The following is a 72,089-nucleotide window of genomic DNA, read 5'->3' on the forward strand; positions in this document are numbered from 1 at the left end:
TACATGTTTTATACATACTTTATGTCATATTTATGCATTTTCCGGCACTAACCTATTAACAAGATGCCGAAGAGCCAGTTACTGTTTTCTGCTGTTTTTGGTTTCAGAAATCCTAGTAAGGAAATATTCTCGGAATTGGACGAAATCAACGCCCAACATCTTATAATTCCACGAAGCTTCCAGAACACCGGAGAGAGACCAGAGGGGAGCCCTGGGGGCCCCACACGCCAGGTCGGCGCGGCCAGAGGGGGGGCCGCGCCCCCCTATTGTGTGGCCCCACCAGGGCCCCTCCGAGGCTGCCCTTCCGCCTACTTAAAGCCTCCGTCGCAAAAACCCTATACGAATAAGCCACAGTACGAGAAACCTTCCAGAGCCGCCGCCATCGCGAAGCCAAGATCTGGGGGACAGAAGTCTCTGTTCCGGCACGCTGCCGGGACGGGGAAGTGCCCCCGGAAGTCATCTCCATCGACACCACCGTCATCTTCATCACCGCTGCTGTCTCCCATGAGGAGGGAGTAGTTCTCCATCAAGGCTAAGGGCTGTACCGGTAGCTATGTGGTTAATCTCTCTTCCCATGTACTTCAATACAATGATCTCATGAGCTGCCTTACATGATTGAGATTCATATGAGCTTTGTATCACTATCAATCTATGTGCTACTCTAGTGATGTTATTAAAGTACTCTATTCCTCCTCCATGATGTAATGTTGACAGTGTGTGCATCATGTAGTACTTGGCATAGGTTATGATTGTAATCTCTTGTAGATTATGGAGTTAACTATTACTATGATAGTATTGATGTGATCTATTCCTCCTTTCATAGTATGATGGTGACAGTGTACATGCTATGTTAGTACTTGGTATAATTGCGTTGGTCTATCATGCACTCTAAGGTTATTTAAATATGAACATCGAATGTTGTGGAGCTTGTTAACTCCGGCATTGAGGTGCTCTTGTAGCCCTACACAATTAATGGTGTTCATCATCCAACAAGAGAGTGTAGAGTGGTTTTATTATGTGATCATTGTTGAGAGTGTCCACTAGTGAAAGTATGATCCCTAGGCCTTGTTTCCAAATACTGCAATCATCGCTTATTTACTGTTTTACTGCATCTTTACTTCCTGCAATATTACCACCATCAACTGCACGCCAGCAAGCTATTTTCTGGCGCCATTACTACTGCTCATATTCATTCATACCACTTGTATTTCACTATCTCTTCGCCGAACTAGTGCACCTATACATCTGACAAGTGTATTAGGTGTGTTGGGGACACAAGAGACTTCTTGCATTGTGATCGCAGGGTTGCTTGAGAGGGATATCTTTGACCTCTTCCTCCCTGAGTTCGATAAACCTTGGGTGATCCACTTAAGGGAAAACTTGCTGATGTTCTACAAACCTCTGCTCTTGGAGGCCCAACACTGTCTACAGGAATGCATATAAGGCTCATAGCTTTCATCGCACGAGTCGTAAGATGGCTCCCAATTTCTTGGGCTGAGACCTTGGGATTCACGCTTGTCATCCTCAACGGATGAAGTCTGGAAGCTGTCCCATGATGGAGGCATGAGGTCGAAAGGTTTCCCTTTTCCTGGAGCTTAGTAACGCATCTGGCGATGAAGATCTGAAAGGATGAAGAAGGTGGAGCTTTGGGAAGCTTTATTAGGAGGAAACCAAGACGTGCCCAGCTCCCCGGTGGCGGGATCTCCAGATGGTGTCCATCCTCCGCTCCTAGCGGCGGCGCTGGGGCTGCAGCTTCCTTCCCCTCCCCAATGTCGACCAGCTCGGTGTCCATGGCAGCGGTGACAGGGGAGTTTGCCAGAGGGAGGAGAAGGCTGGATGGGGGCAGCGATGCAGAGCCGCGGGCGGCGGCGGTGGGACCGCGAGAGAGGAAAGGTTGGGACTTGGGACTTGGGAGGCGGCGCGAGGTGGGATTGGGAATTTGGGATGGAAATGAAATGGGGTGGCCGGTCGGGTGAGTTAGGGACTTAGGGTTCCCATTTTCTCAATGACAAGTGGGCTCCATCTATCTGAGGCGGGTTAACGGGTTAATGGCTATGGGTTTCATACCTCCATACCTGCCAGACCCACTAGGTCATATTTTACCATTAGCAGACCCATGGTTTTTTTCTCCCCATACCCTCCTCCATTTGATACGGGTACCCGGTGGGTTAACGGGTGGCAGGTACCCATTTCCATCCGGAGGCGGGTTTGCACCGTACCGCCTGGTCGTACCAGCAACCGCCATAAGAAAAGGTGGCACATTTTTTTACACAAAGAATCGAACGAAACAAGGTAAAAGGTATTGTAATTATAACGATTGGTCGTACGGGCGTATGCGATCGTACCGCTCGCCCGTACTGAAGAACAAGTCCATAGATGAAACTTCGAAGAGAAAATCCAGAGAAAATGGTGACCAACCGTACGGGCAAATGCGACCGTACCGTCCACCCGTACTGGTGTCAAAGTCAGGAAATGAACTTACTAAAAACGTCTGAAAGGTTAGCGACCGCCCGTATGGGCGTGTGCGGTCGTACCGCCTGCCCGTACTAGGGTCGCTTAAACTTCATTTAGCATAGAAAATTGCAAAGACCTCGAAAACGCATACAAACGAATGAAAAACTGGAAACTTCAAGCTGATAAGGATAAAAAATTACCTTAAACTTTCTTACAATAGTGTTTATTAAAAATTACATTACTTCGACTCTCATATTGTTTCCCCTCTTCCTTTGTATATGGTGGGTAGCAAATACTTGCTGGCGCCATCACGAAGAATAGGAGAAACATCTTCACAAAAACGAAGAGTACCTGGTGGTATAAAAACTATGGATATATTGTGTGGTAATATTTCTTCATCCATAGACTCTCGATCTTCAAGTTGTTCTTCACTTCTTTGTATGATCTGCAAATCAAATTCTTGCAAAAGCAAAATCCACCGAATCATTCTAGGCTTAACGTCTGTCCTTTCAAGGATTTCTTTCAAGCCCATACGATCGGTGTAGACTCTAACTTTCGAGTCAGTGATATAAGATTTAAACTTCTCGCAGGAAAACACAACATCAAAGAACTCTGTTTCTATCAAATGATAGTTTATCTGTGGGTTATTGAGAGTACGGCTAGCGTGATGAATGATATTAAGTTCATCACCATCCCGCTAGCACAAATCAACTCCGATAGATTCATGGTTTGACTCACAGAGTAACTCAAAAGGTTTTCTCCAATCAGGTGGTTTTATCATTGGAGCTTTAAGGAGAGCTTGTTTAAGAATATTAAAAGTATTAAGACAATTTTCATCAAACTTAAACCGAACATCTTTTTGTAACAAATTAGTAAGGGGTATTGATATTTTGAATTTTTTTGTAATGAACCTTCTATAAAATCCAGCATGCCCAAGGAAACTTCTAATACCTTTGATATCTCGGGGGGGGGGGGGGGTACTTTCTGTATAGCTTCCGCTTTTGACTTATCAACTTATATGCCACTTCCCGAGATCTTGTATCCAAGTACTTTCCCTTCTTGAACCATGAAATAGATTGGTGTCTTCGCACCTCTGCAAAACCTTATGCAAATTACACAATCAATGGTTAAACAAAATTCCATAGACAGAAAATTCGTGCATGAATACTTCCACTATGTGTTCGATATAATCAGCAAATATAGGAGTCATGCACCTCTGAAAGGTAGCTGGTGCATTCCATAAACCAAAAGGAATTCTACGATACGCATATAATCCAAAAGGGCAAGTGAAGGTTGTTTTCAATTGATCTTTCGGATGAACAACTATTTGGTAGAACCCAGAATATCCATCAAGATAACATAAAATGGGAGTGTCTAGCAAGTCTTTCCAAAGTTTGATCTATAAAGGGCAATGGATAATGATCTTTCATAGTTTCCTTATTTAGTTTCCTGAAATGAATGCACATTCTATATCCTAAAACAGTTTTAGTTGGGGCCATTTCATTGTGTCTATTTGGTACGACAATACATCCTCCTTTTGTAGGGACACAATAAACATGACTCACCCAATCACTTTCTTTGACATGATTAATGATACATGCGTCGAGGAGGCGGATGATTTATTTTCTTACCACTTCCTTCATCTCGGGTTTTAGTTTTCTTTGAAAATCAGTCACTGGTTGGGCTCCATCTTCCATGAATATTCTATGAGTGGCTATCGAGGGACGTATCCCTTTCAAGTCATCCAAAGAATACCCAAAAGCCTTACGGTGCATTTTAAGCACCATCATTAACTGTTCTTCCTCCTTTTCTGAAAGGTTAGTACTTACAATAACATGATATCTATTTGTTTATCCAAAATCCTATACTTTAAATCCGGGGGAAGATGTTTCAGTTTTGGAGGTGGTAAATCTTCATCTCCCTTTCTTTCATGTATTTCACATTTCTCATTAGTTGTATTATCATTCAAAGGATGAGATTCCAAATATTTGTCAATATCATTTTTGTCTAAATTTATCATAGCATTTTCATTTCCAAGTAAACTTACTTCCAAATCATCTCCAGGGGTATCATAAAGTATTGCAAAAAGATTAGTGAGATTACCTTCCTCCACAAAATCTTCGATAATTGGTTTATGAGTGAACTTCGAGAAATGGAAGCTCATTGCTTTATCCCCAAATTTAAGGGAGATGATTTCCTTCCTACAATCAATATTAGCCATGCGGTGTTCAGAAATGATCTTCCGAATATGATCGGGCAGTGAGAATCAATTGGCATATCAATCACAACAAAATCAATGGGATAAGTGTAAGGTCCTATTGTAACAGGTATATTTTTTATCGCTCCCATGGGGACTCGAAGAGTCTTATCAACTAGCATTATTGCCATATCTATGTCTTCTAATTGTGAATGTTCAAGTTCATCTTGGATACCAAAATAAAATCTATAAGGAATAACATTAACAGTTATTCCAATATCACAGAGGCCATAATAAGAAGATCCACCAAAAGTGCAAGGTCGAACAGGTTTACCCACATTTTCTGATTTAACCATACCTTCTGCGAACTATGACGCTTCGGAGTTGAGTTCAACTATATTGCAATGTGCATACATAGCTAAAATTCCTTCCTTAGTTACCTCACCTTACTTATCTGCAACTTCATAAGTAGGTTCCTCATTACTAATTTTTTTCCTCTAGTACTCTTACCTCTTTCACCTCTTCTTCCTTTTTTTCTGCAAGAAGTTGAGCTCTAATGTTCCTTGTAGCTGTCATTGGGAAAGGGAGCAGCTCATTATAAGGCATCCTTTCAGTGGTTACCACTTTGGGCAGTTCAGCCTCAACTTGCGTTGCTTCAATGATTTGAGGTGGCGGAGTGTGTAATGAAGCCATTCCTTCTTGGGTGCTTCAATGAATTATGTAAAATCTTGAAGAACATTTAATACCATAACATCATCAAGATTAAGCTCATTAGCAATTTCTTTTAATTGTCCGTTGTTTTTATAAATTTAAATAATCATGTTCACTTTCTATTTCTCCCTCACTTCCAAGATCAAAGCCCCAAGATTCTCTATTTCTATGAACTTTCTCTAGGCGTACCCAAGCTTGCTCGGGGGTGAGTTCCATAAAAGATCCACCGGATAGGAAATATAATTCCCTTTTATTATCTTGCTCAAATTCTCAAAAAAAAATGCAAACCATACCAAGGTGGTAAATCATGATGGGGACAACCTTGAACCGTACCTTTATACCTTAGGTAGTCTCTCATTAAATTTTCACCGTGGCGATTCTTGAAATTGGTTATGAATCTCCTTGCTTCAGAGGACTTAACCTTGTCATAGAATCGAAATATAAATTCCTTCATGAGATTCTCCCAAGTATCAATCTTTTCTGCACGACAAGTTCTATACCAAGATAATGCAGTGTTGCTGAGAGATTGACTTAACAATTTAATTTTTAATCAGAGTAGTTTCTCAATTTAATTGTCTAACACAACTCAGTAAAGAAATGTAAATGATTATAAGGATACTCATCGGGATCATGTCCTGCAAAGCTTTTTTCTTTCATAATAGCAATAAAGTGTGGATGAATCGCATACTCCACGTCACTCCCCTTGGGGAATTCTTTAACAAACTCTCGGTTGAACCTCCCGAGGTATTCAGTTGTAGCAAGCTTATTCATAAGCCCAAGAAAATCCATGGAGTTACCTGAAACTATTAAACAACTTTTAGTAGAAAAATTAATAAATTAGCAACTAAGGACAAAGACCAAAAGCGCCGAGCTTCCCAACAACGGTGCCAACAAATAGCTTGATAACTGCAAAAACACAAATCAATTGTAGCTAGTTTCAAAATAAGAAAATTGATACCTCGATATTTAGCACTATTTTGCTGAGGTTTTTAAGTATACTATTACTCATATTGTCATTCATTTCATGCCCAGTTAGATACACCTATGCCAATTTTGCATACTTATGAGTTCTTATTTATTTTCACATGAGCTTCGCATATTTAGTAGTTTTGGTAGGATTTTATTATGTTTTCCTTGTCTTTGACATGTATTCAATTGTTATTGGAGATCATGGAAAAAAGAGCAAAATGGACCAAGAGGGTACAAGATGGGAGAATTACAGCCACCAGACTTAGCCATATAAGGTGTAGGAAAAGTGATATTTTCCAACATCTTATATTCAAGTTCTAAGGCCATGGTATTGTATCCCTCGTCCATACAAGTTCAACGAGCCGAAGAACACCTCAATCGGAGTCCGGATGAAGAAACGGCGAGCAAAATACAAAACCGTTTGCAAGTTTAAGGACCATCGGTATGGGCGGGTCTTCCCATACCATCCGCCTGTACCGGGCTCTGTTGGGTCCGTTTCGTCAAATGGAAAAGCATTTGTGAAGGCCTGATGGGCATATTCGGCCCCAGGCTCCGTCGGTTCGCGAAACCGACCTCCAGCGCTTATAAAGAGGGGAGGAGGCAAGGAGAGGCACCACTTCATCATCCACGCCCTAAGGGGCGGAGCCCCGCTACTCCGCCGCGCCGCTGCCATCTTCACAACCGCCGCGCCGCCACAATCTCCACCAACACAGAATATGAGGAGGAGGAGACTAGAATCTTGAAGGGCAACGCATCGATCTCCATCATCATCATCAATGTCTACATCTTCAATCCCCTTTGTGTACTTGGTTGTGATCCGAACCCTATTAGGATTTACGCTTGTATGCGAATGTACCTTCATATTCATATTGCTATAGTATTGATCCCCTTCATGTATGAGTAGTTCCTTTGTTCTTAGGTAGATATGGAGAAACCCTAGTAATATTATGATGTGAAATAAAGATGTTTTATACCTTTGATCTATGAATATGTGTTAGTTTTCTCTTTTGATATTATGTATTATGCACCACGTAATATATTCCTTATGGTCTTGAGAGGGAACTACTCTTTGAAATGTGGTAAAGTGAACGGCGGAAAGTGATATTACCGTATCGGCGCTCTGACACATGAATAAGGAGGATAAGAGGGATTCACTAAGCTCATATCGATAACCATGGGGTAATCCCCTTACTATCAAATAGTTAATATGTGGCTTGTAGAAGACTGACTGATGTGGTTGTTTAGAGATGCGATGATCGATGGCTTTCTGGATACATCTTATTATGGAGCTCTCACCACACATAGCTTGGCAAAGATATAGTTCATTCTAATCATAAGTGATAGCAATACTAGTGGTAGAACCTACACTCCTTGAGAAAACCATACCACAAACACACTCTCTAACTCTTGGTTGCATTAGCTTATTTTATTTGTTCTTATTTATATTAGCTATCAACACAAACAACTTTTATATACTTTATATTGAAATTAGAATAACTTACAAGTACCCCTTAAATAATAGTAACAAGGGGCATTAAGACCCTAACCAGTAGCTCCTCGAACCACGAGGAGCTACTAGTTAAAGTCTTAATGCCCCTTGCTACTACCTATTAAAGATTACTTGTAAATTATTTTATAATCTTAAAATGTTTTTAGGGGATGGTTGTAATTGGTAGCAATAACGTAAATAAAGCAGTAAAAGTGTTATAAGGCATTGGTTGAAACTTAATAAGACAAAGTGTTCTCAGGGATTATTGGATCCACCTCTACAATTAGGATTCATGTTAATGAATATGAAGTATACTTTTAATCATATTGTGAGTGGGAGAGCTCCGTAATAAGATGCGCCTAGAAAGCCATCGGTCATCGCATCTCTAAATAACCAAAACAACTAGTCTTCTGCAAGCCACATATTAACTATTGCTATTAGGGGTTTTACCCCGTGGTTATCGATTGAGATTAGTGAGTCCCTCTTTATCCCCCTCATCCATGTGTTAAAGTGTCGATACGGTAATGTCACTTCTCGCCGTTCACTTTACTACACTTCAAAGGGTAGTTCCCTCTCGAGACCATAAGGTAAATATTACATGGTGCACAATACATAATATCAAGAGAGAGAACTGACACGCATTAATACTTAAAACCATAAATCATCTTAGATTCATCTCATATTCATGCTAGGGTTTCTCCATCTCCCCAAGAACTAAAACAACTACTCACACATGGAAGCAATCAAGAACATCGTAATAATCTTATGGATGGGATGAAATGAATGTAATGAATTCGAACAAAAATTCACAATAGCAATCAAGGTTACAACTATGATTGGAGGTGAATGGTATTGGTGATGTAGCGGTTGATGATGAAGGGGATGATGCCTTGTACTCCGAGGATCGACGTAGCAGCCCGGATGTTGTCTTCTCCAAAGTTCCTTCTCTAGATCTGATCTGGGGTGGTGTTTCCTTGTTTTGCGGAGTTGTGTGTCTCGAATATATTTACCGTCTCCGCGAGATGAAAGTAGTTGACAAGGCGGTGCTCCTGACACACCGTACAGACGGACGGTACGGGCGGGCTCACCGGTACCAGTGCCCGCCAAACTTACTGGAAGTTATCGTCGCATCCTTCTTTCACCCAGGTGCATAATTAAGTGTGAAAGAACATCTCTCATATTATGTTTTGTGTGTTTGATGTCAATGTATGTGATACACTAATGTTTGTTTAAGTGGTACGGGGATTATATAGATACATTTTTATGTGTGTTGGATGTGGTCAGTTCTGTCAAAAAGAAGCAGCAAAAAGTTCATCAGGCCGGATAATCCGGGCCAGATATTTTGGAAATATCCGGCCCCCAGTTTTCGGCTAAGGATTTGAGGTTTTGTGGCTCAGTATGTCTCTGGATAGGGGCCGGACATTTGCCCGGATATTGTCCCGGTTTTGTCCCAAGGCCGGATTATCCGGGCCGGACTTTTCGGAAATATCCGGCCCCCTCGATTTTGACTAAGGACCTGAAGAAAAGCAAGTCTGGATAGGGGCCGGACATTTGGCCGGACATTGTCCTGGTTTTGTCCCTGAGGCCGGATTATCCGGGGGGGGGGGGGGGGGGGGATTATCCGGCCCTTACTTAGGCCGGAATATCCGGCCCCCCGGAAGCTGCAACGGCTGGATTTCTGGGGGGTATAAATACCCCCCTTCTTCTACCTTGGATGCTTGCTCAATCATTGCACAAGAAATCTGCCAAGCCTCACCTCCATTAGAGCCACCTCAAGAAACACAAGATTTGCAAGATCTCCTCCCTCCCCCAACCAAAGCTCTTGATCTTTGGAGATTCGAAGGAGAAGACACCGATCTACATCCTTAGCGAAGCGTTTTTCATTTCCCCCTCTCTTGTTTGAGGGATCTCATGCTAGTGTTCCTATTTGGTTCCCTAGTTGATTTGTGTTGATGTGTTGTTGTTGATTGTTGTATTGTTACAGATTTGGGAGCCTCCAATTCAGTTGTGGATGTGTGTCCCAAGAACCTTGTAAAGGCCCGGTTTCCGCCTCGAGGAAATCCCTTAGTGGAAGTGGGCTAGGCCTTCGTGGCGTTGCTCACCGGAGATCTGAGTGAAGCCTTCGTGGCCGTTGGTTTGGCTTTCGTAGCAACCACACTCCTCCAAACGTAGACGTACCTTCTTGCAAAGGAAGGGAACTACGGGAATCATCTCCGTGTCATCGCGTGCTCCACTCTCGGTTACCTCTATCCTATTCTATCTCTTATATTGCTTAGCTATATCTTGCTTAGTTGTTTGCCTTGTCATATAGGTAAATTCACTTAGTTGCATATCTAGATAATTTACCTTTGTGTCAAGCCTAAATTGAAAAAGAACTAAAAATTGGTTAGCACCTATTCACCCCCCCCCCCCTATAGGTGCGGCATACGATCCTTTCAAAGTGCTAAAATGATTTTTATCACATCAAAATACCATATAATGATAGTTTTTACTGATATTTCATCATTGCCTTATTATTTTGAGATCTTGCCTAGACAAGCATAAAAGGGCACGGTAGCGCGGTAAAATACAAAAATCTTATTACTACTCAATGATAACTTAATGAAATAATGGTGTAAAAATATGCTAAAAATGCACTCATCACCCTGCGGTCACTCTACTTTTCTGTGTTCTACATCTTAATTTTTCAATTCTCAGGACACAAATTCGACGAGACCCTCCTGCTGGACTCTATTTTTTTCGTTTTCTGCATCTACTTTTTCTTCACATGATATTTTTCACGTTTTTTTAACTTATATAATATTTTGTTTCGAACAAAGGCAAGAAACCTGCTATAGATAAAATATCGGTGTTTATGGGGTTACAATAATTTTATCCATTCATGTATGTAATCGTTTTTTCTCGCGATTTGGGCCCTTTGATAGAGTTCGCCCTGGGGTCCTCGAAATGCTAGAGCCAGCCCTTGGGGTGCGTTGAAAAGGGGGAAGAAGCATGCGTTGGCAACCGCCTCAATCCCAGGAAGCTTGGCGAAATCCGAAATTGAAGAGAAGCAGTAGCGTCTTCAAGAATTGGGACTCTGGCAATGGTAATAAAGGGACCTCGTCAACTGATAGAGAATAGAGTGGTACTCTAGAACATAGTGCTAAAAAATAACTCCTATTGAGAAAAACTTTTTTATCATTTTTTACATATGACACAAAAATGTCGGTTTTCCAAGAAAGTTGGCGTGCACACCTGAAATATAGACATGTATGCGCTAAATTTTAATGTAATTATTTTAAAATATTTTTTTGAGTAGCAAGAGCATATGCACCTGTGATTAAAAGTGTATTTCCTCGTTAGGACCGCCTACTTTAGCATATGCACGTAGCACCATCGGCTTTAGCATGGAAGTGGACGTTACTCCGGCTCCGGAGAATCGTCACGAGAAGTGAGGCATGTATTGTCCTATAGTGTTGCTAGAAGGACCACAAGGTGAAGATCATGGCTATCAAATGGATCGCGTGCCTGAGCGCTGCTTCCACTTCATCCACCTGCGTAGACCCAACCCTCCCTCCCGCACCCAACCCTAACCGCCACCACCGGTAGCGCTGCCGGGGTAAAGACCCTCGGGGCGTGGCGGCGGCGGGGCCCCTTCCTCCTCGCTGCGTGATGAACGGCGGCCGGATCCCACCTTCTCGACGCATGGCGGAGCAGGCGCAGATCGGATGGGATGGGTGACTTGCGCTGCGGCCCCCTCCTCCCGGCGGATGTCCCCTGGCGGACCGGCCGGCGCGGGTGGGTTGGGTGGTGGCGGCCTGTCTCCCTCCTTCCTTCGGCTCTCCCCCGCAGCACTCTGGCAGGGGCTGGGTGAGCAGCGGCCAGGCCCTCGGTCTGCGCCATGCCCTGCCCCCACCTCTCGTCGGTGCGTGGAGGCGATCTCGGGATTCTTCCGCGACACGAGGGCGCCCGGGGCAGCAACCTTGGGTTCGATGGAGGAGGTGGCCCTCTTCTTCGCCGGAGAGGGTCGGCCTGCGGTTGGTGGTGGTGGATCCTTGATCTATCACCGCGATCCGGCGGCGAGATGGAGGAGCATGGAAGCCGGCGATGGTGTCGCCGGTGGAGGGAAGGCTGCGGTCCTAGGGCCTCTCTTGCATGAAGAGGAGGACCTACCGGAGGCCTGGACTCGTGATCTGGCCGGGGGGGTTGAGTTCCGGAAGGCTCCGCCGGCGAATATAACAGTGCTTTGCCTAGAGTTTGCTGGATCGGAGGTATTCGGTCGTGCGCACCCATACTTTTATTTCGACCGATTGGTTCTGGAGGGAGCGGCGCGAAGCTCTTTTTCTGTGTTGACATCAAGTGACTATGGATCCATGATGAAAGTCGGAAGAAGAGAATTTCATGAAGGCCGGAGGGAAGGACTAGCTAAGGGAGGTTCAAGTCTCCGCGCTGTTGAGGGGCTTGCTTGGTGTTCCGGGCTTCGCAGCAGCGGTATGAAAGTGGGGGCGACAACACAGATGAAGTGCAGAGTCCTACCTTTCAAGGTGAAAACCCAAGATCTGGACTTAACTGGTTGTGTCTGGCAATGACCTTGGTGGAGGCATTGTTTTGAGAGCGGAGACTATCTTCAGGGTGAAAACCCAAGATCTTTAATCGGGCGACGACGGTGTTTGAGCACTGTTCCCTTCTTGGAGGCATCGTTTTTTGAAGAGTCTGTAATTCAGGTGTTGTCATGGCGGTGGATGGTATTGCTGTTGTTAGGCCCGAGATACTGTAGCGGGACTTTTGTTTCTTAGTTTTTTTCTTTTTTTGGCTGTGTACATCCGTAGTGCCATTAGGGTGATACGTTGTTGCAGAGACTGGGTATAATTAGTATCTCTTGATATTAATATATTTCCTTTATCAAAAAAATTAGCGACAAATAGAGTAGCTACTCGCATTATGAACTCACTATCATGTTGATGGCGCTCACAACCGATGTTAGCTCCAGGTGACCGAATCAGCGATGCCTCACGGTCAAAACAAGATTGTTCTTCTCCCGAAGCTAAAGACTAAACCTTTTAAAAAAAATTATCTATGATTTGTCGATCCGTTGCAACGTCCGGATTTTGTGCCAGTAAAATATAAAAGGAGATTAGCATATGGCATATTTTAAAAAGCCATATAGTAAGTATATATCAAAAGTCCAAGGTAGAATATAATTGTCTTTATGTATGAAATTCTTAATAAGAATTAACTATACGTCTTCGATGTAGATTGCATAAGTAGATCAATTTATTAATGCATTTAGATGGAAATTCATTGTTCGATTTATATGTAAAATGTGTCAGGAGTACGAGCAATTTTGTTTTTCAAATACTAGCAAATAGAAAGCCGCGAGACATGTGCTCTTGGTTATGTCTTCATCTATATATTATTAGCAGAAGCTAACAATGTTTTCGCCAAGGAGCCTACCGAGGCCACCATCATTTTTTGCAGCATAAGTGATATTTCGCATCGCACATGAAAAATGTCTTCCGTGTGTGACAGGACCTCAAAGGACCAGTCCGTGCTAGTGGAGCATGATCAGGCTAACTTCAAGTCTTAGAAGCAGCTTCCAGGGCACTTCATCTCTATCCAAATTAAGCCAGGTCCCCTTGTTCTGGTCCTCGTCATTACAATCAGAGGCGGAACCAGCGTACAAATAATGGGTATACGTACTCATTTTTGCACATATTTTGTTATATTTATTTGATGTATATTACTCTGTATTTAAGTTAGACATAGGTATACAAGCTGCTGCTATAAAATAATGGGTGTACTACTGATCTAGCTCCGCCTATGATTACAATCCTCTTCATTCTTCTGACAATCAGGTTCTCCCAGTATATAAACTGTGGGATGGTTGAGATGGATAGCTGCTTCTTTCCTGATCGCAGTAGCTCCGGCCTTGTTCTTAGAAGGTGTGGATTTGTCCTTGACAAGCATTATTGTTGCTTGCTTGAGACAAGTGAGATTCTCAAGGCCTATATAAAAGCCATAAGTTTTTGCCACTGGCACAAGACATGGCACACCAATCTTCTCAAGCTTCGGCATAGCACCTTTCATGAACGTAACGTATGCTTCAACAGCACCACTGATTCCTAACTCCTTAAGATTTGGGAATCCAGTGCCTTGGACTGTAATCAGCCTGTTCTGTTGTCCTGTCTTCAACCATAGCTCCAGACAAAGTAATGCTGGGAGCTCCCCAAGAGTAACCAGACCCTCCTCTGTTAATTCAGTTAAATTGATGTCCAAGTAAGCTAGGCTGGTGAGAGTTGGTGCAATCCACCTTGGAACATTCTTAAAATAATAGTCGCTGGACATATAGAATATTTGAAGGGAAAATGGCAATGGGGACCATGAATCTAAGAACCCAAGGGAACCACCGTATCTAGTTATCCGTAAAGACACGAGTTTATGGTTGCCAAGCTTGCACAGTGAGGAATGTAGCATCGTTTCATGCTTCTTGTACTCCTCGAGTCCTTCACAATCGAAATATATATCAAGTCCAGACAAATTTTCTAGGTTCCCAAGTTCCTCCACCACAAAAAATGGGCTACGGGTAATACTAAAACCAGAGATTATCTGTAAGTTCCTCATATCTCCAATTCCATTTGGTAACTTTGTTCCCACTGCAACTAGTAGGTGTTGCAGTTTAATGAGGCGAACAATTCCAGATGGCAACTCTTGCACACATGTATTCCTAAGATCTAGGGTCTCTAGATCACATAGCATCACAATGCCTGATGGTAGCTTTGATAGGCCCGTGCAACAAAGGCTGAGGTATTTTAGTTTGAACAATTTGCCCATATTGTAAAGATCATACTCCTCTAAGCCCTCACAGTCCTCAAAATCCAGTACTCGCAAAGCTTCAAATTCAATAAGGCCAGGCAGGTGCCTGATGTAATATGATGATGATACAGTTAGAGATCGAACATGGCTTAGATCTTCTTTAACTAACGCATATGCATTCTCCTTTTCACTATGTTGGATGGATAGTCGTCGAATAAAACCATTATGATTTACCAACCTCGTTTGGCCTCCACCTATCACGGTGACAAAATTATCTTTGGTTGCTTTGGAAATAATAAGTTCAAGCATCATGTCATGGATCCGACATGCGTCAGCCTTACCATCATGGCCAATGCTCACTGGTTGTACCATGCTTTTGTTGATAAGCTCGTAAAAGCAGTTCTCGGCAACCTCTTGTCGGCTCAGTCCACGCTCTTCACATATAAAACCTTCTGCTATCCATCTTCTCACCAACCTTTCTCTTGCAATTACACAATCCTCAGGGAATACACTTAAATACAACAAACATGTCTTGATATTAGGGGAAAGATCATTGTAGCTAAGGTTTAGTATGGTACTCATTCCCTTTAAACTCTGGTTATTTTCCAGCGCAGAACCAATTGACCTTTTAATCTTCTCCCACTCCTCTTTGACAGTTGGTCTGGTTGCCAATAAACCGGATATACTGATAATTGCCAATGGTAGGCCTCCACATTTTCCCAGGATTTTATTTGAAACATCTTTCAAAATATCAGGGCAGTTTTGCTCCGAGCCAAAAATTCTTCTAAGAAACAATATATTAGAGTGAAGATCACTTAATGCTTTCATTTCATACACACGGTCATCACCACCCATACAACATGACCTTGCTACATCGATATTGCGTGTAGTGACTATAATCCGGCTATAACAGTTATTCTTTGGAAAAGCACACTTGATAGTGCCCCATGCTTGTGCACACCATATATCATCAATTATAACGAGATACCTAACAAGCAATGAAAACTAACATACATCAACCAATTGTGATAAGGAACTCAACTAAAAAGCATAATCCATGCATGTTGTAAATATACGAACAAAGTACTCCAACATTGTGCGTGTTAATTTAATGTACCAAGCTAGTTAAATTAAGTGTATGATGATGCTTATTGTTTATGTGTGTCATTTTCATTACTTAGGTTTCCATATGCAGTTGAAAATGCACATGTATATTATGTCCACTCATTGAAATTTGTACTTAAGTGGAAATACCCTCTAGGTACTCGATAAAAACAACCACATCACAACTTTATTTGAGTATTTATTAAATAGGCCATGAAATTCCAACATTCATTGTAGGAAGAGTCACACATGCATGGCCTAATTATTGCATAAGGGATCAAATAAGCAACGACATATATTATACGTGAAATTACATCACATATGCTAGCCTTAGATACAGTGATAGTTACTTAAGTGTACTACGATATTGCCTATTCTCATATGTAGTCTATTGTAGATATATGGCATGCCCACTTTGTAGATAATATAGGCAGAAATATTACACAATATTAGAAAAAATAACAATGTTGAAATTACCTCCTATCTTGTAGCAGCTCTCTCAACTTTTCAATAGATGTCATTACATCCCAAATGTCAATATCTTTTGTGAATCCATCAGGGTAAGGCATTTTCCAGATGAGGTCACTAATAGTTTTCTTTATGTTTGGCTTTTGTGAGACTGATACAAAAGCCTGACAATCAAAATTATTTTGAATCTTGCGATATACCTCATTCGCTAGAGTTGTCTTTCCTAATCCACCAAACCCAACAATAGCCAGCACCCTACTATGTATGTTTTTATCTTCCACCATCCACTTGGCAAGATCATCTCTTGGACCATCAATGCCCACAAGGTGTGCCTGATCGGCAAAAAGAGCACACAATCGGGGATCCACAACCAACGTGCTACAAGTATCCTCATCTAGCTTGTAACTGTGCTTAAGCTCTTTCACTTGCTTGATGCGAACCTTTAGTTCATCAATTTGGTCGGCGATTCCACGCCGAGCTCCAAGCGCCTTAAGTTGGTGAGTAGTCTTGAGGAAGAACTCCTTGAAACCACTATGGCGCCCATCATCATCGAGCCGGTGAATGAACTTATCAATGCAATCCTCAATATCATAGGCCAATTCCCTCACCATCGACATCCATTGCTTGACCTGGACGTCAGGATCTTCGAGCATAGCATACTTCTCGGCTGCAGCATGCATACTGCTTAGCTCACATTTGAGCGACATGATTTCACGGCGAACCCTTTGAGGCGACCATACTCGCCGGCAACCAGACCTGCGAGCTTTACAAGCAGGGGACCCAAGGCACCGAGCGAGGCGTTCACTCCGGAAGCCATAGGTGAGTCTTTCTATCTATCTCCGCAGTGTTTTTGTGTTTGGAGTGGAGAGAAGTGGACTGAGAAAAAATATCAAGCAATTGGGTGGGTGAGTAGTTGGGACACGCTGCAAGCAAATGAAGAACATATTATATATCTTTAGATATTGTTGTTTCCTGGTTCCATCTCTTGTTTGTCCTTGGAATTTCCGTTGAGAAAATCCAAGTAAGTGTAGTAACCATGCGTGCAGGAGTCGGAGAGAACAAGGCAGGCAACCTAAGTGGCTAAGTTGATTAATTAAGAACATAAGCACAAGGAAATTATACCATGTATGCATCGTGCCGACCAAAGTGCACAAAAATAATTAGCTACAGGCCTACAGACTGTCAGTCCGTTTTTGGTGTGATTTTCCGTGGAATATGCGATGGGGGCTGAATGCCAGCTCAGCAGGGCCAGCTCAATGCCTTGTGGACTATGGTCCACCCTGATTACATTGTGCACCAAGTTCAATACACAAATTTGGAAACTGCTCCAAAAGCGTTTCCTACCACCGTTCGCTAAAGAAGTTCCAGTCTAGGGGTGCGATTGGTAGGTCTCACCTTTTTTGGGGCTTCTAGGGGCCAGCCGTTAGGATGATTTTGACCGGGTGAAACGGGCCAAGAATCATGTTCTCCACTTCGTTTGGTTGCCCACAAGGAAATTTTGATAGGCCCAGGAGAGAAAGAGGTTTGGTTGTAAACACACTTAACTCATACACAATTCTTAGTTCAACGGATCCGGAGTTACAACTATTTTAGTATCACGAACAAATTAGGGTTCTAGGGTTTGAACTTTTGGGAAGTTCTAATTTGCTTCCACGCAATCTGAAAATCTGTTTGAGCTAATGGTTTGAAAGTTTCATCAGTTGTCGTTCGATTCGGCCTAAAATTTGTAAACTTGTCAAAAAGATCCGAAACACGCTAACTGATGGCACGGGCATGCAATGCCACATCATCACTGCCAAGTAGGACAAGTTATCAGATCTTCTGTTAATTAGCTTAATCTGAGATTTGAACCTAGTTGCAGTTTATTACACTAAGATGATTTTTCTAAAAGAGGCAAAGTTCTCGGACGAAAACCCTGCACCGGCCTCGGCCGATGCCGGTGATGGCGGCGCTCTCGAACGTCGCTCCCCTCGTTGGAGGCATCACTGTGGAGGCCCTTCACTGCAAGTGTTGTTGTTCGTGTTTTCTGTCTTGTCGGTTTCGTCATCGGCTTGTCTTCGGCTAGGTGGTGCGCGGCCCCGGGGGTCGGCGTGGATGTCGGAGCGGTGGCTCCGTGTTTTGACTCCGCCTTGTTGTGTTTTGAGGTGTTTTTAGGTGTCGGCCTTGGCCACTGGGGTGGCTAGACCGTCGGCTCATGTGGTGCGCGGCCTCGGGACCGGCGTGTTGTGTTGTGTTGTATCGGTTTTCGGCTAGTTTTCCTCATAAACTGGCCATTCTTTTCTACTATATCAATGAACGGCAAGCCTCTTGCCTAGTTTCAAAAAGAAAAAAAAAAAGAGGCAAAGTGAGTCGTAACAATTATCTAGTAGATTTCATCCGAAAAATCTCTATCGCCCCAGGTGACAGCAGGGGACGTACTCCTCGAAGTTAACTGAAAAAGGCGAGTGATGATCTGGTGTCAATGAGTGTCATAGAACTGTGTTGCCAGCCAGAAATGCACGCAGGCGTCGAGCTGGAACGGAGGTGCGTTATTATAGGTTAAATCTAACAACTAAAGAAGAATAGACCAAACTCGAGTAGTACTAGTGAAGCAAAATCATAGATGTACTTCCGCTGTGTTTGATCATATAAAGAAGCTCTTAAGTGTCGAGCAATGGAGTACTATGAATTAGCTGTGCGATTGAACCAATGCCGCCATGCAAACAAAATTTAACGGGCGAAGAAAGAGAGATTATATCGACTAGCTGCTTGTACAAGAACATTTGGCTACAATCCTGTCAATGCGAAGGGGGAAAAAGCACGGTGCCCATACGAACTCAGAAGTCAGAACCTCCACTTCGCAACGACCCATTGATCATCCGTCCGTGGCGTTCAGTGCTCATCGCGTTCGTAGGCGTAGCTTTCCTCCCACGACGACGACGCGTGAGGCGACAGATCCCGCGCGAGCTGGAGCTCCTGCACACAAAACACACGATTGCAATTGCGACATCAGAACGCGGCGGAAATGAAGAAACAAGAGCTGCATGCAGGTCAGTGTGGTGATTGGTGAAGGAGAAACGAGAACGACGACGTACGTCTCTGAACCTCAGGTCGTCCTCGAGCATGTGGACCACGTGCCCCATGGTGGGCCGCTGGCTACCGTCGGGGTCGACGCAGCGGAGCGCGGCGAGGACGGCGCGCTTCAGAACCTTGGACGGCGGCGCCTCTGGCAGCTTCGGGTCCACCACCTCCTCCACCCTCCTCTCCGCCACCATGCGCTTCAGCCACTCAACCAAGTTCACCTGAATTTTGGCGACAGGACTGTTACGACTTGCAATTACATGAAGTACGTCGTAGAAAGACAATGACGGCTGACCTCTGCGTTTGGCCTGGTGTAGTCCACTGGAGTTCTGCCCGTGATCATCTCCATGACCAGCACGCCGAAGCTGTACACGTCGCTCCTCTCGTTCAGCATCCCTGTCCTTGCATACTCAGGTGCCACATACCTGCGACAACACGGCCAAGGTTGGATATTCTAGTAAACAGAAATACGAGGACAAGGAAATACAGTACTTCCTCCTTCACACGGAGATTTGTCCAAATTCAAATGTATCTAACACTATTTAGTTCAGACATGTTTCATAAAATGGAGGGAGTAGTTGGGACTGACCCGAATGTTCCCATGACACGAGTGGTGACATAGGACCTCTCGGAGCAGAGCAGCTTGGCGAGGCCGAAGTCCGACACCCTGGCGTTCCACTGCCCGTCCAGGAGGATGTTGCTGGATTTGACGTCGCGATGAACTATCTTGGGCTCCAACCCTTCGTGAAGGTACGCCAACCTGAAACAGGGACAAGATGCCTATCAGTATCAGTGCTGCTGGCTAGTGTACACATGTTTCAGGTTTCAGTATTTTTTTTTTGTTTCAGACTTTTAGTGTTGGACACATGTGCCGTTGAAGCAAAGCGGTGGCAGTGTTGTTTCAGAACTCAGACACCACCAGCCTAACATGCCAGCTAGTACTGATTCGTGTCAGTAAAATGGAGTTGTCCAGATATCATTCTAGTCCGGACTTTGCTGAATAATTACACAAGCAAAACAGTTTCAGATAACACGAGAAGGAAGAAGGAATTACGTACCCTTTAGCAGTTCCGAGGAGTATGTGCATCCTCGTATCCCAGCTCAGCTGGCTAACTTCACCGTCGTCATGGTGCAGCCACTTCTCCAGGTTACTGTTCTCCATGTACTCGTAGACGAGCATCCTGGCAAAAAAAAAATGTGATGGATCCGATGGTAACTGAAGAAATGTGGGCGCGCGTAAGCAAGCACTGCAATGATCATTACCTGCATGGCCCCTCACTGCAGTATCCGAGCAAGCTGACCAGGTTCTTGTGCCGAACGCGCCCGATGGTGGCCACCTCCACCCTGAAATCTTTCTCGGCCTGGCCCCTGAAATGAAGGACGGAACAGTTGGTGAAATTTGAACATCATCTTGGGTCCCGGGAAGCCGCTGGAAGCAGTTACTGGCAGTGGTTGCTACGCGTGAACTGAAATTCAAATCTGACAACTGCCGAAAGTTGCCGAGTCTAACTAACAGGAAAACAACACTTGTCCTGATCGATCACACGATTATCTGAAATTCTACGAATTTGCATCAGTGTGGAAACGAGCAAACGGAGGAAACCTGAACAGAATCACAGTACGATCTCGATGGTAGTTCTGCATTTGAAATCTATCTAGATTTTGAATCCAACCGCAAATATGAATGAACCGACAAACAGCAGAAGGCTAAAGAATTTCGCGTTTCTAATCCAATCTAGAGTTCGAAGCAAGCACAACGATATTCGGATGGTTGAACAATAATGCGCTGAAACTCGATCGAAAAAACTCGAGAGACGCCGACCAGTTCTGGACCTGAAACGAGGGTTTGTTCACCTGTTGTTGTGCAGATTCTTAATGGCGACGGCGGTGGAGTCCCTGAGCAGGCCCCTGTAGACGACCCCGTATCCGCCCTCGCCGAGCACGTTGTGTGCGGCCAGCCCATCGGTGGCCTCCTCCATCTCGCGGCGCGTGTACCTTCGTCCCCAGCCGCCCCGCGACGCCTCCCGGGGCTCCGCGTCACTCCCGGCCGAGCTCCATCCGCGCGCGCTCCCGCTGCCGCTCCCGCCGCCGCTGCTCGTGGCCGTCCCGGGGCTGGTCGTCCTGCCGGACCCCGCCGCGGCGATCAGCGGGGCCTCCTGCTCAGCCTTGATGACCTCGATCGGCGGCTGGAACGGCGGCGGCGGCGGGTGCCAGCGCACGGGCGGCTCTTCCACGACGACGTCCTTGTCCGCCGCCATCGCCTGGTGCACGACGTGGTGCTTCGTGGACCGGGAGGCGGCCCCGTGGTGCAGGCTCGGGGCGACGCGCGGGCAGCGCCGGCGGCGGCGGCGGCAGCGGCAGAGGCAGACGGTGAGCGCGAGGAGGGCGATGGTGAGCACGGCGGCGCCCGCGGCGGCGAGGACCCAGCCGCGGAGGCCGAGCACGGAGGTGCGGTGCGAGAGCCAGGAGGTCAGGAAGCCGACGCTCCACGCGGAGGACGGCGTCTTCGCCGCCTGCTGCTGCTTGTGCTGCTGCCCGTGGAGGTGGTTGCGCTGCTGCGTCGGCGGCGGGGGGTGAGAGCGAGGGCGAGGCGGGGGGTAGGGGTGGGGGAGGCGGCGCGGCGGTGCCTTCGCCACGGGCCGCGTCCGTGTTGCCGGCGGCGATAGCTTCCTCGGGGGCGGCGGGGCGGTCATCGCTGGCTGCTGGCTGTGGACGCCGGTCGAGAGAGCCGTGGGTTCTTGGAGATGGCGATCACGCTGGTGTTGATCTAGTTGGCGACTTGATCACTTGACACGCTCGCGGCTTGGTTAAGAGTAAAGCGATGATGTCGGGTCGAACGAATGCGTTCCGAGATGCTAGTAGCAGAGAAGGCCAAACAACCGAGAGATGAGGCAGCCGTTGGAGTTGGAGCAGAGATGGCCTCAACGTACTGGCTAGCTTTTCGGCGCGGTGTCAAACGGCAATTAACGGCCCATCGATTACTCCGGAAGTACACCGTGCTCCACTGTAGCATTTTTTTTTTGTTGTTGCAAAAAAACACCACAATTAAAATACACAGTAGGTTTTTTTAAAGTAAAATACACCACAAGTCCTAAAACTATTTGAAGGGTGTCATGTTAGTCCTAGTGCATATCCTAAAACTATTTGAAGGGTGTCATGTTAGTCCTAGTGCATATCCAAGTCCTAAAAGTTTATAAAGTGTGTCACCTAAGGTCATATCCATGCCACATCACCTTTGACTCGTGCTTGTGCCATGTTGACTCCTGCCACATGGCAATTTTGTACACTAAACTTCCTAAAAAGTAATTTCCTGGTTACTGCCCTTCGCCACCTTCTAGATCTGCCCGGAGAAGAGCGCGGCGGGGAGCTTCGCATGGAGCATTGGCCCGGTGCAGGGCCAGTCCACATATTTTGAGGGCCCTAGGGCGACAACACGAAGACCCCCTTGTTTATAGTGGTGGAGCTTCCCTCTAGCCAGGGGGCCATTGCCCCCCTCCCCTACTCAATAAAAAGATTTAAATATATCTTTAATATTTATGTTGAAGTTTTAAAAATTACTCAAAGGTTTAGCATGATTGGTGTTCTTGGACCCTGCAACAATCTCTACCCATGAGTAATTTTTTAAATTTTAGCATAAATATTAAAGATCTAGCATGATGGGTCAAAGGTTTAGCATAAATATTGAAGGCGGAGGGAGGAGGAAGATGAGTAGGGGAAGGAACATGGATTCTTTCCCCCCCTCCCGGCGAGGAACCAAAGATGCCAGAGATGAACAAATTCGAGCTGTAGATGATGCCTATAAATAGCCCTGCCCAAGTGCTCACAAGCAAAATTGCACAAGGCGAGAACCCTCTTTCGATCCGCATCCACAATTCCACCTGCTAGCTAGAGACGCCCGTGAGCCAGAGATGGGGAACACGAGGGCGATCGAGAGCGAGGACAGAGGAGGACTGTCCGCCGCCGCCATCTGCGGGATCGTGGTCGCAGTGTTTTTCTCCATCCTCGCTGCAGTCATTGTTGTTCAACGTATCTTCCGCGAGTGCAAGCGTGGGGCGGCCGCGCCACCCGCGACAGCAGCCAGGGGGCCATTAGGGGGCCATTGCCCCCTCCCCCCACTCAATAAAAAGCTTTAAATATATCTTTAATATTTATGTTGAAGTTTTAAAAATTACTCAAAGGTTTAGCATGATTGGTGTTCTTGGACCCTACAACAATCTCTACCCATGAGTAATTTTTTTAAAATTTTAGCATAAATATTAAAGATCTAGCATGATGGGTCAAAGGTTTAGCATAAATGTTGAAGATATATATCTATAAAAATTACTCAAAGGTTTAGCATGATTGGTCACACACAAAAGATTAAAAAATATTAGTATTCCATATGAAAAACATTACACCAATGCAATAGAAATTCAATATTCTGTATATTTGATAGATGCATGGTATTCGAGATATCGGTGAAGACAATTTAAACTACTTGTTTTTATGAATCTGACGAACTATATACAAATCTACTTATTTGTAATAATATCTGCTTTATACACGGGTGTATACACATGTACCTCTAGAATTAATCACATGAGGAATAACTGATTCTTATGCCCATGCAAAAAGTGAGTAGAAGAGTATACATATTTGGTACTGAATTGATATGAGGATAGAATATATGGCCCCTCAAGCATATATTGTATGATGGGCCGAATATAATTGCTGCGAATCATATGAGTTGCTTCCGGAATGGCGTAGTTACGTGACTATGTCAGTATTCTCCACTAATAAATACTCGCAATATCTGGAAGTTAGAGGTCGGTGTTGTTCTCCACATTTGGAAAGGCTAGAAATAAATCGTGGCATGGATAAAAGTGATTTAGCAAATTTGGAGTACTTCTTTTAGTAAAGGAGACTACGTAGAGGCATGATAGTCCACAACTTAGACCATCTCTTGACTGTTGGATCTCAAAATTAGAACTTGTATTAATACGAGTACACAAACAAATCTTTAGCTCATGCCCCTAACTCCTGGCCCAGGCCGAGGGTGGAGCGCCTAAAATGGAGGTGTTTTTCACAAGAAAATATGCAGAAACTTCATGCAACGTCAGTTATCTGATCACAAACAGCTTGAAATTACCTAAACTGAGCGATTATTGTTTTTTTTAAATGAGTGGGTCGGCAGGTGGTTTCTTTATGAAATATTTGAACAGTGGCTGTTTTTTAAAATCTTATCCACGATGATTTATTATTTTTTCTGCAATTTTCTCGAGAAAACCCGACCTTAATTGCCTCTGTGCTTGGCCAGGGACGGCTAGCTAGTGACGTCGTGATCAAAGTGCCGGTCCTGGTCGTGATCAGATCTCCCATAAACTGAATGTGACTAGCATACGGCTAGCTGAACTTGATGCCTTACCTGACGCTCTAACCGACACCATGACTGCAGGATTAGGATCGATCGACTGAAGTATCGCCATCCAAACATCTGATCTAATAGCCAGTTCTGCGATGTACGCGGCCGGCGTCAAACTGAATCAAGCAGCAAAAGCAAAGCTGCTGGAACGAACGTACTGTCACTGATGCATCTAATTTGACTGAACGGCCGTGCGATCTTCAATGGCCCCTTTTGACAAACTGGGTCTGGTGTAAAAAGGGCAATCTTCAGACCAGGGAGCATCGAGTACACAGGTTAGTTATTAGCACGAGTTAGCTGCTTAGCTCGTACTACTGGAACTGCAAGGTAACGGTGTCCTTTCCGTTGCGCGCCGGACTGCCAATCAATGTGGCACCAGCATGGCGTCGGCGACGTGGGCGCAGCTGGAAGGAGGATGCAACCATGCATGGATCTGGATGTAGCGGCAACTGGATGCCCACCACGCCATTTCCAAGTGCGTTTTTTTTCCTTTGGGGACATCAGCTGACTGAACTCTAGATCAAAGATTTGACTACGGAACTCTTGAGGAAATTTGTGTGTAGGCCGGTCACCTCCTCAAAATTGCCAAGGATTGATGCAAGATTTTGGGTGTCTTTCTTTGATAGGAGCCACAAAGACCGCCCCATCGTTCGCGTAGAGAAAGAGGACATACGCAAGATGGTGCCTCTACCCCGGAGCTTGTGAATGAGACCATGCCTTGAGTCACTTTTCAATATTTGGGTAAGCGGATCGATGGAATAACAACTAACAACAGCGATATGGCAGTGGCGTAGCCACATTGGAAGCTGTGTGGTCAATTGACTACACAGGTTTTTGCCAAATCCTTTGTATATGTTGCTACAGATTATACAAAAAAAAATTAAAATAAATAAAAATACATGTGTTTGACATCACATATTTAAAATGACAACACAGACTTTAATTTCTGGCTCCGCCACTGCGATATGGGATCCCTTGATGCAACCCGCGGTCGTGACGGGTGGGAAAGCCGGCCACCAAATTGAGGAGCAACCTTGAAGTTGGGGTTGTGAGGGGAACCACAATCCAATTTGTTTCTAGGAAAACAAAGTGGCATGTCATATTGTTCTTGTAAGAGAGTGGCATATCATATTGTTATTATTACTGACATTGCCATAGTTATACATTATCTCTAACTAGCCTCGTAGACTTGTAGCATGAAGCCCAACACAACATGAACGACATGGAGGTGGTAAATCATAACCTATATAAAAGACAATCAATTTAACGCCCTTCTTAGCGATTTGGGCACTGTAGATGTGCACATTATCTCTTCGTTTGTTCAACTGTATCACGACACGTGCCCTTCAGATGATTTCTACATTGGATTAATTTCTTTTTGTTTGCATTTATTTTGCTAGATCTGTTACCGGTTACCGGTTGTAGAGGTTCTATCTTTCTATCCTTATACACCGCTCCCAGTTAATGCGTGATCCCGTCTTCCAAAAAAAAAATGCTTCCACGGCAAATAGAAATGTCTGATGGACCCCACCTTCCGCCGCTTAAACTGCGTCTTTCATCCTCATAACCCACGCCGCTTTGACCGGAATATCTAGAAGTTCCGCCAAACATGCCGTGCATCCACTACCCCGCCTCCCACACCACGTCGGCATTATGTACCTCCGTTCCTGGGATCCCTTCCGCTCGCCCAGGTGGTGCATCGCGCCCCAGAACGGGCAGGCTCAGCGGAGCTGGCCCCTGCCAGCGACTCGGGGGGAGTTCCATGGGCGACAATGGCGGCCATGGGTGACGAAGTGAACAGCTATGGCCGGTGCCACGGGGATAGGGCGGTCCCTTCGTTCCCACCATTTCATCCTTGATCCGACGCCGGATCGAACTCTTGAGATGAGATCCCTCTTGAGACAAGAAGTGAGCGGGAATGCACAGAGTGATGCCGTTATACTCAACTGCGGCACCGCCCCGCGGCAGCCGTGTCGAGCCTGGCCATCGCGCTACAGCTGCAGGTCGCCGGCGCTCGACGAGACTACGAAGGCACCCACATCGTCGATTGGATAGGCCAAGGTTTCATGTACGACCTCCTCTTTCTCTGTTCCTTCTCCTATTTCTGATGCTCTCGAGATTATCCATCTTTACATCCTTAAGAAACTGCGTGTTCCTCTGAGTTCAGCTGTTTACCTTTTGATAATTGATACCCCGTTATCCAGTATGCCTCTCCGTGCTAAAAAAATCCTATTCTCACATAGCCACATAGGTCAGGAGAGGAAAGTGCATATTTTGTTGCTCAAGGATGTGTCACCCCGTAACTGTCAGTGGAATATTCTTGTGCGCATCCCACGATCTGGGGATACAGAGATCAACCGATGCCCCTCTATGAACTAGACATTATAGTCATAGATCATGAGGTACAGCTTCAGAAAAGAAATTACTCAATCTATTTTCTTTCCTTGGTAGGCATTAGATGATGCTTTCAGATACAATGGATCTGCTGTTTATGTTGCTGTTCTATAAAAAAAACTTTTAGCTATCTCCAATGCACTTTAATCAAATATTTGGTTACACAGTATTAGTTAATTTGATTTCCCTTTGTAAAAAGTAAACGGTTACACAGTATTAGTTAATTTGATTTCCCTTTGTAAAAAGTAAACACACTACCTATCTTCTTTCTAGGCCACAACAGCCAAGGGAGTTCTCCTCCTAAATTTATTTCTCTCCTTTTCCCCCTTTATTGCAGATAGGGCGAAGTGGTCATGCCCTCGCATTTTTCCACGGTGCGAGACCGGCCGCGCGGAGGCAGATGACCGGTTTCCGCCGCTGCTAACCTGCCTTTATTCTCATGGGGAGTGACGCCATCTCTGCTTCTCACACCGTTGCCTCATGCAGCCGGTGATACACCACCCCTAGCCGACGAGGTGTTCCGTGGAGGTGCCTTACCGCGACATCCCACTCAGACCCGCCAGCTCGGTCTCTGATTTGACTACAACATTTCCAGTGACAGGAATCCTGAACTAACGATCTCAACATCAAAATTCGGTGTGATATTGAATAGAGACTTTGACAAGTTTTGTTCATTATTTGTTTTCAGGTGATTGGCTGCTCAGTCTATCTGGCATTTTCTTAGTTCATTTATCACACTATGGTTCATCTTCAAGAAATTTTCAATTTCTCCTGAGATACCTACCTATGCCAACACCAAGACAATAACCAAACATTTATTTCTAGAAAAACAAATATGTAACAAAATACCTCTTATATTTTAGTTCTCTTGATATCTTATAGCTCTGCTCCCAACCAGACTAAACACTACTTAATTGAAACAACTCTACAAATCCACTCTTACATATGAACATACTCTCCAAAAAAGCTATAGGCCTACTACACCAATCGGCTAAGTTATATAGGGAACTTACAAGCATTTGTATAGTTTTGTTGTCATACTTTGAGCTCCAGTTCAGATTACTGATCTTTGCATGGCAGTTATGTGTTTATAACTTTATACCAGGGCCATAGAAGCATTTTTGTCTTATGCATTGATTATCTATTTTATCTTGGAATTTTAGACCTCCAGTTCAGATCATGCATGGTCTTTACGTGTCATCTTTTTTAACTTCTTAAACAGGTAATCTTACAGGGAAGAATCACAGGTTTTAGAAATATGGAGAGAAGGTCACGTGTACGAGCAACGGTGAGTATGGTTTGTTCTTTCCAACTAAAATATATAATCAGCTTCATGTTTGTACATGTGCACTGATATTAAATATTACAGTTGCACCACAGGCCCAATATGATATGGCGTCAAGTGGATTATACCATGATGAAGGGAAACCGAGTATCTGGTAATTTATTAATTGGTCTTAACTTTATCTGGCTAAAAAGCGTGCGTTTTATCTACTGAAAAACCGATTAGGAACCTGACAATTTTCAGAAAAGCCAATACTAATTTCGTTTCTTGCATTTCAGACAAAGATTTAAATCATCACAAATAGTTGTGATCCTCTTCTTGATCAAGGAAAGAAGAGGAAAGTGTTGATGCATCTGATCAAACAATAATGCTGCACCAGTCACAGGTGATACTTCATGGGAAGTTCTGGAAGTTTTAGTCCCATCAATGATCAATCCAGTGAGTAGACAAACCGCTTATTCTGAGCCCTGAACAGGCTCTCATGCTGGACTTCATGAATCCCATGAAGGTCCAAATATTATGCACATCAGACTGTTGCTGATGAAGAAAAACCACCATTTCTGATCAGCTAGCCAAGCAAGTAATTCAGTTCCTACCAGTGGTGATGATCCAGTTCTTTGTTTATTTCTATTTCTTCGTTTTTTTTCAGGATGTATCGTCAGCTTTTACTTGGCTGTTCGAGGAAAATAGTTGTTGCTTTTCTCCAGACCTCAAAAATCAGGACATCGTAAAAGTTCTGTTAGGAATTGGATTATTTATTTCCAAAAAATTGTCTGTTAGAAAATTTGACTCAACAGTGGAAGTTTCAGTGCAATTTTACACAACGTTTTCTTACATATAAACATACCATCGTATTCTTGCATGTTACAATGTCCTACTTCCTGAATTCTCACTCCTTCAGCTTATAATCACTCCACGGCGTGGCGTGCGCCGCGTCAATGCTTTCTAGTAGTATGTTTAGTCCATAACAAGAACAGTGAAGCCATTACTAGCTTATAAGATTTGCTTATGTCAGCAGGTTAAGTATAATTCTTTAATTGGTTAACTGAGTGTGGTATCGTCTGTTGTAGAAGTATCACGATACTACGGACAAAGTAATTCTCTGTTAGGCATTATTGATGCGAGGTAAGACGCCCCGTCCATCTCATATCCGACAAAGCTTTTCCATGAACTGCACTGAACACCACTAGCCACCTTCTCAATCTCATGTGTCTCCACGTTGAGCGCAAAGGTCCCTGGATTATTGCTTCCATTGCCAAGGGTGAATATGAGGATACCGCTCCTTTCGCAGAACCATCGTAGGTTAATGGTGGAGACATGATTAAACTGCGTCAACACGAAGACATCCTTTTTCTCCCATCTGCCGGAGCACATGCCATCCCGAGTGGTTTCAAAGACTCTTATCGCCATACATAGGAGACGATCCCTAGAAACTCCCGCCCTGATGAAGGTCAGCTTCCCATCGGGAGTGGCACCTAGCAGACGGTACTTCTGCGGCTGATCTGACAGGTCGCCGAGCGGCATGGACACTTCAATGGGCTCTGGCGTGTCAAGCCGCACCGCGAACACCGTGCGCATCAGCGGCCAGTAGGCCACACCGCGGAGCACAAGGCCCTGGCCAAACTTTTGGAGCTTAGCGTCTTTGATCCTCGGACCTGGCCTCTTGACCTCCCGGCTCCAGCACCCGTTGTCCGAGGAGTAGGATCGGAGTGCAGTGTACGTCGGGCGGTTGTAGACGATAAGCACGACGAAGAAGCTGCGCGAGAGGCGTGGTGGATCGAGATCGTCGCCGCAGAGCAAGGTGCAAGCATAGAATCCCGGGTGGTCGTCACCGGAGAGGCGCGGCAGCAGAGCGACCGTGTCCCCTGCCATGGGGTTGCAGACGCAGAGATTGAGGTCATCGGCATGCATCTCAGACCGGAGCTCGAGGATGAGGCGGCCGGTGCGTGATGCGACCGGACGAGCGTGCTCGAAGAATCCATGGACAGCCTCCGGAAGCGCGCTGGATAAGGGTTTACTGAAGCCGAAGAGCCTGGTGCCGTAAGGCATCGGGACGAAGCACGGCCGCGTCGAGGCGGGGGCACGGTGAAGCTGCTTCGTGTGGAAGAAGCCGAGGGCAAGGCGTGGAAGAGGTGGCAGGCCGTGGGATAGGATGGCGGCCTCCTTGGTGACCACGCGGCCCCAGGCTCGGCACGTGCTCGCGCACCGGACGACGTCCGCCTTGTCTGAGAACCTGGCGAAGACCGCCGAGAGCACGTCGTCGGGGAGGGTTGTGCCGCCGTTGCTGTCTAGATCGCCAGCATCGTCCCTGATCCGATCCCGCCGCGCACGAGATCGCGGACAGTTCTTGCCGTATGGCGGCGAACGGTGGCCGCGGCCGGATCGGCGAAGCGGCGGCATTATGATCGGTTGGACGCTCGATGGATTTTCAAGATGTACCGATTCGTCCGATTTGGCATGAGTACTTACTAGGATATTTGCCCGTGCGTTGCTACGGGTTAGTTTTGATTAAACATTTTTTTCCCACGAAGAATTATACTACGGAAATCATTTTTTTATGGGTTGCAACAGGAAAGGAAAATTCAATATCGCAGATACACAAAAAGTACAAGTATATGGTTTAGCACGGTCTCCAAGTTTGTAAATTTTTACCCACGGCCCAATATAGATTAGCTAGGTTGAGACGTCTCAAAACCGTTCAATTCAATCTCGGGCTCTGTTGCAATGGCGCGGCTTTTCTGGACACCAGCGGTTTTCCGACCATAATGATGGGCTCAGATGCCGTCGATCAGTTATACTTGTCCATGCATCAGGTTACTCTTCCCCTTCCTTCTCTTCTGCACGGGGTGATGGAATCTTTGTACTTCCATTGTCACATTCATGCTTAATGCATTTATTAGCGCAAATTCAATCTGGCTCCCACATGTATATGCTCCATCCAGCTATTTTTTTTTTTATATTGTCAAAAAATGCAACAATTTTTTTGCATGTACATCTGGACAATTAGGTGCGTTCGTATAATTTACGAAAAATCAATATTTTGTGTGGTCGATGTAAAAAAGAAAAAACATGTCTTACAAAAATTATTATTTTTAGCACCAAATTTTATCCTTTTACATAGCCCAAACGACAAGTCGATTTTTTATGAAAAACTTTTTACGCACGCAGCTTGTGCAGATGTACACGTGAATTTTTCATTTGAATTTTTTAAATATTTTAAAATGTATAAAAGACACATTTCAAAAAAAAAGAATCATATGAATTAAGAGCCAGAATTATCACTCCTATTTATCAGACACTTTCCTAGAGATTCCACGTACGTACCATTATCACATTATGCCAGTTGGTGTTTAGGTACATACATCCACCGTTGAGCTGGGAGATATCCTTTTACATGCATGCTCTCATTTCTCTAAGCCTGTTCAATCGCAAGCCATAAACATATCATCTTATTTTCAATTGAGCAACCTACATGTCTAATGAAAAGTTCTACAATGCCTAAAAAATAAGTTCGGACTGCAGAAATACGATATGATTTTGCAAACATGGATAGTGAATCATGATTACGTACGCTGCAACCACAAACATAGTGTATGTAAATTGTCTGCGAAAGGTTCAGTCTTTGCTACGCAAAAGTGATTTTAGCATCGAAAAGTGCAGCAGAAGCTTCGGGCGAGGCCATGCAAAAGTATAAGTAGGACATCCGCTCTTGCTGACCTCCGTCATTAATGAGATCCTGCAGAAGCTGACCTCTTTCGCCAAAAAAATCTCATCCATCACCGAGCGCTACACCTGTAGCATGGAAAGAACAGAGGATTTCATCTGCTCCTCTCCTGGCTGGAGAGATTCAGGCGAGGCACTCTGTCGGGGACATCCGTCGGTACAACGCACACTTCTCAGGTTGCATCAATTACCTTGACAAAAGCTTCAACAGAAGCACAATGCGCTGGTCTGCTTCACCCCTCTCCGCATCGCCTGCAATCTCCATAGCGTCAGCGCCACCAGCAAGTCTTGCTGATAGGTTCTACACGGACTTGCTCTTGATGCACGCCTCGCACCCGGCCACGCCCGTCCTCACCACTGACTGTGTCGGCGACATCCGCTACCTCAGTGCCCTTTGGAAATTGGGATCGACAATGGAGATGGCTGACTGGCCGCTTCCACGCGTACAGTCGAGTCTCGTCTGAGCGTGCGGTCGGAGTTTGGCACCTAGCTCCGATAGTGACGGCAGCGCCGACGGCAGTCTAGCCGCAGTACTTCGCCCTGCTCAGCGAGGTCGGACTCACATTGGAGACTTGGAGTCGTCTTGGCATATTTCTCATATCGCCCACGACGTTATTATTTCTTGATTTCTCGTCGAATTGCTAGCTCGCGTAGCTGTTAATGTACGCTCGGTTTCGTTCGTAAGTTCCGATCTAATCGATGGCAAACAATGATTGCTATTATATATCTGGGAGAAGGCAATATGATGCTGGCTCGGCTGGCTCGGTCGTGGAGTTTGAGCCGGTCTCCTTTAGGCCACGGTGATGATCTGCAGGAGGCTTTGACTGGGCTGGTTGCTATTGTGAACGGACGAACAAATCTAGGCTGGAGACGGACGGACGAACGGACCAAACCAGGGAAACGCTATTTTCTTTATTATTAGGTATAGACTAGGACAATGCCCGCGCGTTGCCGCGAAAGAAAAAATAATAATTATTTATTCAGAAAAATTGAAATTCTCATTAGCAACATATATCTAGAATATTTTACAGTTACATAGTCATCAATCTTTATAATTCACAAAGTGTACTCGGTCTTTATAACAGTTGACATGTTTTCTTTATAACATTTTACAGTTATATAATATCACCAGTCTTTATAATTCACACAATGTCGTCAGTCTTTACAAAAAAAATTCTAGGTTATATACAACTAATAAAATTTGACCCATTTAATATTTTTAAAATATAACTCGGCCTCCCACCCGTAGTTATTGCAAAATAGGCAAATGTAGAAAACACAAAATTAAATTGCCAAACCGAGAATGTCAATCTCAAATTCCAATCCTCATCCTCAACTGCTAGAGTCAGAAACCCAGACTCTTGCGCTTGCCTTCCATCAGCTCATAGCTGGCCCGAGCAATTTCTCTCCCATTGGTAAGTATGGAGAGGTTTATTCCTTTGTAATCAGATCTTTGTGAGGCAGCTTATTGATTCCGGGAAGTTTGACGTATTTATAACGGTTGAACTTTTTATAATATAGCGAGGTGGGACTATTGATCGTAAATAATTGAGGGTCTGTTTGTTTGGGCTGCAGCTGTTGAAAAGCAGCTGTAGCTGGTGAGCTGTGAAAAAGCAGCTGTGGAAAGTAGCTGTTGGAATCTAAGATTTGATGTTTGGCAAGAGTGCTTTTGATAGCTGCGGCGGCTAATATTAAGGACGAAATGTCGGAAATGCCCCTAAATGCTGAGTCAGATGTATAACTAATTCTGACGTTTTTTTTTTTTTACATAATTGACATGTTTAAGGGAAATAATTCTACATAGATTCACTGAAGCATCATTAAAATTCAGAAACAATACATCCCTGTAGCATATATTCACTGATTACAGAGGCTAACCATGACTCCATAGATGACAAATTTCACAAAATCAAGAGCTAGCAGCGGACGAGTCGATTCGAGCTGTGGCGGACGGCGGCGGGGGCCGAGCTCGGGCGCTGGTGGCAGAGAACGTGGCGGCGGCGGGAGCCGAGCTCGGGCGCTAGCGGCAGAGAAAGCGGAGGCGGCGGCGGCCGAGCTCGGGCGCTGGCAGCGGGAACGGCGGCGGGGACGTGCTCAACCCGGCGGGAACGGAGGCGGGAACGAGAACGGGGACGAGCTCAACCCGGTGGGAACGGCGGCGGTCGGGAACAACGGCGATTCGCGGCGGCCGACGTCGGGGAAGAAGACTCGATTCGCTCGATTGAGGACTTCCTGGCTTGCGTGTGTCGGCGGGGAGGATGCTGGCGAGATCGCGGAGCTTCGAGGACGCTCTGCTAGGTTCAGCAGCTGCAGGGAAGGCCGGTCGCCGGCAGGGCAGGCGGTGGCGTCCCGAAGCAGTGGGTAACGGGAGGAGGGGTGGCAGTTTTTCTAGTAAATATGATAACCCAAATGCTAAAAAGTGCTTGGAGGCTGATTAGCTCATCTCAGCCTCCGTTTCGTGGCCGTCCGATCATGTTGATCACGCGCACGTCTGTTCCACGTTCCGACAACAACCGACCTGGAGAGACCACCTGGCACGCACCGACCACTTTCCCCTTCTTCTTCCCTTCGTCGCCCCTATCCTCCTCCGCGAGATTCTCGCCGTCGGACCGGAGGCAGCCGCCTCAGTATACTTCCGGGGCGCCGCACCCATCCTCTGCGAGATTTGTGCCGCCGCGCCGGTCGGACCAGAGCCCCTCGCCTCACTGGGCATGCGCCTCGCCGCTACCTTCATCCGCTAGATACCCGCCGCCGGGGCCATCGGACTAGAGCGCGCTGCCTCAGTGGGTTTGCGCCTCGCCGCCACTTCCTCCGCGATATCCCCGCTTACGGGCCAGTCGGACCGGAGCCGCCCGATGCACGCCAACCTCAGAATCCACGACGCCTGCGCGCGCCCCGCGGAGGCTGGCGACGCATCGGACCTGACCGCCGGCGCCTCGTCCCTCTTGCTCCTGCAGCACAAGTGGCCCTGAGTCCTGCTTCCAACCCTCTCTCCTTCTCGCCAACGCGGTCCACCGCACCCCTGTCCTGTTCGCCGACGCCACCGTCGAGACACCGGTCACCATCCGCAGCGGGGCTGGAGAGCGAGACAAGCCAGCGGGCTGTTGCGACAACACCTTCATCACCGACAACCTCTATTCAGGATGGCACATCAAACGTGCTTGCATCGGTCTGAAGACCTTCTGGCTTGGCTCCAAAGAGTAAGCTGCCTGTGTCTTGGCGTGCATCAGGTGTTCAATGAATTGCCTTTACAAAACTGATAGTCTAGATGTATAACATCTGCACCTCGTTCAGTTTTTGTGCTAGTGTCCTTTATATATGACACTGCATACTTGGTTTAGATGATTCGGTACTTCGTACATTTAGTGTTGTTCTGTTCTGGGCAACATGTTCGACGAGAAATGGCCATGGTTTTCTTTTCATATGCCTCAGAAAACCTGTACTGTATGTAGGAGGCGAAGTACTGATTGTCATTGAGTACATATTTATGGGGCTTAGAGAACACTAAAAGGATGTACCATTGGGATTCCTGTTGCAGAGATCGATGAGCTTTGTACCTGAAGCATTTGAGGTTACTCACCTGGTTTCATATTATGTTGCTTTGTGCATTAGAGCATCACCCATTTGCGCATATGCTAGTTTTTTTTTTTTGTCAGGGACAATGCATACACTTTTCTGTATGAATGCCTTGCAATACCTACTACTACAAGCGATGTTTTCTGAAAAGCAAAATTAATTGTGGCAATTGGGCCTTCATTTTATTCCTCATATATCATGTGCATACTACTAAATATTGGAATTGGGAGAAATTTTCTTGTTTTCGTAGATCCCGTGTTTGTATGATTCTAGGTTCTGAAGACACTAGCACTGGTTCGTTTTCATCATGATGTTTTCTCATATATGCATTTGTGAAGTCAATTAGGGGTTTTTATATTGCTTTATATGATCCAGATTTTTGGGAAGAAATTATCAAGTTTCTTATATTATGGTTAAGCACCAGTTTGGTTGATCTGCCCTATGCCTAAAATGTTCATCACCACTGCTAGTAGTCCTTGTTCTAATAGGTAAGGATATGTAATCAGTAAGTTACATTTGTTTTCAATGGGTAGTTTGTATCCTGCTTCTTGCCTTGAATTACTTAAGTTAGTTTATCGATAGTTCTTTTTTTATCTACATGTATCATCTAACTTAGCGGAAACTGAGTCTTTTAGCAACATGAGATGGCTATTGCTTTCAAATATGTTTCTGTGACATCATATATATGTTGTCTTCTCAATCTAACCAAACTGTTTTATCTCAACATGCTTAACTTAGATTTTTTGCATTTTTATCAACCTCTTCGCTTATTAGTTGGTTTCTGATTTTGATTAATTTACCCTGTCATTATAACTAAGTTGTTTTCTCAATCTAACCAAGTTGTTTTTTGTGTAATCATGCTTTACCTTAGTTTTTTCTGCTATTTCTTGTCAATCTCTTTGCTTATTAGTTGTTTTCTAATTTTTATTAAGTTGCTCTGTGATCATAACTAAGTTGTCTTTTCAATCTAGGCAATTTGTTTGTCTGCTTTACCTTAGACTTTCAGCTATTTTTCAGTCTCTTCTGTTAATCAGTTGGTTTATGATTTTGATTAAGTTGATCTTTTATAATAACTAACTTTTATTATCAATCTAACTAAGTTGTGTTTTACCACCTAACCAAGTTGTTTTACAAGCCAACCAATGTCCCTGAATTTTCATTATGATTTAATTAAGTTGCTTATATCAACATGCCTAAGTTGTTTCTACCATCTAACTAAGTCGTTTTTATCACCTAACCAAGTTGTTGTACATGCAATGTCCTAAGTTTCATGATGATTATAATTAAGTTGCTTCTGTCAATATGCTTAAGTTGCATACCCACAATTGCCTAAGTTGAATACACACAATTGCTAAGTTGTATGCCCACTAGTGCTAAGTTGCATACCCTACACCAGAGTGATAACAACTTACTTTTAGAGGGTGGAGCAACTATAGCATGCACGAAATCCAACTCAGTCGGGTTATGGTTGCAACAAAAAAAAACACCATCAACTGCAAGTGAGAACAATTTGTTGCTACACACGTCTTAAGTTGCATACCTATTATTGTAAGTTGTATACGCCTAATACTAAGTTGTATACTCCTAGTGCTAAGTTGCATACCCCATTTGTGAAGTTGTATACCCCAAATGCAACTTAGTAGGGTTATGGCTGCAACTTAAAAACCAATTGTAGCAAGTTGTTTCTTTTTATTAAGTTGCATCCATTTACCAACTGGGTTGTAGCTAGATCAAGCAAAGTTGCATGTTGGAGATGATAGGTTGCATTTTCCGACAGTAAATTGTTGCTTCACATCATTACGCCTAAGTTGTCTACCACTAGTACTAAGTTGGGTAGCACCATGTCTAAGTTGCCTATCACTACTATTAAGGTTGCTAGCACCATAATAGTGAAGTTGCACATCACTTTGGTTAACTTGTCTATCTTTGTGGCTAAGTTGCATATCATTAGTACTAAGTCCGCTACCACTATTGTTGTGAAGTTGTGCACCATTATTGTAAATTTGGCTACCGCCACATTTAGGTTGCGCACCATTTGTTATGTAGTTGCATATCGTTGCTACTAAGTTGGGTACATCGAAAACCAAGTTGCGAATGATACTAGTAGTACAAAGTTGCTTGTCTTAGTACTATGATGTTGCCAACTGTTTTGAGTATCTCGAAAAACTAAGTTAGCGACAAAACACATAAAAATAATGAACTTGCCTATCACTTTGTCTAAGTTGTCTACGATTAGTTCTAAGTCGGCTAGCTAGTATCAATGTTGTGAAGTTTTGCAACATTGTCGCGAAATTGCATACCTGCGCCTAAGTTGTGCATTGTTTGTTATAAAGTTGTATTTTCGTTGCTACTAAGTTGTCTATCTCAGAATGCAAGGTATCAAGGATACTATCAAATATGGTTGGCAACAAGTAGTGCAAAGTCGCAGGTCTAGTATCATGAAGTTGTTCATTGTTATTGCTAGGTGTGTATCTAGAAAGCCAAGATGGTTACAAAATATATAAAAAAAATTAATGAAGCAACTATTTGTACTAAGTTGCTTTTTCCGCGACACTAAGTTGCTTTTCGAAAAAAAAGTTTATCGAAACATATGCAGATGAGATCTAGTTTCGAAGATCTAGTCGCGAGAGACCCAGCGGTGAAAATGGATCGCAATTCCAAGATACGGCTTAGGAGTTATGACTTTTTTTAAAAAAATTGCATCTAATTAAATGTGCATGTGATATCTGTATGCTCCACTTTCTATATTTGGGCTGAGGGCTAGATTGGACAAACGAGCCTCCGGAGGCTCCCTAGTCGTGTCCATATGATAATTACTGGGGCCATTTTCGTCTTTTGCTAGCCAGAAGCAGGGAAGAATCCCGGGAAGCAGGTCGCGAGGTGCTTTCGCCTGCTTTCAGCCTCCCAGTTCATTTCTCAACAATCGCTTCTCGCCAGCGCTTTCGTATAACGTGCTGTTTGTTTGCGCTGCTGCGTTTGGACACTAAAAGCAGAAGCTAAAGCTGAAACAAACAGGGCCTGAGACGCGTTGCTGCTTTTGGACCGGAAGCAGTTCAGGAGGACCTTGCGGTGCATACCAGGCCCACCAAACACAGCAACATGCGCGGTGGCCCATGCGGTATTATAGGCAGAAGCAGCGCAGCAGCTTTTCCAGCTAGCAACTGTCAATTATACACACGAGCAATTAGCTCCAGCATTTGGTACAACAACGTGGCTTACATGCATTCCAGGGCAGCTACTCGTGGCAGCTAACTGCATCTCTCCCAATATTCAGCAGGCAATTCAGGAGAAGATTCAGGATATGTATGTTTACGTGTAGCTTAGAAACTGCATCATTTTTTAAGCTGGTACGCGACTACTTCTGTCCCGCATCTCGTTGAGAAGAAAGCCGGCGTCCTCGCCATGGAGGGCTGAGCTCGGGCGTGACGTGACTGACGCTGGCGCTGGCCCGGCGGCGGGAGACGCGCAGGAGGTGCTTGCGGCGGCTGCCTGGCCGGAGGGGCGCTGCCGGCGGCGGGAGACGCGCGCAGAACGATTGCTCGCGGCGGAAGGCGCGGAGCGCTCGACGGCGCCCTTGCAGACGCTCCACGGCGCCGCGTGTGGCCTGGAGCTTCCGTGCGGCCGCGCCCGCGCCCCTGTAGATGCTCGGCGGCGTCGCTGCGGACGACGACGGCGTCCCTGCACGCTCAACGGCGTTGGTTGCTTGGCCCCTGCATCGGGAAATCGAAGGAAGGATGGACGAATAAATCGAAATCCTTTCTGAAATTCTTGAACAAATCAAGATCCGGGGAATCATGTGCGCTGTGCCCCACAGCTCGAGGATCCACTCGAGAGAACCGGAGAACGACAGAATGATTGGAGAAAAAAAATCCAAGAGATTGGGGATGTGAACGGTGGGGATGGCCGCCGGCCGCCAGGGACCTCCATCCCGGCGCCGAGGTGACGCGGGGCGCAAGGTTGTTGTGGCGACGGTGGGTGAACCAGCTGGGAGCACGTTCCGGCCACGAGGAAAATCGGACAGGTCTTCAGGCCACTCGATCTGGTTTCCCTGAGAGTTCTGGTCCGTTGTGTGGCAAGAACGGTCGGACGGAAGGAGGAGAAAAGTACGAACCGTTTTTTCTGTTTCTGACTTACCGGTGGCATCTGCTGTAATATCAATGAAAAATATGGGTAATAAAAAACGGAAGAAAAAAATGGGGAGAAACCTTATTGCCTTTATTAGTAGGTATAGATATACTTATACGAGTATAAAGAAGGATTGCTACATCTACGGGAATTAGGCTACGGGATTATCCTACGGGATTACGTGTGAGGTGGTGGATGTTAAACATAGTTTGTTTTTAGCACCGTTTATGTTTTCCTTATACACGTATATGGAGAGTAGTACTCCAATACGGTATCTGCTTTCCGTGACATTGTCACGATGGGGCTCTTCCATCTATATAAACATGCAGCCGACGCCCCTAACGGGTCACGTTGTTCCAACCTAAAACCCATATGGTATCAGAGCCATCTTCTCCGTGACATCGCTGCCAAAAACAATAGCCGCCGCCGCCGTCCAACAACTCGCGAGTTGCAGACTGACTGCCACCGCCGAAAATCGCCGCTGCAGGAATTCCTATCGCCGCCCTCCAAACAACCAGACAATCAAACAGATCGCCGCCACCGCACGTCAACTGCCGCCGCCTACAATCTTTACAGAAACCAAAACCTAGGCAACTCCCTCCCACGCCAACGTTTTTCGCTGCAGATCTCTGTGTCTCTCGTCGATGGCTGCTGCTCTTGACTCGCCCCCGGCCCAGCTGCTGACCCGAGAAAACGCCTTGGTGTGGAAAGCCCTGGTTGTTCCTGCTCTTCGGGGTGCTCGTGCCCTGAATCTCGTCGAAGGCAAAGAACCAGCACCGCCAGAAACCATCGAGGTGACTACTGATGGCAAGAGTGAGCAGGTTGATAACCCTGCATATGATACATGGATTGCCAGGGATCAGCAAGTCCTGCGCTTCCTCCTGAATTGTCTATCTCCGGACATGCTCTCCCATGTGCTTGGTCTTGAGACATCTGTTGCGGTGTGGAAGACCATCAATTCCCTGACTACAACGCAATCAAAGGCCAAGGATCAACAGCTGCGTTCTGCTCTCAATGACATTAAGAAAGGCACCATGTCTGCCGAGAAATACTTTGCCAAGGTGAAGATACTTGCCTCGGAGCTTGCTGCTGCCGGGAAGCCGTTAGATGATGATGAGTTGATCTGGTCGCTCTTACATGGTCTTGATGGTACTTACAATAATCTGAAGACCGCTGTCCGCGCAAATCCTTCCACCACATTGACTGACTTGTTCAGCCAGCTGCAATCCTTTGATCAGATGAACAAACTGGGTGATTCTGCTGAAGATGAATTTACTTCTTCAGCCAACTTGGCATGCCGTACTACACTACCTACACATGGTCCTCGTCAAGATGATCGCCGCCCTGATGACTACCGTGATCGACGTGATGATAGCAGTGAGAGGTGTGATGATAGGCGTCTGAGATATGATGACAGGCGCGATGACAGGCGCCCCAGATATGATGATAGGCGTCCAGGCTATGATGATCACCGGCGCCGTGATGATGGTCCTCGTGATGATTGACGCCGTCTTGATCGGGTTCCTACTCCATATGTCAATGTGGACTGCCAAATCTGCACAAAACATTGGCATCCTGCTAGTGCCTGCTAGTGGAGGTTCCAGCGTGACAGACGCGATGGTGGCACTCGTCGTGATGAGGGTCATCAAGGTGACAAGGATGCCAACCTGGTGTCATATGGGGTGGACACAAATTGGTATTCTGATACTGGAGCTACAAACCACATTACAAGTGAATTGAGCAAACTTACTACTCAGGAGAAGTACATTGGTGATGATCATGTCCACGCTGCAAACGGCAATGGTATGCAAATAAGTTATATTGGTAATTCAATGTTACGTATTCCCCATAGTTCTCTCCATCTAAAAAATGTCCTTCATGTTCCAAGTGCTTCAAAAAAATCTTATATCTGTTCATAGACTTACTCTTGATAATAATTTTTTTCATTGAGTTTCATCCTTTTTTCTTTTTGATTAAGGATCAAGCCACCGGGAGCGTTCTGTTTAAGGATCCATGCTATGGAGGTCTCTAACCATTGGTGCCATTCTCCACTCGGTCTTCCAAGGAATCTTTCATTACAATAAAGCTATCTTCATCCACTTGGCATCGCCGCTTAGGACATCCGTCTTCTTTTGTAGTTCAGCAAATTCTTAGGAAGTATAAAATTTTCTTTTCACCTAAAATAAATCCATACATTTGTGATTCTTGTCAACTAGCTAAGAGTCATCAATTACCATATCCTGTCTCTACTAGTGTATCCACTGTTCCCTTGGAACAAGTCTTTTCAGATGTATGGGGTCCAACACCTATTTCCGTTGGAAAACATTCATATTATGTGAGCTTTATTGATAATTTCAGTAAATTTACTTGGATCTATTTGCTTAAAAAGAAGTCTGATGTGTTTCAGGTCTTTAAAAACTTCCAACAATTGGTTGAGCGTAAATTTGATAGAAAAATAATTACTGTGCAAACTGATTGGGGTGGTGAATATCAAAAACTCAACAGTTTCTTTCAACAGATTGGCATCACACATCATGTCTCATGTCCTCATGCCCATCAACAAAATGGTTCTGCTGAACGCAAGCATCGCCACATTGTTGAGGTTGGTCTTGCCCTTCTTGCCAATGCCTCTATGCCGTTGAAATTTTGGGATGAAGCCTTCCTGGCAGCCACTTTTCTCATAAATCTACTTCCTAGTAAAGTCATTGGTAATCATACACCTGTGGAGCGTCTACTTCATACTCCTCCAAATTATGAGGCCTTGACAGTTTTTGGTTGTGCCTGTTGGCCTAACCTCCGTCCTTACAATAATCGCAAGCTTGCTTTTCACTCTACTCGATGTGTTTTTCTTGGGTATAGCCCTCGGCACAAGGGGGTCAAGTGCTTAGATCCTTCCACAGGTCGTGTTTATGTGTCTAGAGATGTTGTGTTTGATGAAAATGTCTTTCCGTTTGCTGATCTAAATCCAAATGCTTGCGATTGGATACAAACATTGATACTTTTATGTCTTTGCCTATCATTCATGTTGTTACTACTGATGTTGACAGGGTTGCAGTGGATACTACGGTGCACCAGCAAGCCACAGAAACAATTTTGAGTCCAAATGGTGTCCAAATGAGCTCTGAGTGTTCCTCTGAACATTTTTCACCTGATGACGCTGCTGCTCCCGATATTGATTCTCCGACAGGCTCCTTGGATCGGACGCCATCCGGTTCTGCTGCAGCTTCAGCGTCGGAAGCCTCCCAGGCGCGGTCACATTCACACCAGCGGGCGCGTTCCTGGTCACCGTCTCGCCACGTCGCTCGCTCCCTGAGATTGACACCGCCCCGGTCCGCTTCGCCTGTGCGCGCTCGCCACGTCGCCAGCTCGCTGGAGCAGACCCCGCCAAACTCTGGTTCCCTGTCTCCGCCCAGTACTGCGCATGCGGATCCCGAGGGGGGCCAGTCTCCTTCAGCTGATTTGTCTGATGCTGATAACTCTGATATTCCTGATGCTCCTGTAGACTCAGAAGATTTCCAGGCAGATTCTGCCGAAAATCCGGTGGAGGTTGGTGCTGTTCCTGAGGACTCCGTGGATGCTGCTGTCTCGTCGTCTGACTCGGATACGGTGACTGTTTCTGCACCATCTGCACCGCCACCTCCGCCGGTTCATGTGACTAGGTTGCAAAGAGGTATCCGCAAACCAAAAGAATATACAGATGGCACTATACAATATGGTTTGTTTACTTTTGCAGGAGAACCTCACACTTTTTCTGAGGCTTTTCAAGATGAGCGTTGGCGTGATGCAATGAAGGAGGAATACAATGCTCTTATGAAAAATAAAACATGGCATGTTTTTCCATCACATCATACCAAAAATATCATTGATTGCAAGTGGGTCTACCGTATCAAGAAAAATGCAAATGGTACTATTGATAGATACAAGGCAAGATTAGTTGCAAAGGGATTTAAACAGAGATATGGTATAGATTACGAGGACACCTTCAGTCCCATGGTCAAGGCAGCTACTATCAGGCTTGTTCTGGCAGTTGCTGTGTCCAGGGTTTGGAGCTTACGACAGCTTGATGTCAAGACCACGTTTTTACATGGTGTTCTGGAAGAGGAGGTTTATATGAGACAACCACCAGGTTTTGAAAATGCTCAAGTTCCTCATTTTGTGTGCAAACTTGATAAAGCTCTTTGTGGTCTAAAGCAAGCTCCTCGTGCATGGTACTCAAGGTTAAGTGCAAAATTGCAAGCTCTTGGTTTCTTTCCTTCTAGAGCTGACACATCATTGTTCTTATATAATAAGACATGCATCATGATATATCGGAAATTCGTGTTGGCTCCCGGGAGCATTTGCTCCCGGATTTTTGGGGAGCAAATTTTGTTTTCCAAAACTTTTCAAAAAAATTCGAAAAAAATCATGCACGTACCTGACCATGGCACGCACCACCTTGTGAAATGTCGCTGCGAAATGGCATTGTATGCGTCCTGGGCAAAAATGACAAATTTCCAGATCTGAGATTCAAATTTTTGGATCTCATTTCATGTCAGAAATTTGTCATTTTTGTCTAGGGCGCATACGATGATATTTTGCAACGAAATTTAACACGGTGGTGCGTGCCATGGTCAGGTACGTGCATGATTTTTTTCGGATTTTTTTGATAAGTTTTTGATTTGTTCTGATTTTTCGAAAAAACCGGGAGCAAATGCTCCCGGGAGCCGCATGATATATGTTCTTATTTATGTTGATGACATTATAGTCACCAGTTCCTCTAGCAAGGCAATTACTGCTCTTCTTCAAGATTTGAATGCAGAATTTTCTCTTAAAGATTTGGGAGATTTACACTTCTTCTTGGGAATTGAGGTAAAGAGAGATGCTCATGGACTTCTACTTACACAGGAAAAATATGCCATTGAACTACTTGAGAAAGTTGGTATGAAGGATTGCACAACTTCGCCTACTCCCTTGTCCTCCACTGAAAAACTTTCCTTGACAGTTGGTTCTCCTCTTGGCTCTAATGATGTTACTCCGTATAGGAGTATCGTTGGTGCATTACAGTACCTTACTTTAACCCGACCGGATATTGCTTACTTAGTTAACAAAGTTTGTCAATATCTTCATGCACCAACAACTACTCATTAGACAGCTGCAAAGAGAATATTGAGATATATTCAAGGTACTTTAAAAGTTGGTCTTACTTTCTAGAAGTCTTCTTCCACTTTGTTAAGTGCTTTTTCCAATGCGGATTGGGCTGGTGATCTTGATGATAGAAGGTCTACATGAGGGTTTGCTGTATTTTTTGGACCAAATTTAATTTCTTGAAGTGCTAGAAAACAAGCCACAGTTTCACGGTCAAGTACAGAAGCTGAATACAAAGCTTTAGCCAATGCTACAACTGAGTTGATGTGGGTTGAATCTTTACTCGCTGAACTTGGAGTTATTCTGCGAATACGACCATGTTTGTGGTGTGATAATCTGGGAGCAACTTTTCTGTCAGCAAATCCTGTGTTTCATGCTAGGACAAAATATATAGAGATAGATTATCACTTTGTTCGAGAAAGAATTGCAGGAAGACGTCTTGATATCAAATTCATATCTAGCAAGGATCAAGTGGTTGATGGATTTACAAAGGCATTGCCTGTGAAAGAGCTTCATGAATTCAGACGTAATCTCAACCTTTCACAAGGTTGTGATTAAAGGGGGCTGTTAAACATAGTTTGTTTTTTGGTCCTTTTCTGTTTTCCTTATGCACGTATATGGAGTAGTACTCCAATACGGTATCTGCTTTCCGTGTACATTGCCACGATGGGGCTCTTCCATCTATATAAACACGCAGCCGACGCCCCTAACGGGTCACGTTGTTCCAACCTAAAACCCTAGCGTTGATAGTGGAGGCTCACGGTTCCTAAAATCACGGCAGGTGAAAATGTGTGAACCAATCAGGTGCCTGCACTTCAGCTCGTAACATTTTTTTAAATAAACAGCTATATTGTACAGGGATAATGGTAATTGGGGCTATTTCATCTGACGGATCAGGTACTAGTTAACTGCTCTAGTGGCAGTCCGCAAAAACCTACTTCAAGATCACGTCCCTGAACATGATTCCGGGATACTGGTGTTAACTCGACATGTGCCGCTTAAGGTCTTACATTCTGTCGAGTCCCAGTCATGTTTTATTGGGTACCTAACGCGTCCGTTAGGATTTTTCTTCGTATCTGTTGATACGGAAAAAAGTAGCAAACCGACATCAGAGACGGTGCCACGCCGCTCAGAACGGATCCGGGGTCTTACCTTCGCAGAGTTTTGCGGCATTCAGAGATTATTCGCGACTTTTGGCGCTCTGAGAATATATTGTCGAGTGCCTTGTTCGGCTGGTGTAATGACCCATTGTGCGGGTTCTTCTATATTTTCCTCGGGCATGAATGAGACAGCCGAATATATTGGGTTCTTCTATATTATCGGGTACATCACCGATGCTTTTGCTCGGAACAATATCACCGAGTTAATGGACCCATTTTTTTTGGTTCCTCCTTGATGAAAATTTCGCCGAGTTCCTCCTTGAAGAAAATTTCTTCGGGTCCTCCTTGAGGACAATTCTTCGGGTCCTCCCTGAGGACAATTCTTCGGGTCCTCCTTGAAGATAATTCTTCGGGTCCTCCTTGAGGATAATTCTTCGGGTCCTCCCTGAGGATAATTTTTCGGGTCCTCCCTGAGGATAATTTTTCGGGACCTCCTTGAGGATAATTTTTCGGGACCTCCTTGAGGATAATTTTTCGGGACCTCCTTGAGGATAATTTTTCGGGACCTCCTTGAAGATAATTCTTCGGGTCCTCCTTGAGGATAACTTTTCGGGTCCTGTTCTTTCTTGAAGACAATTTCGTCGAGTTCTCCCTGTAGACAATTTCATCGGGTTCTCTCTTATATACTTCGAATTTTGCTTTCTCCTGCACAAATAAACAAACTTTTTCTATATTTCCCTTGACTCTCTTTTTCGCATGCGATGTCAGATGCTCAGATTCGATGACATGTAAAGTGAATATATGCCGCGCAGCCCCCGAGTGTCGGGTGTGACGGAAGTAAACGATAATCAACTTTGTACAAAATAAAAGAACACTTAGCTTTTTGGACACAACGAAGTCGATGCATGATGAAGTCTTCGAGTGTAGATAAGAAATCTAGCCAAAGTAGAAACCACCAAATAGCAAAAGTGGATGCCGCGAAATTGTTGATGAAGAAATAGCCGAGCCCCTGAGCGTTGCTGAGGTGATGTCATGATTGTTGTGTCGCAGTCGTGACCCGAGGTGAAATCGTTGTCGAGCCCCCGAGCGTTAGGCGTGATATTATAGAGTATGAATCCATTGATATTATAGAGGATGAATCCATTGACCCGAAGAAAATAGTTCCAATAATAACAACAGAAGATGAATCCATTGACCCAGAAACGCATCGGGTAGTATTGTATACGTGAACCAATTATTAACCAAAGAAAACCAATCTAATAATCCGAAAAAATTAAATCCACTGAGCCGAAGAAGATAAAGCCACTAAGCCGAACAAAATAAATCCACTGAGGCGAAGGAGATGTATCCGGAGCCGAAGAAAATAAATCCATTTGTGTACTTGCGGTAATGATGTAATGGCGAGTCCATGCGGTGTTTTAGCCGAAAGTAGTCGATGAGGTGACACGGCACGGCGGGTCCGCGACGGGCGAGCCCCCGAGCGTAGAGAATATGCGACGGCGAAATAGTCGGACCTTATTCCGATCTGTTGTGTTAATGAAGCGCAAAAATATGTGCGCAAATAATAGTACGAGCCGAAAAAATATTTGGCAAAATAAATTTTGCGAGTAGTAATTAATTGAAAGTATAGCACCTCATATGTTTGTATTGGATGGCAAGTTTGTGACGGCGAGGTTGAGCCCCATTTAGACGAAAGATGGCGACGATACGAACGAGGTCGACAAAATTGTTTAATGTTCATCCGAAATAATTCCGCCCTGAGGAGTCACAATACTTCGGGTGCAGAGGCGATTGCCAGATGACGTGTCGTAAGCTCCCGATAATTGTAATGATTATTTTCGTCTGATTCCTTGCCACCTCCTCAATATTGCGACGTGCGGTAATAATCTGATCTTGCTCTGTTTGTCTTGTTCCTCATATATAATCAATATGCATGCAAAGAGTTAGCTTTTGTATTAAATAATTAATAACATGATTCATAAGAGAGAGATATAGATGGGATTGGATGGTCGGCCGTGAAGCTCATGGGCTCATCGAGTGTGCTGATTTGACCGGTCGGCTGCCGGCCAGGCTGTCGTACGAACCTTTGGATTCCTTTGAAGCTTGTTCTAGCTGCTTGCAATAGTAGAAAAACGCTCATCTATACCAGTTCGTAAGGGCCATTTGCACCGGTTTTGCAACAGGTATAAAAGATCCGGCACAAAAGCCCCCCCCCCCCCTTTCGTACCGGTTCCTTACGAACCGGTATTAATGGCGCCTCCACGTGGGCGCCCAGGAGAGCACACGATGAGGGAGCTTTGGTACCGGTTTGTATTACAAACCGGTACCAAAGGTTGGCTACCGCGGCAGGAAATATACATGAATCTCTGTTTTTGCAGGGGTTTAGGGGTATCGGTGCGTTTCGTATCACGTCGATGCACCAGAAACGCCTTTGGGTTTACCGTAGTACATGAAAATCAAGGTGATGCATATCAAGTTGGTGCATATAATATAACACACATGTAATTGCTTAAGTAGTACTCTTCGATGCATATCAAGTTGATGCACCCGAATAAAGTAGTACATGCATGAAGATCGATCTTCATGCGTAGTGGTACTCTCCGAGGCATACTATCTATTACATGTACCATAGTGGTACACTCTGAGTCGAACTATATTTACACAAAGCAATCGAGGAGCGGGAGAAGATCTTTATGCATAGTGGAACTCTCCGGATGGTGGTATGACTTCCCGAAGGAAAAATCCCGCCAATTCCTCGCCAATTGCTTTGAAGCGCTCCTCGATTGAGAGCTTCTCCCGCTTTCTTCTCAAGTGTAAAAGAATAAGATACAAATGAATACATTTCTGAAACTCAGCAGAACTTATGGTAACAAAATAAATTTGTGAATATTGTTTTCGTACCTCTCTATTTCTTTCATTATTCGCTCTCTCGCTGACAATTCTGTGGATGTACTCGTAAACGTAGTATCCACATAGATCAGTCCCCTCTGGTTGTTTCGCGCATTTCTGTACAAGAATATAATTCAGTTAAACAATAATCAAGTATGATAAAGGTGTGTGGACCTAGGTAACTATTACTTACTTTGTTCGCACGCCATATCAGCTTCGGTGCCCATTGAAAGGACTGATCTTCCTTGATGAAAGTTTCCATACGCTGCCCGACAAAAGAAAATGCACAAAAGAGTTATCAATCAGTTGATATCAGGAAATTCACAAAAAAACCGATAAGAATTTGAATTACCTTTTGAGCATAAGAAAACAAGACTTGTATAGTATAGGCTCTTTGGTTAGTGAGTCAAAGACTTCAACTTCTCCTTCGTACATTTTAATGACGAGAAGAATAAAGTGAAACCTACGCACGTTTAAATATGTAGTGTCATATATATAAGTCATCAGTTAATATTTTAACATATGGTGAGCAAAATAGAATGTGTTATAAGAGAGTAACACTCACTGGAAGTTGTAAGGCCAAAGTATTATCTTTTTGTCACGTTGTCGCTTCAAAAACCTTAGCAAAGTCTCCGGTGTATCCCTGTTATAGAGGGGTTCTTCTATGGTCCTGATATGCATTGTGTCCGGGTCAATGAACCCAATGTCCATGATTTCATCCCTTTTGCATTCGAGCATCTTCGATATGCATAACATAGCGCACAAAAGATTATAATTTGCAGATAATGAAGGAGCTGAGCTAAAGACTTCTCAAATTATATAAATAAATCACTTACAGACAATAGCAACTGATGATAGATTTGTCGAGGGCCCGAAGATTGTATAATTGGAAGAGTTCAGCGAAGTCAACGTTCACAGAGTATTCTTGGAAGTAGTGCTCTTCCTTAACTCGCACCATGATAGTCTCGATCCCTCCCTTTGTGGCAACACCGTACCACGTATGCAAGTTACGCATTCTTGTTGGTAGCTTCCTGAGATTCTCGACCAAATCTTTCCCTTGAACAAATTGATATTGTACTTCAGCTAAGGGGTAATCGGTGTATTGCCGAGAACTTTGAACGGCCTTCTCGTCAAAAACCTTGAGAGGGGGGCCGATTGAACGGGTTGTTGTCCGAGCTAGTAGACTTGGTGTATCCCTTTTATCTCCTTGATACCCGAGCTGGTAGAGGGTTTTTTCGCCTTTCAATAGAACGCCTATAGTCAGATGGCGGCGATGGTACAGGGTCATATAGATTCTCAACGGTACGCACAACTTTCACCGGATCTAGTGTCTTCTGAAAAGGTATCTCTAGCACTTTCGGTGCAAAAAAGGTCCTCGGCTAGGAGTCAACGGCTTCCTGGTTTTCCTCGGGAGTTTTTTCCCAAGGTAACTTCTCAGTAGGCGGCAGTTGTTTCTCCTTTCTAGCTTTCTTCCTAGGCGGCGTACCGTTCTGCTTAACAGGCGCTATCTTACACGGAGGATCTCGAGGTGGTGGACTCACGCTGGGGTCCCTCTCAGGTAGGTGTGGACTTTGCTGCTCATGTGGACTGCTAGGAGGAGGAGTCGAGGGCCTTTGATGCTCATGTGGAGGAGTCGGTTGCCTTTGCAAAAGGACGATGTACTTCTTCGGCCATAGGGCGAAACCGTGCTTGACATCGGCCAGTGTCCTCTCATCTTCACCTCTAGGAATATCAAGCTCCACTGTTTCAAAACCCGGAACAACTTCATCCACCCCGACATGAACACAGCCAGGTGGAATGGGCATATGATGGTGCATTGCTCCATCTTCACTTGGGTACACATAGCCGACCGCCACCTTAACGGACGCGGTCCTGAATAACATATGTAGCTCGCAGGCTGTCTTCTCTGTGACATAATCTACGGGGTAGCTTCCTCCACATCCGTCAAGATGCGAGGAACCGACACTTCTTCTTCGCTGAGATGGGGCAGCATCGGCTTGTGGATCCTGTAGAAACAGCGGCTGATCAGGTGGCCTCTGATTTTTCTCAAGAGCCTCCACCCTATTTAACAATTCTGTTAATGTGTCGGCATCCTTCTTCTTCTTTCGCGAACGGCTTCTATAAGTGTCAGCGTTGTCCGACCACGCTTCCTTCATGGTGAGACCTGGGCGAGCTCGTACCCGTCCAACGTGTTCAGGGTTCCCCAGAGCGAGTGTCAGCTCGTCATTCTCTCGATCGGGAATGTACTCTCCCTTTCTGACCTTTTCAATTGCATCTACAAGCTTCGGTACAATTGCCTCAATTTTTTCCTTCCATTTTCCCTTCGCAACGATCAGCCCTGTCTTTGGGTCCAACCCTGCCCCATGAGCGAACAACTAGAACTTGGACCATTCGGGCCAGTCCCATGTCTGTGGAGTGATTCTTGCATTCATCAGTTTATTCTCAAACGCTGTCCACTTCGGAATGGCACTTTTGTAGCCACCTGACCCCAAATGATGCGGAAGTTTCTTCTTTGAAGCATTTTCGGTATTTTTCTTCGATCGGGACACAAAAGTAGACGATTGCTTATGCTCCTTAAATGCGGGCCAGTGATCTTTTATCTTCACTAGATTATCATCGAATACTGGATCTTCATTCTTATATTTGTCCCATAAATTTTTCTTCCATGTCTGGAATTGTATGGCCATCTTCTTCCATGTCCATTCCTTGACTTTATTCTTCTGGCCTTCCGTCATGTCTTCCGGTAGGCTGGACTTTGTCAGTAGCGTGTCCCAAAGGAAATTTTCCATCGTGTCGTTGACATAACTAGCACCACTCTCCGCGTTCTTCGGCTTATGCCACTCTTGAATGCTGATCGGTACATGGTCCCTAACAACAACTCCGGCTTGACTTGTAAATTTGCGGCAAAACTCTTTGGGATGCTCTGGTTCACCATTAGCCTTGAATGTCGTGATGGCTAACCTGCCCTCGCCCTTTAGCACCCGCGTCGGGCCTCGTTTTGTTCTAACAGACTTGCTCGATGATCCAGAAGGCTAAAAGAAAAAAATTATTCGTTAATAAGTGCAATACAAATAAATGAATGCATCTAGGGATGAACATAGACTAATTGATAAATAGATATACACCTCCCCGGAGTTTGTGATGGACACTTCGTTGTCTCTTCTAATTTGTTCAGACTCAAGTCCCTCGCCGAAATCATTCAGAAAGTCTTGGAACTCGTTGTCATCTCCATCGGGTTCCGGACCATGGGCACTCTCATAGATCAATTTCTGCACCGCTTCTTCCCCCTCCTCATCTCGGACGAAGGTGTCGTCCTCCATACCTCAATGTCACTACAAAATTAAGAAAGCAATTGTATTTCATTCATCATGTCATGATCATATATCAGATTGCTAGATGGATAACAATTGAAATGAAGAAAGCAAAAAAACCCTAACGGACCGCCACGGCCACGGACACGGTGTTCCCCCTCCTCCTCTCGCTCTTCTCTCAATGGATTCGTTTCTATTTTTTCGAGCACAAAAGGATGATGGATTTAGTTACTTCTTTGTGTCTCTTCTCTTGATACTACAACACATTGTTAGCACTTTGCTCTCCATCAACGAGCAATTGGCAAAAGACTAGTGCCTTCCCTCTTCCCTCCCTGCCGCCGCCACCCTCTTCTCTACCTCTCTTCTTCACCTGCGCCCACTCGGCCCCACCCGCCGCCGCCGCTCGACCCAGCTCCGCAATCTTCAGCGCCACTGCAGCGCGCAACACTCCCTACCGCCGGCCGGCCGCCCACCTCAGCGCCACCCTCGTGCGCCACCACTTGCCCAGCTACATCATCGCGCGCAGCGCCTGCAGCAAGCCCACCGTGCCACCAAGCCCACAGGCCCTCCCGCTGTTTCCGCTCTCGATCGCACGCAGGGCCACCAGCACGCCCACGCCACCCTGCTGCTCCCGCGCCGACCCTGCAGCAGCACGCAGTGAAGCTCAGCTCGAGCCGCGCCAGGTCAACGCCTGGATTCCACCCGCCGGCCGCTCACGCTGCTGCATCCCCGCGCCTCAACACCTCCACGAGCAGCCTCGCCCGCCCAGAGCCAGCAGCAGCTCCTCGCGCACGCCCAGCGCACGCCCAGAGCATGCCCAGCGCACGCCCAGAGCCACCGAGCCGCTCCACGCCACCTCATCCTCCCGCCAGCCCACGTCCAGCGCACGAGCTCCACCAGCCAAGCCCCGCACGCATCCCGCTTGCGCCACCCACACGCGCCAAGTCCCTGCAGCAGCGAGGCGCTCCAGAACGGCGACGAGGCACTCCAGAACGCGCCGCCCGTGCCCGTAGGCATTGGGTCGAACACCCTGCGGGCGTGACCTGGCCAGCGCCGAGGCGGAGGGAGCGGCGCACCAGCATCGTCGTAGTCGCCGTTGCAGGGGACCTAGGCAGCCGCGGGCGAGGGGCAGGACAAGGAGGGAGCGGCGCACCAGCAAGCCGGCGCCGAGGCGGAGGGAGGAGAGGTACCTGCCGGCGCCGAGGCGGAGGGAGGAGAGGCGGAGGGAGGGGAGGTACCTGCAGGTGCTGCGTGCGGACGACGACAACGGCGACGACGTGGTGCTGACGACGGACGGCGGCGACGGCGTGGTATGCGCGACGGCGTGGACGTCCGACGGCGGCGCGATGGCGTGTCGCGCGACGGCGGCGCGCGCGATGGCGTCTTTGCGTAACGAGGGAATTGGGGAGGGGAATTGGGGATTTTGCCCGCGCGGCTAAGTGTAACAGGGGAACCCCTTTGGTACCGGTTGGTACCACCAACCGGTACGAAAGACCTTTCGTACCGGTTGGTGGTACCAACCGGTACCAAAGGGGTTTTTTTGTTTTCTTTTTTCTTTTACTGTTTTCTTTTCTTTTGCTGTTTCTTCTCTATTTCTTTTTTCTTTTCTGTTTCTTTTTTCTTTTCTGTTTCTTTTTCTTTTCTTTTAAGTTTCTTTTCTTTTATATTTCTTTTCTATTTCTTTTCTTTTTTATATATTTTCTATTTCTTTTTCTATTTCTGTTTGTTTTCTTTTCTATTTCTTTTCTATATCCTTTTTTATATTTCTTTTCTATTTATTTTCTATTTTTTCTGTTTCTTCTTTCTTTTCTATTTCTTTTTTTTCTTTTGTGTTTCTTTTTTTCCTTTTTATTTTCTATTTCTTTTCTTTTCTATTTCTTTTCTATTTCTTTTTCTTTTTCTATTTGTTTTCTTTTCTATTTCTTTTCTATAACTTTTTTATATTTCTTTTCTATTTCTTTTCTATATATTTTCTAATTCTTTTTCTATTTGTTTTCTATATATTTTCTATTTCTATTCTTTACTCCCGCCACGACGCCGTCCGCGCGGGAAACTTTCCCGCCACGTACGACGTCGCGCGGGAAACTTTCCCGCCACGACGCCGCACGGGAGAAAAAATGCGGGAAAGAAATTGCGGGAATAAAATTTTATTACGATTGAACTCGAAATAAAAGTACATAGCTAAACTGAAAATTAAGATACAGTGCCAGATTTGACTGTTGGAGTCATTCATTCATACTCGTGCCTAGCCCTATAGTAGTTGCCATTGTAGTCGTCGTAGTCGCCGTCATCATCGTCGCTGTCATCGGGGTCGCGGTAGTCGAACCTCGGCGGGAGAGCACGCGTGGGCTGGGATTGAGGGTAGCGCAGGTGGGGGCCACGGTAGGCCATGACGCCCTGGAGAGTCCGGCCGCACCACCACAGCCGACGGCCGGCCTCGTTGAAGTTCGAAGGAGGCGGGCCGCCCTCCTCCTGCCTGGCAAGCGCCCTCTCACGCCGATTGATGAAGAAGCTTTCCCAAGTCGGGTTGTAGTCGGGATGCCACTGGGGATTCCTCCGCTGCTCTGGCGTGAGCTCGAAGTAGTAGTGGTTCGTGATGGCCATCTCGCGCGCCACACCTAGAGGGGCTGGAGGGACCGGTACGCCTCCGACGCTTAGCAACCAGCCGGTCGGGACACGGTAGCCCGGCGGGCAGGGGTAGTTCGAGGCGCAAAGCGCCTCCGCCTCCCGGGGGGTTAGAGATACGATGGAAGCCATGGGAGAGAATGATGAGGTTTGCAGATATGAGTCTAGATGTGATATGTAAATGGTGGCCAAGCCTACATATATATAGTGAAAAAATGGCGGGAAGACAGAGGCGGGAACCGGTGGAAAGCGCGGGAAGAAAATAGGCGGCAAGACAGAGGCAAACCTTTAGTACCGGTTGGTGGGTGCAACCGGTACTAAAGGTGTTTTTCTGTCATGTAACAAAACTGTCGGTGGGATAAGGACGCGTGGGTAACCTTTAGTACCGGTTGGTGGGTGCAACCGGTACTAAAGCTGTCGGCAGGATAAGGACGCCCTGCTCGATGAGATAAAGTATGTAGCGCACGACGCCCTGTCGGTGGGATAAGGACGCGTGGGTAACCTTTAGTACCGGTTGGTGGGTGCAACCGGTACTAAAGCTATCGGCAGGATAAGGACGCCCTGCTCGATGATATAAAGTATGTAGCGCACGACGCCCTGTCGGAGGAAGAAGAAGACAAAGTAGAAGCGGCGCCGTGCCTATAAAAGGAGCATCGATACGCCATGGGAAGCACCTCAACAAGCCAACATGGATGGAGAGTTTCATCACCATGGATGGAGGAAAGGGTTGGGAAATCTCCCGTGGCGGAACTTGTCGAAGATGCCCTTGGTGCACACGCCCTATGGCATCTTCGGAAGTTTCGCCTCGGAAAAATTTCCCTGCAAGCCCGTGAAAGACTCCATCTCCTCTAACAATGTTGGGGAAAGGGTTGGGAAATCTCCCGTGGCGGAACTTGTCGAATATGCCCTTGGTGCATGATGACCCACAAGTATAGGGGGTGTATCATAGTATCTTCGATAAGTAAGAATGTCGATCCCAACGAGGAGCAGAAGGTGTTGACAAGCAGTTTCGATAAAGGATTCACTGTAAATGCTCACAGACAAGTATTCAGGGGGTTTTGATGTAACAGTTGAATAAAGTACGAGTAAGTAAAGTGCGAGAGTAACAATTGCAGCGAGTGGCCCAATCCTTTTTAGCACAAAGGACAAGCCGGTTTGTTTACTTATAATGACCAAACGTTCTCGAGGACACACGGGATTTTAGTCTAGTGCTTTCGCTACATACGGCTAAATAATCTTCATTGTTATGATAAGTGTTGTGTGGGTGAACCTATGGTAATGTACCGCCCTTCCTAGGACTAATACATACTTGTGATTATACCCCTTGCAAGCATCCGCAACTACAAGAAAGTAATTAAGAATAAATCTAACCACAGCCTTAATCTCTGAGATCCTGCTATCCCTCCTGCATCGATATACCAACGGGGGTTTAGGTTTCTGTCACTCCGGCAACCCCGCAATCGGCAAACGAGTACAAGATGCATTCCCCTAGGCCCATAAAGGTGAAGTGTCATGTAGTCGACGTTCACATGACACCACTAGAAGAATAACACCACAACTTAAATATCATACCATTGAATATTACTCAACCATAGTTCACTACTAACATTTAGACTTCACCCATGTCCTCAAGAACTAAACGAACTACTCACGAGACATCATATGGAACATGATCAGAGGTGATATGATGATGAATAACAATCTGAACATAAACTTGGTTCAATGGTTTCACTCAATAGCATCAACAACAAGTAGAGATCGATACCGGGAGAGTTTCCCCTATCAAACAATCAAGATCAAACCCAAATTGCTACGGCGGTGACGGTGTCCAGCGGTGGAGACGGCGGTGATGATGGTGGAGATGATGATGATGGTGATGGAGATGATGTCCAGCTCGATGACGGTGACGATGGCGTCAATTTCCCCCTCCGGGAGGGAATTTCCCCGGCGGATTCCTGCCCGCCGGAGAGCTCTTTTCTCTCTGGTGTTCTCCGCCCCGCAGAGGCGGCTGTAACTCTTCGCGAGGTACCCTCTGTGGCTTAGGTCTTCGGGACGAAGGGTTTCGCGAAGAAAAGGAGGCGAAAGGGGCTGTGGGGCCCCCACACCACATGGTGGCGCGGCCAGGCCATGGGCCGCGCCGCCCTATGGTGTGGGCCCACCCTGGGTCCAGCTGGCTCCTCCTTCTGGCTTCCTTCGTCATCTTGAAAAATAGGATTTTTGGTATAATTTCCTTCCACAGTTGATCTTCCAAAATATTGCGTTCTGACGGTGCTTTTTCCAAACAGAATCTCGGCTCCGGTGCTTGATCCTCCAATAATGATGAAACATGCAAAATAGATGAAATAACATAAGTATTGTGTCCCAATATGAAATATATCAATGAATAACAGCAAATTATGATACAAAATAGTGATGCAAATTGGACGTATCAACTCCCCCCAAGCTTAGACTTTGCTTGTCCCCAAGCGAAACTGAACTCAGTAAACAGGACCACATGTTTATGGAGTGAAGAGTCGATAAATAATATACGGACAAGAAGCATCATATTCATTCACACAAGACATTATAGTAAACAACTTCCTCATATAACTCAACCTGAAACAAGTATAAGGTAATCACAAATAAAGGTGCATAAGAAATCATAATTGGTGATGGCAAACTTCGTTCTTGGTCAGAGAACAATTAACAGATTATATTTATCTCATTGAGCAGCGCTCTCATGTTAAAGTTTATATGGCACAACTTGCATACTCAATCATAATGGTCTCCTCATAATCATTGATAACTTGCAAAGCTATATTCATTCGGATAAAACTTGAACTAAACAAGGAAGAATAAAAGACATGATGAAGTAAATCACAATATAATGGTTTGATCACAACTACTCAAATGCTTGCTTGAGATGGAGGGAAATAGGTTTACTGACTCAACATAAAGTAAAAGACAGGCCCTTCGCAGAGGGAAGCAGGGATTAAATCATGTGCTAGAGCTTTTTCAGTTTTGAAATCATATAGAGATAATAAAAGTAACATTTTGAGAGGTGTCTGTTGTTGTCAACGACTGGTAGCGGGTACTCTAACCCCCTTGCCAGACAACCTTCAAAGAGCGGCTCCCATATTATTTTCATTTTATGTGGCACTCCTTCCAACCTTTCTTTCACAAACCATGGCTAACCGAATCCTCGGGTGCCTGCCAACAATCTCATACCATGAAGGAGTGCCTTTTTATTTTAGTTTTATTATGATGATGACACTCCCCCCAACCTTTGCTTACACAAGCCATGGCTAACCGAATCCTTTGGGTGCCGTCCATCAATCACATACCATGGAGGAGTGTCTATTTAGTTTAATTAATTTGGGACTGGGAATCCCATTGCCAGCTCTTTTTGCAAAATTATTGGATAAGCGGATGAAGCCACTAGTCCATTGGTGAAAGTTGCCCAACAAGATTGAAAGATGAAACACCACATACTTCCTCATGAGCTATAAAACATTGACACAAATAAGAGATACTAAGTTTTGAATTGTTTAAAGGTAGCACATGAAGTATTTACTTGGAATGGCAGAAAATACCATGTAGTAGGTAGGTATGGTGGACACAAATGGCATAGGTTTGGTTTAAGATTTGGATGCACGAGAAGTATTCCCTCTCAGTACAGGTTTTTGACTAGCAAGGTTAATTAGCAAGCATAAGAGTTGAGGGAAACAAACAAATATACATGTGATAGAAACAATCATGCATCTTCCTTGTAAGCACAAACAATTTTAACTTCAGAATAATAAGCTATGAGCTAACAAGAAAGAAGGACAATGAAAATAACTACATGTATTTCTCTTTTCTACTTAAACCTCAAAGTGTTGTTGCTATTGACCAATGCTAAGTTTGCCAAAACCAAATAGATTTATTCAATGCTCCCAAAGTGATACCAATACTAATGACAAGATAAATCATATAATAGAGATTGCAAACTAAAATAAGATGTGCAATACGTAAATGATAAGACTTCTCATTAATATTCCATAACGATAACTCACACCAAGGGATACATAGATAACCAACTAAAGGAGAGATACTTCCAAACTGCAACCCATCTTATATGATAACTTCCCTACTCATGATATGACACTACTTGACAGTAAAAAGTAAAAGATAGTGATAATGTGATACCGCGGCACTCCCCCAAGCTTGGAACAAACCAAGGGGATGCCAATACCGATGACGAATTACTCCTTTGGCGATGATGGTGATGAACTCCTCCCGCGCTTCTTACAGAACTCCTTCAACTTCAGTTTCTCAGCTTGACAATTCTGCACTAAGACTCGAAGAGATTCATTGTTATCTGAAGTCGGCGATGATGACCTTGTGATGCGAATCGAGTGGTATTCCAGCATTCTTCGGAGACGGCAATTCTCCTCCTGGAGTATCTCCACTTCTCTTCTTAGAGCCCGATATTGATCACAAAACTCATCGGTAGCCCGTAGAACTTCTTCCAACACAGGGAAGGAGTCGAGGCTAAGAGCGGGTGGTAAAGGTCCCTGCAGGTTATGAGAAAAAGAACGTCGAGTGTCAACAGATCCCACCAAGATTTGCTTGCTCCCACCGGCTTGCTGCTCTTGTCTTCATGGCACCTTCTTCACTTCTTCCTCCGAAAGCCCCTTGCCCTTGTTGTTGGAGGCCATGGTGCTTCTAGACCGAAAACAGATCCTGGCAGAAACAGCTCGAAACAAAACACGTCGAGAACACGATATACGGACCTCCAGGGGTCCGGGGGATTATATAGCAAAAAAATTTACGACAAAAGGAAAGTACCAGATCGAACCAGAGTCGGAAAGGGGCGACGAGGCGGCCAAACCATAGGTCGGCGCGGGCCCAAGCCAGGCCGCGCCGGCCTATGGTGGCACGCCCTCGTGCGTCCTTTCCACTCCATTTCGAACTCGTAATTTTTCATATTTTCCAAAAACAGCAAAAATATTGTTCGGAAAGTAAATTGCGTACTTTTCATTACCAGTACTGTTACCTAATCAAAGTCGAGTTCTGGCGGACTGTAGATTTGCCCTTTGATGAAAGCATCCGGTGTTTCCACTTGAATAATATCAACATCAACATTATAAGAATCACCTGAGATATAATGCTTGAGTCTTTGTCCATTCACCACTTGCGTGGCATTGCCTTGGAGAGAGCTAATTTTAATTGCTCCTGAACGATACACCTCCTCGACAACATATGGTCCTTCCCATTTCGAGAGTAATTTCCCTGCAAAGAATTTGAGACGAGACCGATACAATAGGACTTTATCCCCAATATTAAATTCTCTTTTGATAATCCTTCTATCATGCCATTTTTTAACTTTCTCTTTAAAGAGTTTAGCATTTTCATAAGCTTCACTTCTCCATTCATCTAGAGAACTCAATTGCAACAACCTCTTATTACCGGCAAGTTTAGGATCTTTGTTTAATTCTCTAACAGCCCAATAAGCTTTGTGCTCTAGTTCTAAAGGTAAATGACAAGCTTTCCCATAAACCATTTTATAAGGTGACATTCCCATGGGATTTTTATAAGCAGTTCTATAAGCCCATAGTGCATCCTTCAATTTATTAGCCAAATTCTTTCTAGTTTTATTAACAGTCTTTCCCAAAATAGATTTAATCTCTCTATTTGATAATTCTACTTGCCCACTAGTTTGAGGATGATAAGCGGAAGCAATTCTATGATTAATACCATACTTAGCAAGAGTTTTTCTAAAACCTCCATGAATAAAATGAGAACCTCCATCAGTCATAATATATCTAGGCACTCCAAATCTAGGAAAAATAATATCTAAAAGCATTCTTAAAGAGGTCTCACCATCAGCACTTTTTGTAGGTATGGCTTCCACCCATTTAGTAACATAATCAACAGCAACAAGTATATGAGTGTTACCTTCTGAAGAGGGAAAAAGTCCCATGAAGTCAAATCCCCAACAATCAAATGGTTCAATAACAAGAGTATAATTCATAGGCATTTCATTACGTCTGGATATATTACCAACCCTTTGGCATTCATCACAAGATAAAATAAACTTTCTCGCATCCTTGAAGAGAGTTGGCCAATAAAAACCTGATTGTAGAACCTTTTGCGCGGTTCTTTCTCCGGCGTGATGTCCTCCATAAGCACTACCATGACATTTACTCAATATCTCTTGTTGTTCATATTCGGGAACACATCTTCGCATAATACCATCCACTCCTTCTTTGTATAAGTGTGGGTCATCCCAAAAATAGTGCCTCAAATCATAAAAGAATTTCCTCCTTTGCTGAGCTGAAAAGGTTGGAGGCAAGTACTTGGAAACAATAAAGTTAGCATAATCAGCATACCAAGGACTGTCTCGCGAGCTCACCTTTATTACAGCCAATTGTTCATTTGGAAAACTATCATTAACAGGAACAGGATCATAAGCAATATTTTCCAATCTAGACAAATTATCAGCAACAGGATTATCAGCACCTTTCCTATCTACAATATGTAAATCAAATTCTTGCAAAAGAAGTACCCATCTAATAAGCCTCGGCTTAGCATCTTTCTTTGTCATAAGGTATCTAATTGCAGCATGATCAGTATGAATCGTAACTTTTGAATCAACAATATAAGATCTAAATTTATCACAAGCAAAGACTACAGCTAATAATTCTTTTTCAGTTGTAGCATAATTTCTTTGAGCAGCATCAAGAGTTTTACTAGCATAATGAATAACATTCAGTTTTTTATCTACTCGCTGTCCAAGAACAGCGCCTACAGCAAAATCACTAGCATCACACATAATTTCAAATGGTAAGTTCCAATCAGGAGGTTCAACTATAGGAGCAGTTGTTAAGGCTTTCTTAAGAGTTTCAAAAGCTTCCTTACAATCGTCATCAAAAACAAAAGGTACATTTTTTTGAAGAAGATTAGTAAGAGGCTTTGAAATCTTGGAGAAATCTTTAATAAATCTCCTATAAAACCCAGCATGACCAAGAACACTACGAATACCTTTAACATCCCTCGGATAGGGCATCTTCTGAATTGCTTCAACTTTAGCTCTATCAACTTCAATACCTCTCTCGGAAATTTTATGTCCCAATACAATTCCTTCATTAACCATAAAGTGGCATTTCTCCCAATTAAGAACAAGGTTAGTTTCTTCACATCTCTGCAAAACTTTATCAAGGTTTCGTAAGCAACTATCAAAAGAATTCCCATAGACGGAAAAATCATCCATGAATACCTCTACAATACTCTCGCAAAAACAATGAAAAATAGCAGACATGCATCTTTGAAAAGTAGCAGGAGCATTACATAAACCAAAAGGCATGCATCTATAAGCATAAGTTCCATAGGGACAAGTAAAGGTGGTTTTCTCTTGATCTTTAGCTTTAACAGCAATTTGTGAAAACCCAGAATAACCATCAAAAAGCAAAAATGACTATTTTTAGACAACCTTTCTAGCATTTGATCAATAAATGGTAAAGGGTAATGATCTTTCTTAGTAACTTTATTAACTTTTTGAAAATCAATGCACATTCTATACCCTACAACTACTCTTTGAGGGATGAGCTCATCATTATCATTAGGCACAACAGTCATTCCTCCTTTCTTGGGAACGCAATGCACAGGACTAACCCATCTACTATCAGCAATAAGATATATAATACCAGCCTCAAGAAGTCTTAATACCTCATTCCTTACCACTTCCTTCATCTTCGGAATTAGACGACGCTGATGTTCAACAACAGGCTTTGCATCATCTTCCATATTAATAGCATGTTGGCAAATAGAAGGAGATATCCCTTTCAAATCATCAAGAGTATAGCCAATAGCTCCTCGGTGCTTCTTCAATATTTCCAATAACCTTTCTTCCTCAATCTCTGAAAGCTTAGAACTAATAATAACAGGATATATTTTCTTATCATCAATATGAGCATATTTAAGATTATCAGGCAAAGGCTTTAATTCAAAAACAGGATCTTCCTTTGGTGGCGGTGTTGTACCCAAATCTTCCACCGGTAAATCATGCTTGAGAATAGGTTGGCGAAGAAAAATTTCCTCAAGTTCATCTCTTTCTTTCCTAAAAACTTCACTCTCGCTATCCTCCAAATGTTGCTGCAAAGGATTATTAGGAACAAGAACAATAGATGCACACTGTTCCATTTTAAAATCATTATTAGGCAAATCAGCTTTATAAGGAGTTTTGGTAAATTTAGAGAAGTTAAACTCATAAGATTCACCAGCAAATTTAGTCAAAATTTTCTCTTTCTTGCAATCTATAATAGCTCCACAAGTATTTAGAAAAGGTCTACCAAAAATAATATGACAATAATCACTAGCAGCAGAACCAAGTACCAAAAAGTCAGCAGGATATTTAATCTTACCGCATAGAACTTCCACATCTCGAACAATACCAATTGGAGAAATAGTTTCTCTATTAGCCAGCTGAATAACCACATCAATATCTTCAAGTTCACAAGAATCAATTTCCTGCATAATCTCCGTGTAAAGCTCATAAGGAATAGCACTAACACTTGCACCAATATCACATAATCCATAATAGCAATGATCACCAATTCTAACAGATAGCATAGGAACACTAGCTTGTTTGGGTTTATTAGGATGTGAAACAATATTAGAAGCATCTTCACGTAAAAATAATATGACCATCCTCCACATTTTCAGGTCACAAGATCTTTAACTATTGCAACAAAGAGGTTCAACTTTTATTTGTTCTTCGTGTTCTACAGTTTTCTTTTCCCTTTTATGAATCGCACTATTTATAACAGAGTACTCCTTCATTTTAGCAGGAAAAGGAGTTTTTTCAATATAAGCTTCAGGAATAACATGATCAGCAGTTTCAACTACAACGCATTTATTAATAGATGAATCAATTTTATCTTTATACGGTTCATGATACTTATCAAAATTCTTCTTTGGCAATTCATAATGAGAGGCAAAAGCTTTATAAAGATTTGCAGCAACTTGAGAATCAAGACCATATGTAGCACTCATATTACGAAATTTATCAGTATCCATAAAAGCTTCAATGCATTTATAATCATAAATTATACCTGATTCTCTATCCTTGTCGTTCTCCCAACCTTCAGTATTTTCTTGGATCCGATCAAGAAGGTCCCTTTTAAACTCTTCTTTGTTGCGTGTAAATGATCCAGAACAAGAAGTATCCAGCAAGGTCTTGTCTTGAAAAGAAAGTCTTGCATAGAAATTATCAATAATAACATTACCAGGAAGCTCATGAATGGGGCATTTGAGCATTAAAGACTTCAATCTCCCCCAAGCTTGGGCAATACTCTCTCCATCATGAGGCCAAAAATTATATATGTGATTCCGATCCTTGTGAATTTCACTTGGAGGATAGAACTTAGAATAAAACCGGGGCACAATATCATTCCATTCAAGAGAATCCCCATTATCCTGTAATTTATACCAATGCGCCGCCTTACCAGACAGCGATAAAGAGAATAGTTTCTTCCTCACTTCATCCATAGCAATACCTGCACATTTGAATAACCCACATAATTCATGCAAAAACAGTAAATGATCACCAGGATGGACAGTTCCATCCCCTTCATAGCGGTTATCCATAACACGTTCAATAATTTTCATAGGTATTTTATATGGTATCACTTCCTCACCTGGCGCCTCATCCACTACCGTTGCAGTAGTAGTAGATTTCCCAAATAAAAATTGAAGAGAAGATCTCTCCATAATGACTTATAGCAAGCAGAAATAAAATCAGCACAAACAGTAAAGGTTTTCCTTACCAATTCCACTTACCAATAGCGCTTCACTCCCCGGCAACGGCGCCAGAAAATAGTCTTGATGACCCACAAGTATAGGGGGTGTATCGTAGTATCTTCGATAAGTAAGAATGTCGATCCCAACAAGGAGCAGAAGGTGTTGACAAGCAGTTTCGATGAAGGATTCACTGTAAATGCTCACAGACAAGTATTCAGGGGGTTTTGATGTAACAGTTGAATAAAGTACGAGTAAGTAAAGTGCGAGAGTAACAATTGCAGCGAGTGGCCCAATCCTTTTTAGCACAAAGGACAAGCCGGTTTGTTTACTTATAATGACCAAACGTTCTCGAGGACACACGGGATTTTAGTCTAGTGCTTTCGCTACATACGGCTAAATAATCTTCATTGTTATGATAAGTGTTGTGTGGGTGAACCTATGCTAATGTACCGCCCTTCCTAGGACTAATACATACTTGTGATTATACCCCTTGCAAGCATCCACAACTACAAGAAAGTAATTAAGAATAAATCTAACCACAGCCTTAAACTCTGAGATCCTGCTATCCCTCCTGCATCGATATACCAACGGGGTTTAGGTTTCGTCACTCCGGCAACCCCGCAATCGGCAAACGAGTACAAGATGCATTCCCCTAGGCCCATAAAGGTGAAGTGTCATGTAGTCGACGTTCACATGACACCACTAGAAGAATAACACCACAACTTAAATATCATACCATTGAATATTACTCAACCATAGTTCACTACTAACATTTAGACTTCACCCATGTCCTCAAGAACTAAACGAACTACTCACGAGACATCATATGGAACATGATCAGAGGTGATATGATGATGAATAACAATCTGAACATAAACTTGGTTCAATGGTTTCACTCAATAGCATCAACAACAAGTAGAGATCGATACCGGGAGAGTTTCCCCTATCAAACAATCAAGATCAAACCCAAATTGCTACGGCGGTGACGGTGTCCAGCGGTGGAGACGGCGGTGATGATGGTGGAGATGATGATGATGGTGATGGAGATGATGTCCAGCTCGATGACGGTGACGATGGCGTCGATTTCCCCCTCCGGGAGGGAATTTCCCCGGCGGATTCCTGCCCGCCGAAGAGCTCTTTTCTCTCTGGTGTTCTCCGCCCCGCAGAGGCGGCTGTAACTCTTCGCGAGGTACCCTCTGTGGCTTAGGTCTTCGGGACGAAGGGTTTCGCGAAGAAAAGGAGGCGAAAGGGGCTGTGGGGCCCCCACACCACATGGTGGCGCGGCCAGGCCATGGGCCGCGCCGCCCTATGGTGTGGGCCCACCCTGGGTCCAGCTGGCTCCTCCTTCTGGCTTCCTTCGTCATCTTGAAAAATAGGATTTTTGGTATAATTTCCTTCCACAGTCGATCTTCCAAAATATTGCGTTCTGACGGTGCTTTTTCCAGCAGAATCCTGGCTCTGGTGCTTGATCCTCCAATAATGATGAAATATGCAAAATAGATGAAATAACATAAGTATTGTGTCCCAATATGAAATATATCAATGAATAACAGCAAATTATGATACAAAATAGTGATGCAAATTGGACGTATCAGTGCACATGCCCTATATATGGCATATTCGGAAGTTCCGCCTCGGAAAAATTTCCCTGCAAGCCCGTGAAAGCTACTTAACTAGTAAAACAAGCCAACCATCTCCATTGTTAATATCTTACATACAGTAACATAATTACACAAAAGTGATTTCCATATTGAGATACACAAGTTATGATCCCTATATGTAGCTAGCTAGTCTTCTGAGTTTTCTTCGTCTGTTTCCCTTTCTTCTTACTGCGACGCAACCATGGTCAATCTTCATTGTTTAAGATGATGCTTGGGTCAATTTTTACCTTGAAGGGTGGAATATCGTCAAACTTATTATAATCTTCTGACATGTCTGTCTTGTCCTCTACTCCCACGATGTTTCTTTTTCCTGAAAGAACTATGTGCCGCTTTGGCTCATCGTATGATGTGTCCTCTTGCCTTTCTTTTCTTTTTTTCGGTTTGCTAGACATATCCTTCACATAAAAAACCTGAGCCACTTCACTGGCTAGGACGAATGGTTCGGTGTCGTACCCTAGATTCTTGAAATCCACTGTAGTCATTCCATCGCTGGTCTACCCGTACCCGTCTTTCAGGTTGAACCATTTGCACCGGAACAAAGGGACCTTGAAATTAGGTCCATAGTCAAGTTCCCATATCTCCTCTATGTACCCATAATATGTGACCTTGTTCCCATTGCCATCTTCTGCATCAAAGCGGACACCACTGTTTTGGTTGGTGCTCTTTTTGTCTTGGGCGAAAGTGTAAAATGTGTTCCCATTAATCTCGTACCCTTGAAAAGTTGATATAGTAGAAGATGGTTGCTTGGCCAACAAGTACAGCTGCTCGTCATCGGTGACATTCATGAGACATGTTTGCAACCAACCGCCGAAAGTCTTCATGTGTTCTCCATCAATCCAATCTTCACGTTGCTCCGGGTATTTAGAGCGTAAGATATCCTTGTGTTCCTCTTTGTACGGAGCCACCAAGATGGAATTATGTAGAACTGTGTAGTGTGCTTGAGTGAAAGAATGTCCGTCCATACATGTTGCTGATTTCTTTCCTAGCGTGCCTTTTCCACGCAGTCTCCCCTCATAGCGCGATTGATACGTCCAAAACGTATCTACTTTCCCGAACACTTTTGCTATTGTTTTGCCTCTAATTTGTGTATTTTGGATACAACTAACAAAGACTAACGCTGTTTTCAGCAGAATTGCTCTGGTGTCTTGTTTTTGTGCAGAAATTCAACTTTCGGGAAAATCCTCGGAATTTATACCAAAGGGCCTATTTTACAAGAAGAATCACGGAGCCAGAAGGGCAAGCCAGGTGGAGGCCCGAGGGCCCCACACACTAGGCCGGCGCGGCCCAGGAGGGGGGCGCGGCGCCCTACTGTGTGGCCCCCTCGGCTGGCCTCCGACGCCCTCCTCTGGACTACTTAAAGGTTTCGATCTAAAAACGCGAGGCAAGAAGTCGAAGTCGCCAGAAACCTCCCAGTACGCCGCCACCGTCGCGAAACTCCGTCTCGGGACCAGAAACTCCGTTCTGGCACTCCGCCGGGATGGGGAATTGGAGATCATCGCCATCATCACCACCGACGTCTCTCCATCGACCAGCAATGCTTCCCCCATCCATGTGTGAGTAATTACCCCGCTGTAGGCTGAAGGGGATGGTAGGGATTGGATGAGATTGGTCATGTAATAGCATAAGATTGTTAGGGCATAGTGCCTAGTGTCCGTAATTGGTACTTTGATGATATTGTTGCAACTTGTTATGCTTAATGCTTGTCACTAGGGCCCGAGTGCCATGATCTCAGATCTGAACATGTTATTGTTTCATGATGATATTCATTGTTTATGATCTCACCTGCAAGTTGTATACACATGTCGCTTTCCGGAACCCGAGGCCCCGAAGTGACAGAAATCGGGACAACCGGAGGGGAAGGTGGTGATGTGAGGATCAGATGTGTTCACGGAGTGTTAATGCTTTGCTCCGGTACTTTATTAAAAGGAGTACCTTAATATCCAGTAGATTCCCTAGAGGCCCGGCTGCCACCGGCTGGTAGGACAAAAGATGTTGTGCAAGTTTCTCATTGCGAGCACATACGACTATATACGGAACACATGCCTATGGATTGCTTTGTACTTGGACACCGTTTTATTATTATCTGCAAATGCCCTGCTTTGATTGTTACATGAGTTTCTCTCATCCATGCAACGCCCGTCATCCATCCCTGTGCCTACAGTATTTTAATCCTGCTGTTTACTAAAATCACCACTGCTGTCTTTGTTACTCTGCTGCTGTTATTTCACTACTGCTACTGCTATAAACTGTTACTACTGATAAACTCTTGCGAGCAAGTCTGTTTCCAGGTGCAGCTGAATTGACAACTCCGCTGTTAAGACTTTCAAGTATTCTTTGTCTCCCCTTGTGTCAAATCAATAAATTGGGTTTTACTTCCCGCGAAGACTGTTGCGATCCCCTATACTTGTGGGTCATCAGCGATTCAGGAACACCGATCGGCTTAAGGTCAGGAATAAAGTCAACACAAAACTCAATGACCTCCTCTGTTCCATAGCCCTTGGAGATGCTTCCTTCTGGCCTAGCACGGTTATGAACGTACTTCTTTAAGACTCCCATGAATCTCTCAAAGGGGAACATGTTGTGTAGAAATACAGGACCGAGAATGCCAATCTCTTCGACCAGGTGAACTAGGAGATGTGTCATAATATTGAAGAAGGATGGTGGGAACACCAACTCGAAGCTGACTAGACATTGGACCACATCCTTCTGTAAATTTTGTAGAGTAAGTGGATTGATCACCTTCTGAGAAATTGCATTGAGGAACGCACATAGCTTCACAATGGGTACTCGAACATTTTCCGGCAGAAGCCCCCTCAATGCAACCGGAAGTAATTGTGTCATAATCACGTGGCAGTCATGAGACTTTAGGTTTTGAAACTTTTTCTCCGACATGTTTATTATTCCCTTTATATTCGACGAGAAGCCAGACGGGACCTTGATGCTACTCAGGACTTCAAAAAAGATCTCCTTCTCCTCTTTGGTAAAAGCGTAGCTGGCAGGACCTTGATACTTCTCTGGATTCAGGTTGTTTCCTTCGTGGATACTTTGCTGGTCCTGCCGTGCATCCGGTGTATCTTTTGTCTTCCCATACACGCCCAAGAAGTTTAGCAGGTTCACGCAAAGATTTTTCGTCACGTGCATCACGTCGATTGCAGAGTGAACCTCTAAGAATTTCCAGTAGGGTAGCTCCCAAAATATCGACTTCTTCTTCCACATGGGTACGTGTCCGTCAACATCATGCGGAACAGATTGTCCGCCGGGAGCCTTTCCAAAGATCACTTTTAAATCCTTGACCATATCATATATAACTTCCCCAGTAGGGCGGGTTGGCTTCGTTCGGTTATCTGCCTCACCTCCGAAATGCTTTCCTCTCTTTCTTACGTGATGTTGTTCTGGAAGAAATTGACGATGCCCCAGGTACACATTCTTGTTTCCCAAATAATTACTGTCAGTCTCACCTAAACAGTGTGTGCATGCTGTAGGGATTCGTTGCATAGAAAACAAAAAATTTCCTACCACGAGAACGCAATCCAAGCCAAGATGCAATCTAGAAGACGGTAGCAACGAGGGGATGATCGAGACTCACCCTTGAAGATTTCCAAAGCCTACAAGATGAGGCTCTTGTTGCTGCGGTAGACGATCACTTGTCGCTTGCAAAAGCGCGTAGAAGATCTTGATCACGGTGCCACGATCAGGCAGCACCTCCGTACTCGGTCACACGTTCGGTGTTGATGAAGTCGACGTCCACCTCCCCGTTCCAGCGGGCAGCGGAAGTAGTAGCTTCTCCTTGAATCCGGCAGCACGACGGCGTGGTGGCGGTGGTGGTGGAGAACTCCGGCGGAGCTTCGGTAAGCGTGCGGGAGTGGTGGAGGAGAGAGGGGGCGGTTAGGGTTTGGGAGAGGGGGGCGCCGGCCACTAAGGGGTGCGGCCACCTTGTGGTCTTGGGGTGGCCGGCCCCCTCCCCTTGGCCCCTCATTATATAGGTGGAAACCCCCAAGTGTTGGACTACAAGTCTTAGAATAAGACCCCAACCCAAAACCTTCCATGTAGTAGGGAAACCTACCCAAGGTGGGAATCCCACTTGAGGTGGGATTCCCCCCTTCCATGTGGGGGGGGTTGGCCGGCCCCCTTGGTGGAGTCCACCTTGGACTCCACCCTCTAGGGTTGGCCGGCCATGGAGGTGGAGTCCCTTCGGGACTCCGCCTTCCAATTTGATTTCTTCCGGACTTTTCTAGAACCTTCTAGAACCTTCCATAAAATCTTCTGGATCATTTTAAATCTTATAAAATGACTTCCTATATATGAATCTTATTCTCCGGACCATTCCGGAACTCCTCATGATGTCCGGGATCCCATCCGGGACTTCGAACTCCATTCCATATTTCAAGTTCTACCATTTCAACATCAAACCTTAAGTGTGTCACCCTACGGTTCGCGAACTATGCGGACATGGTTGAGTACTCTCTCCGACCAATAACCAATAGCGGGATCTGGAGATCCATAATGGCTCCCACATATTCAACGATGACTTCAGTGATCGAATGAACCATTCACATACGATACCAATTCCCTTTGTCACGCGATATTTTTACTTGTCCGAGGTTTGATCATCGGTATCACTCTATACCTTGTTCAACCTCGTATCCTGACAAGTACTCTTTACTCGTACCGTGGTATGTGGTCTCTTATGAACTTATTCATATGCTTGCAAGACATTAGACAACATTCCACCGAGAGGGCCCAGAGTATATCTATCCGTCATCGGGATGGACAAATCCCACTGTTGATCCATATGCCTCAACTCATACTTTCCGGATACTTAATCCCACCTTTATAACCACCCATTTACGCAGTGGCGTTTGATGTAATCAAAGTACCTTTCCGGTATAAGTAATTTACATGATCTCATGGTCATAAGGACTAGGTAACTATGTATCGAAAGCTTATAGCAAATAACTTAATGACGTGATCTTATGCTACGCTTAATTGGGTGTGTCCATTACATCATTCATACAATGATATAACCTTGTTATTAATAACATCCAATGTTCATGATTATGAAACTAATCATCCATTAATCAACAAGCTAGTTAAGAGGCATACTAGGGACTCTTTGTTGTTTATATATCACACATGTATCAATGTTTCGGTTAATACAATTATAGCATGGTATATAAACATTTATCATAAACACAAAGATATATAATAACCACTTTTATTATTGCCTCTTGGGCATATCTCCAACAGTCTCCCACTTGCACTAGAGTCAATAATCTAGATTACATTGTAATGTACCTAACACCCATGGCATTCTTGTGTTGGTCATGCTTTGCTCTAGGGAGAGCTTTAGTCAACGGATCTGCTACATTCAGATCAGTGTGTACTTTGCAAATCTTTACTTCTCCATCTTCGATGTACTCGCGAATCGAGTGGTAACGCAGCTTGATATGCTTCAGCCTCTTGTGTGACCTTGGTTCTTGTGCATTGGCGATGGCACCCATGTTGTCACAGTAGATGACTCGTGGGTCCAATGCACTAGGAACCACACCGAGCTCTACAATGAACCTCTTCATCCATACCGCTTCTGATGAAGCCTCTGAAGCCGCTATGTACTCTGATTCTGTTGAAGACTTCGCCACCCTGCACTGCTTCGAGCTTGCCCACCATCGCAACACCATTCAATATAAACACGTACCTGCATTGTGACTTAGAGTCATCGGGATCGTTGTTCCAACTTGCATCGGTGTAACCGCCACAACGAGCTCTTGGTCACCTCCATAACAAAGAAACATATCCTTAGTTCTTTTCAAGTACTTCAGGATATTCTTGACCGATGTCCAGTGTTCCATTCCTGGATCACTTTGATATC

The 72,089-nt window shown here is 44.7% G+C and overlaps 2 protein-coding genes, 1 long non-coding RNA gene and 1 pseudogene across 3 annotated transcripts; 1 reads left to right on the forward strand and 3 right to left on the reverse strand.

Moving 5' to 3' along the window:
• Window positions 1–13,607: 13,607 nt before the first annotated feature.
• Window positions 13,608–17,001, reverse strand: LOC127299023 (disease resistance protein RGA5-like; annotated as a pseudogene).
• A 1,782-nt stretch (window positions 17,002–18,783) lies between these two features.
• LOC127307154 (probable serine/threonine-protein kinase At1g01540) lies at window positions 18,784–22,154 on the reverse strand. Its single transcript, XM_051337863.2, has 7 exons — window positions 21,099–22,154; window positions 20,508–20,612; window positions 20,303–20,425; window positions 19,834–20,004; window positions 19,540–19,669; window positions 19,259–19,465; window positions 18,784–19,139 (listed from the first exon to the last, which is right to left on the reverse strand). The coding sequence occupies exons 1-7, from the start codon at window positions 21,935–21,937 to the stop codon at window positions 19,056–19,058; spliced, it is 1,659 nt and encodes a 552-aa protein (XP_051193823.1). The 5' UTR covers window positions 21,938–22,154; the 3' UTR covers window positions 18,784–19,055.
• A 5,220-nt stretch (window positions 22,155–27,374) lies between these two features.
• LOC127299088 (uncharacterized) lies at window positions 27,375–29,117 on the forward strand. The gene is made up of 4 exons (XR_007850334.2): window positions 27,375–27,727; window positions 28,262–28,327; window positions 28,409–28,478; window positions 28,603–29,117. It is a non-coding gene; the product is annotated as an uncharacterized lncRNA (long non-coding RNA).
• Window positions 29,118–29,407: 290 nt separating this feature from the next.
• Window positions 29,408–30,724, reverse strand: LOC127334306 (uncharacterized). Its single transcript, XM_051360730.1, has one exon. It carries the CDS (start codon window positions 30,722–30,724, stop codon window positions 29,408–29,410), a length of 1,317 nt encoding a protein of 438 aa, XP_051216690.1.
• Window positions 30,725–72,089: the final 41,365 nt, after the last annotated feature.

This window comes from Lolium perenne, chromosome 1, assembly GCF_019359855.2.
Source record: "Lolium perenne isolate Kyuss_39 chromosome 1, Kyuss_2.0, whole genome shotgun sequence".
Taxonomy (NCBI): Eukaryota; Viridiplantae; Streptophyta; class Magnoliopsida; order Poales; family Poaceae; genus Lolium; species Lolium perenne.

Excerpts from the sequence above, each read along its gene's own strand:
- LOC127334306 (XM_051360730.1), bottom strand. The coding sequence starts at position 30,724 with ATGCCGCCGCTTCGCCGATCCGGCCGCGGCCACCGTTCGCCGCCATAC.
- LOC127307154 (XM_051337863.2), bottom strand. The coding sequence starts at position 21,937 with ATGACCGCCCCGCCGCCCCCGAGGAAGCTATCGCCGCCGGCAACACGG. Across the intron at positions 19,670-19,833 it reads CGTGTCATGGGAACATTCGG|GTATGTGGCACCTGAGTATG; the intron begins GTCAGTCCCAAC and ends GTGTTGTCGCAG. Across the intron at positions 19,140-19,258 it reads ACGACCTGAGGTTCAGAGAC|GAGCTCCAGCTCGCGCGGGA; the intron begins GTACGTCGTCGT and ends TTTTGTGTGCAG.